General features: G+C 40.9%; 1 long non-coding RNA gene across 1 annotated transcript; it reads right to left on the bottom strand.

Annotated features, from left to right (window-relative positions):
- Positions 1-42773: 42773 nt before the first annotated feature.
- Positions 42774-55064, bottom strand: LOC104232102 (uncharacterized). Its single transcript, XR_011401669.1, has 2 exons — positions 54930-55064; positions 42774-46051 (listed from the first exon to the last, which is right to left on the bottom strand). It is a non-coding gene; the product is annotated as an uncharacterized lncRNA (long non-coding RNA).
- Positions 55065-72089: the final 17025 nt, after the last annotated feature.

The raw sequence follows: 72089 nt of genomic DNA, 5'->3' as shown, positions 1-72089 counted from the left end.
GAGTTACTTAAAGACTATGATATTACCATTCTATATCATCCGGGAAAGGCCAATGTAGTGGCCGATGCATTGAGCTGAAAGGCAGTCAGTATGGGGAGTTTGGCTTACATCCCAGTTGGGGAGAGGCCTCTTGTAGTTGATGTTTAGACCTTGGCCAATCAGTTGGTGCGGTTAGATATTTCTGAGCCTAGCCGAGTATTGGCTAGTGTGGTTTCTCGATCTTCCTTATAAGATCCCATCAGAGAGCACCAGTATGATGATCCGCATTTGCTTGTCCTTACGGACAGAGTTCAGCATGATAATGCCAAAGATGTGACTATAGGTGATGATGGCGTATTGAGGATGCAGGGCCGTATGTGTGTGCCCGATGTTGATGGGCTTAGAGATTTGATTTTTGAGGAGGCCCACAGTTCGCGGTATTCCATCCATCCAGGTGATGCGAAGATGTATCAGGACTTGAGACAGCATTATTGGTGGAGGAGAATGAGGAAAGACATTGTGGGATATGTGGCTCGGTGTCTCAACTGTCAGCAGGTGAAATATGAGCATCAGAGACCGGGCGGTTTGCTTCAGCAGATGATTATTCCTGAGTGGAAATGGGAAAGAGTTACTATAGATTTCGTGAGTGGCCTTCCTCGGAGTTTGAAGAATTTTGATCCGATTTGGGTCGTTGTGGATAGGATGACCAAGTCAGCGCATTTCATTCCGGTGTGTACCACATATCTGCGGAGCGGCTGGCTAGGATCTTTATTCAAGAGATTGTGCGGTTGCATGATGTTCCAGTTACTATTATTTCGGATAAAGGTACTCAGTTCACTTCTCAGTTTTGGAGAACTTTTCAACACGAGTTGGGCACTCAGGTGGAGTTGAGTTCAGCATTTCATCCACAGACGGACGGACAGTCCGAGCGCACTATTCAGATATTGGAGGATATGTTGCGTGCCTGCGTGATTGATTTTGGAGGTTCTTGGGTTGAATTTTTACCACTTGCGGAGTTTGCCTACAACAACAGCTATCAGTCCAGTATTCAGATGGCACCGTATGAGGCCTTATATGGGAGGCGGTGTAGAACTCCAGTGGGTTGGTTTGAGCCCGGTGAGGCTAGGTTGTTGGGGACAGATTTGGTCTAGGATGCCTTAGAAAAGGTGAAGGTGATTCAGGAAAGACTTCGCACAGCTCAGTCGTGTCAGAAGATTTATGCGGACCGGAAGGTCCGAGATGTATCATTTATGGAGGGCGAGAAGGTTTTGCTGAAGGTTTCGCCGATGAAAGGTGTTATGAGGTTCGGAAAGAAAGGGAAGTTTAGTCCGCGGTTTATTGGACCATTTGAGGTACTTAGGAGGATTGGAGAGGTGGCTTACGAGCTTGCTTTGCCACCTAGATTGTCGGGTGTTCATCCTGCATTCCATGTGTCAATGCTCCGGAAGTACATTGGGGACCCGTCTCATATTTTAGATTTCAGTACAGTACAGTTACATGAAAATTTGACTTATAATGTGGAGCCAGTCGCTATTTTGAATCGACGGGTTCAAAAAATTGAGATCAAAAGATATAGCATCAGTGAAAGTACAGTGGAGAGGTCGGCCCGTGGAGGAGGCTACTTGGAAGACCGAGCAGGAGATGCGGAGCAGGTAACCGCACCTATTTGAAACTCCAGGTATGTTTCTTAACTCGCTCAAGGACGAGCGTTTGTGTTAGTTGGGGAGAATGTAACGACCCAAACAGTCGTTTCCTGTATTTTCGTCCTGTATTCCTCGTTAAATGCTTATTCATGTTTCAATATGTGTACTTGGTGAATTTGAGTCAATTCGGATCGAGTTTGGTATGAAATGGGACAATTAGTCTCTTTAAGGAAGAATTAGTTTGGAAAAGTTAACCGGACATTGACTTGTGAGTTAGAGGGCTCAGAATTGAATTCCGATGATTCGGTTAGTTTAGGGGGATGATTTAAGGCCTAGGAGCGCAATCGGAATTAATTTTGGAGGTCCGGTGAAGAAATTAGCTCATTTTGGCGAAGTTAGTATTTTGGCGATTTCCGGTTGATAGGTAAAATTTTGATCCGACGGTCGGAATGGAATTCCGAGAATTTCTATAGCTTTGTTATGTCATTTTGGACTTGTGTGCAAAATTTGAAGTCAATCGGACGTGATTTGATAGGTTTCGGCATCGGAAATAGAAATTGGAAATTCTAAAGTTCATAAAACTTAGATTGGAGGTTGATTCATGATTTTAGCGTTGTTTGATGTGATTTGAGGCCTCGAGCAAGTCCGTAATGTATTTTGGGACTGGTTGGTATTATTGGTCGGGGTCCCGGGGGCCTCAGGTGTGTTTCGCATGCCTAACGGGTCATTTTTGAAAGATTTTTGCCGTTTTGAGCATAAATGTAATGATCTAAAGGTTCATTTTTAGTTCTAGAGATACAAATTTGATTTCGAGAATTCCAAAATTTAAATCATGAATTATAGGACTGATCTGGAATATTTGGTTTAATTTCATCAAGTCGCGATTGGGTTTTTGACGTAAAATGTGAGTTAATTGTTTAACGAGCGAAATGGGTATTGAACTAGACAAACGCGCTCTGAATTGAGTTTCGATTGAAGGGTTGTATTTGTATTATTATTTGTGACTCATAGGAACAAGAATCGTCTAATTCTGAGTTCGTATGATGGAGTTAAAGCCATTTTAGTGAAAAATGGCGGTGCTGCAAATTTCTTAAAAGCTGCTGTATTTTCTGCAACAGTGAACAGTACCCGCGCGTGCACAGTAACCGCGCGGGTGAGCAGTGAACAGTGACCTCACGCGCATGAACAGTGCCCCCGCGTGAACAGTACCGAAAATTTCTGGACAGATTTAATGTCCAGCAGTCCGACTTTGGTCATTTTTTTTACTTCCAAGCTCGGATTTTTGGGCGATTTTTAGCAAGAAATCTTGGGAATTCTTGAGGTAAGTCACTTGTAATTATTTCTGCTCTATAATATTGAATTATCATCAAATAATCAGACTAGATTACATGTTTTTGAGGAGTAAATTGAAGATTTAGGCCTAGAGATTTGAAAATAAGATTTGAAGATTTGAGGGGTCATTTTAACTCCGATTTTGGTAAATTTTTTATGTACGGACTCGTGGCGAGACGAGGAATCCGGTGATGTGCCTTTCGTAATTTTTTGAGAAGTAGGCCCGGGGCTCGGGTTTTGCGAATTTCTTAAATTTCGATATTTTTCGAGTCTTTTCGATTGGGTTATATTCCCTTAGCCTATTGTAATGTATTCGTTGTGGTTTTGACCAGATTCGAAGCGCGAAGAGGTAAATTCGAGAGGCAAGGGCATAGCGGAGTAGACATTGGACCGTCTTGAGGTGAGTAATGATTTTAAATGATGCACTAAGGGTTTGAAACCCCGGATTGCACAACATACTGCTATGTTGAGATGAGACAAGCGTTGTATGACGAGCGCGAGGTCATTTACTATTGGGGATTGTGACTTGGTCCATCCCAGTTGATATTTTTACCGCGTAATTGATAAAGATTTATTGTTTTTCACTATGATTGGGCTTATTGCCATATTTGGGCTTTGTGCCAATTATCTGAAATCTTTTGTGAATTTACATCACTATTTTTCCTCACGAATTGAAATATTATTTGAACTCAGTCCAATTGAATTATATTATTTTGTGAACTCAGCTACATTTATACTCAACTCGAGATTTAATGATATTTATAATGTTGTTGAGCTGAGCACTATTGTTTTACTGATGCCCAAGAGGCTTATGATTATTTTCTGGACTGATTGAGGCCGAGGGCCATACGTGAGGATATGTTGAGTGATGTGAGGAGGCTTTCAGGCCTCGAGTGTTATATGAGGAGGCTTTCAGGCCTCGTGTGTGATGTGTGAAGGCTTTCAGGCCTATTGATATTGCGCTTGGGCTGTAGGAGCCCCTCCGGAGTCTGTACACACCCCCAGTGAGCGCAGGGTACCCAGGTGAGTTGGGAGTGGGCCCGAGAGGCCGTTGCTTGTGTGTGGTGAGTTGGGAGTGAGCCCGAGGGGCTGATGTTGTGTGCTGGTGAGTTGGGAGTGAGCCCGAGGGGCTGATACTATACTGAGATTTACATATTGAGCCCGAGGGGCAAGCTTTTGATTTATCCTTACTGTGGAAATTATTTGTCTTTACTGTTTTAAAAGAAGAATTATCTGATACTCACTATTTTACTGTATAACTGATTTTACTGCTTGGGATAGCGCTATATTGTGCCGTTATGAGATTTCATGTTTTCAGTCGTTATTTATTTTTATTACTCACTGGGTCGGAGTACTCACATTACTCCCTGCACCATGTGTGCAGATACAGGCAGAGCTGAGTTCGCTCCTGAGCGCTGATTCTTTCCAGACCAGGCGGTGACTAGGAGTAACGAGGTAGCTGTTGACGTCCGCAGCCCCGTTTTCTCCCTTATCTTTGTTATTTATGATAATTCCAGACTTTGTAAAATATTAGTAAACTCTGTAGTAGCTCATGACTTGTGACACCCCGATTTCGGGCTGAGTTGGGAGGGTTTTCCTTGTTCTATCACGTTTATTTCGCATTTAAGATTATATTGCCCATGATTTAGACTTATTCCTACTAAGTAATTATAAAGAGATGTACTGTTTTGTTGATTGGCTGGCCTTGTCCTCACGAGAGGCGCCATCACGACCGGGTTGGGATTTTGGGTCGTGACAATATCCACAAAAGTTCAATTCATATCCTAAAATTTAAATTTATAGCCTAAAATTCCAATACATAAACTAAAAGTCCAATTCATATCCTAAAAGTCCAATTCATATCCTAAAGGCTCAATTCATATCCTAAAAGTTCAATTCATACACAAATATTTCAATTCATATCCTAAAATTTTAATTCATATCCACAAAAGTTCAATTTGTATCCTAAAATTTAATTTATAACCTAAAATTCCAATACATAAACTAAAAGTCCAATTAATATCCTAAAAGTCCAATTCATATCCTAAAGGCTCAATTCATATCCTAAAAGTTTAAATCATACACAAAAGGTTCAATTCATATCCTAAAATTTCAATTCATAACCACAAAAGTTCAATTCATATCCTAAAATTTCAATTTATAACCTAAAATTCCAATACATAAACTAAAAGTCCAATTCATATCCTAAAAGTCCAATTCATATCCTAAAGGCTCAATTCATATCCTAAAAGTTCAATTCATACACAAAAATTTCAACTTATATCCTAAAATATTAACTCATATCCACAAAAATTCAATTCATATCCTATAATTTCAATTTATAAACTAAAATTCCAATACATAAACTAAAAGTCCAATTTATATCCTAAAAGTCCAATTCATATCCTAAAGGCTCAATGTAACGGCCTGAACCGTCGTTTCCTATATTTTCATCTCGTATTCCCCGTTAAATGCTTATTCATGTTTCAATATGTGTACTTGGTGAATTTGAGTCAATTCGGATCGAGTTTGGTATGAAATGCGACAATTAGTCTCTTTAAGGAAGAATTAGTTTAGAAAAGTCAACCGAATGTTGACTTGTGAGTTAGAGGGCTCGGAATTGAATTTCGATGATTCGGTTAGTTTCGGGGGATGATTTAAGGCCTAGGAGCGCAATCAGAATTAATTTTGGAGGTCCGGTGAAGAAATTAGCTCATTTTGGCGAAGTTAGTATTTTGGCGATTTCCGGTTGATAGGTGAAATTTTGATCCGACGGTCAGAATGGAATTTCGAGAATTTCTGCAACTTTGTTATGTCATTTTGGACTTGTGTGCAAAATTTAAAGTCAATCGGACGTGATTTGATAGGTTTCGGCATCAGAATTAGAAGTTGGAAATTCTAAAGTTCATAAAACTTGGATTGGAGGTTGATTCATGATTTTAGCGTTGTTTGATGTGATTTGAGGCCTCGATCAAGTCCGTAATGTATTTTGGGACTGGTTGGTATTATTGGTCGGGGTCCCGGGGGCCTCGGGTGTGTTTCGGATGCCCAACGGGTCATTTTTGGAAGATTTTTGCCGTTTTGAGCATAAATGTAATGATCTAAAGGTTCATTTTTAGTTCTAGAGATCCCAAATTTGATTTCGAGACTTCCAGAATTTAAATCATGAATTATAGGACTGATCTGGAAATTTTGGTTTAATTTCATCAAGTCGCGATTGGGTTTTTGATGTGAAATGTGAGTTAATTGTTTAACGAGCGAAATGGGTATTGAACTGGGCAAACGAGCTCCGAATTGAGTTTCGATTGAAGGGTTGTGTTCGTATTATTATTTGTGACTCATAGGAAAAAAAATTGTCTAATTCCGAATTCGTATAATGGAGTTAGAACCATTTTAGTGAAAAATGGTTGTGCTACAAATTTCTTAAAAGCTGTTGTATTTTCTGCAACAGTGAACAGTACCCCGCGCGTGAACAGTAACCGCGCGGGTGAACAGTGAACAGTGACCTCACGCGCATGAACAGTGCCCCCGCGTGAACATTACCGAAAATTTCTGGACAGATTTAATGTCCAGCAGTCCGACTTTGGTCATTTTTTTGACTTCCAAGCTCGGATTTTTGGGCGATTTTTAGCAAGAAATCTTGGGAATTCTTGAGGTATGTCACTTGTAATTATTTCTGCTCTATAATATTGAATTATCATCGAATAATCAGACTAGATTACATGTTTTTGAGGAGTAAATTGAAGATTTAGGCCTAGAGATTTGAAAATAAGATTTGAAGATTTGAGGGGTCATTTGAACTCCGATTTTGGTAAAATTTTTATGTACGGACTCGTGGCGAGACGAGGAATCCGGTGATATGACTTTCGTAATTTTTCGAGAAGGGGGCCCGGGGCTCGGGTTTTGCAAATTTCGTGAATTTCGATATTTTTCGAGTCTTTTCGATTGGGTTATATTCCCTTAGCCTATTGTAATGTATTCGTTGTGGTTTTGACCAGATTCGATGCGCGAAGAGGTAAATTCGAGAGGCAAGGGCATAGCGGAGTAGACATTGGACCGGTTCGAGGTGAGTAATGATTTTAAATGATGCACTGAGGGTTTGAAACCCGGATTGCACAACATACTGCTATGTTGAGATGAGACACGCGTTGTATGATGAGCGCGGGGTCATTTACTATTGGGGATTGTGACTTGGTCCATCCCAGTTGATATTTTTACCGCGTAATTGATAAAGATTTATTGTTTTTCACTATGATTGGGCTTATTGCCATATTTGGGCTTCGTGCCAATTATCTGAAATCTTTTGTGAATTTACATCACTATTTTCCTCACGAATTGAAATATTATTTGAACTCAGTCCAATTGAATTATATTATTTTGTGAACTCAGCTACATTTATACTCAACTCGAGATTTAATGATATTTATAATGTTGTTGAGCTGAGCACTATTGTTTTACTGATGCCCAAGAGGCTTATGATTATTTTCTGGACTGATTGAGGCCGAGGGCCATACGTGAGGATATGTTGAGTGATGTGAGGAGGCTTTCAGGCCTCGAGTGTTATATGAGGAGGCTTTCAGGCCTCGTGTGTGATGTGTGAAGGCTTTCAGGCCTATTGATATTGCGCTTGGGCTGTAGGAGCCCCTCCGGAGTCTGTACACACCCCCAGTGAGCGCAGGGTACCCAGGTGAGTTGGGAGTGGGCCCGAGAGGCCGTTGCTTGTGTGTGGTGAGTTGGGAGTGAGCCCGAGGGGCTGATGTTGTGTGCTGGTGAGTTGGGAGTGAGCCCGAGGGGCTGATACTATACTGAGATTTACATATTGAGCCCGAGGGGCAAGCTTTTGATTTATCCTTACTGTGGAAATTATTTGTCTTTACTGTTTTAAAAGAAGAATTATCTGATACTCACTATTTTACTGTATAACTGATTTTACTGCTTGGGATAGCGCTATATTGTGCCGTTATGAGATTTCATATTTTCAGTCGTTATTTATTTTTATTACTCACTGGGTCGGAGTACTCACATTACTCCCTGCACCATGTGTGCAGATACAGGCAGAGCTGAGTTCGCTCCTGAGCGCTGATTCTTTCCAGACCAGGCGGTGACTAGGAGTAACGAGGTAGCTGTTGACGTCCGCAGCCCCGTTTTCTCCCTTATCTTTGTTATTTATGATAATTCCAGACTTTGTAAAATATTAGTAAACTCTGTAGTAGCTCATGACTTGTGACACCCCGATTTCGGGCTGAGTTGGGAGGGTTTTCCTTGTTCTATCACGTTTATTTTGCATTTAAGATTATATTGCCCATGATTTAGACTTATTCCTGCTAACTAATTATAAAGAGATGTACTGTTTTGTTGATTGGGTGGCCTTGTCCTCACGAGAGGCGCCATCACGACCGGGTTGGGATTTTGGGTCGTGACAAGTTGGTATCAGAGCCTAGGTTACTAGGTCTCGCGAGTCATGAGCTGGTTTAGTAGAGTCTCGCGGATCGGTACAGAGACGTCTGTATTTATCCTCGAGAGGCTGCAGTACCTTTAGGAAAATTTCATATTCTTGAATTCTTATCGTGCGTCCTTGATTCAGCTGGAAAAAAAAGTAACTCTTACAATTCCATCCACGTGTTCGTATGCGCGAACGAGCGCTCAGTATTAGATGTGCCTTGATGGCTTGTAATTCCCCGGACGAAGGGCGAGACGTAATCGCTATGAGTTTGATGTTAGGCCAGTCTGGAGGACTTGAGGCTAGATCATTGCCTATGGCTTGAGCACCGAAGTGCTGATTGTGCGAGCAAGAGTTTTGAAATTATATGTCTGGTATTGTCCCTATTAGTGGGAATGATGGTTTGATAGCCATGTGAGGAGTATGTTAGTACTGCGAGATATATCTATATGACTTGGAGGTGACGAGGAAGGGCGTCAGGATAATAGATGAACTATTAAGTGTTTGATTTTCATTGTGATCTGATGTGTAGCCCCGAGTTATGGGCGCGTGAAGAATCTTTTCATGTCTCATGTTTGGAGTGAAGTAAATTTCATGTTACGGTATGAGTTTAGACTCAAGAAGACTAAGTGATTGTGTAATGTGAATGACGGTGGAAGGTATACAAAAATATTAATTAGAAGTGAAACATGTGGGTTATCTCATGCGGAGTGTTCTAAGGTGGTGCAATTCTTATATTGTCTATTAGAAGATCTCATTTACAAGTAAAGAATATGCATTGAAATCTAAATTTGGTCGCCTAGAGAGTGGGCTTAACTGTTATGTGAGTGAATGCAAGAATTGCAGAAGAGTTAAAATTCTAGATGATTTGTGTTTCCACAAGCTTATAAAGGAGTGAGTTCAATCTCACTATGGTATTACAACAATAATAGAGTATGTGCGTTATGATTTATTGAGTGCGTTTTGATCTATGTATTTGAGCCAACTTGGGGAGTTTGCTATTAAATAAGTTGATTGCACGATTTTGTGCTATATTGGTTCCAGTTTGAGGCATGTTGGTGAGTCGGTTATTGCTTACGGGGATTAAGGTCGATCAGGCGGTGGACGAGCCTGTTTTTTTATGTTATTGCTTCAAATGATGTCATTATAGTAATTATCTAGTCTGCCACAGAGATGCCTCTGTATTATTCGATCCCGGTTCCACCTATTCTTATGTGTCCTCATATTTTGCTCATTATTTGGGTACGCCCCGAGAGTTTCCTTCTTTACCTGTTCATGTATCTACCCCAGTGGGCGATACTGTTGTTGTGGACCGTGTGTACCGGTCATGTGTTGTGATTATTGAGGGTTTGGAGACCCGAGTTGATCTATTGCTATTGAGCATGGTGGACTTTGATGTTATATTGGGCATGGATTGGTTATTTCTATGTCATGTTATTCTAGACTGTCATGCTAAGACAGTTACTTTGGCTATTCCGTGTGTTCCGAGGATCGAGTGGCGTGGCATGACTGATTATGTCTTTAGCAGAGTAATTTCTTTCTTGAAAGCCCAGCGTATGGTTGGGAAGGGTTATCTATCATATCTGGCTTTTGTGTGGGATGTTGGAGCTGAGACTCCTAGTATTGATTCTGTCACAGTTGTGAGGGACTTTCCTGATGTATTTCCTGCAGACCTGTCGGGCATGCCGTCGGACAGGGATATTGATTTTGGCATTGACTTAGTGCTGGGCACTTAGCCCATTTCTATTCCACCATATCGTATGGCACCAGCAGAGCTGAAAGAATTGAAGGAGCAGCTTCAGGAACTCCTAGATAAGGGGTTCATTCTGCCTAGCGTGTCCCCGTGGGGTGCACCTGTTTTATTTGTGAAGAAGAAAGATGGCACAATGAGAATGTGCATTGATTATAAGCCGTTGAATAAGGTAACAGTGAATAACAAGTATCCTTTGCCTCACATTGATGACTTATTTGATCAGCTTTAGGGAGCGAGGGTATTTTCTAAGATTGATATCCGTTCGGGCTATCACCAGTTGAAAATTAGGGAGTTGGATATTCCCAAGACTGCCTTCAGGACTAGATATGGTCACTATGAATTTTTGGTTATGTCTTTCGGGCTGACCAATGCCCCAGCAGCGTTCATGCATTTGATGAACAGTGTATTTCAGCCTTATCTGGATGCATTTGTTATTGTATTCATTGATGATATCCTGGTGTACTCGCGTAGCCAGGAGGAGCATGCCCAGCATTTGCGTGTAGTGTTGCAGAGATTGAGAGAGGAGAAGCTTTATGCAAAATTCTCCAAATGTGAATTTTGGCTAAGTTCTGTGGCATTTTTGGGACACATAGTGTCCAGCGAGGGTATACAGGTTGATCCAAGGAAGATAGAAGCAGTGCAGAGTTGGTCTAGACCGTCCTCAGTCACAGAAGATTCGGAGTTTTCTTGGGCTAGCAGGCTATTATCGCCGATTTGTTCAGGGGTTTTCTTCTATTGCATCGCCTTTGACCAAGTTGACTCAGAAAGGTGCCCCATTTGTATGGTCCGGCGAGTGTGAGGAGAGCTTTCAGAAGCTCAAGGCACTTCTGACCACAACTCCAGTGTTGGTGTTACTATCAGCTACAGGTTCATACACGGTATATTGTGATGCTTCCAGAGTTGGGATTGGTTGTGTGCTAATGCAGGAGGATAGAGTTATTGCTTATGCTTCTCGTCAGTTGAAGCCCCATGAGAAGAACTACCATGTTCATGATTTGGAGTTGGCTGCTATAGTTCATGCCTTAAAAATTTGGAGGTACTATTTATATGGCGTATTTTGTGAGGTATTCACTAATCATCGCAGTCTTCAGCATTTATTTAAACAAAAAGATCTTAATTTGAGGCAGCGGAGATGACTTGAGTTACTTAAAGACTATGATATTACCATTCTATATCATCCGGGAAAGGCCAAAGTAGTGTCCGATGCGTTGAACCGAAAGGCAGTCAGTATGGGGAGTTTGGCTTACATCCCAGTTGGGGAGAGGCCTCTTGCAGTTGATGTTCAGACCTTGGCCAATCAGTTGGTGCGGTTAGATATTTCTGAGCCTAGTCGGGTATTGGCTAGTGTGGTTTCTCGATCTTCCTTATATGATCGCATCAGAGAGCACCAGTATGATGATCTCCATTTGCTTGTCCTTAAGGACAGATTTCAGCATGATAATGCCAAAGATGTGACTATAGGTGCTGATGGCGTATTGAGGATGCAGGGCCGTATTTGTGTGCCCGATGTTGATGGGCTTAGAGATTTGATTCTTAAGGAGGCCCACAGTTCGCGGTATTCCATCCATCCGGGTGCTGCGAAGATGTATCAGGACTTGAGACAGCATTACTGGTGGAGGAGAATGAGGAAAGACATTGTGGGATATGTGGCTCGGTGTCTCAACTGTCAGCAGGTGAAATATGAGCATCAGAGATCGGGCGGTTTGCTTCAGCAGATGATTATTCCTGAGTGGAAATGGGAGAGAGTTACTATGGATTTCGTGAGTGGCCTTCCTCGGACTTTGAAGAATTTTGATTCGATTTGGGTCATTGTGGATAGGCTGACCAAGTCAGCGCATTTCATTCCGGTGTGTACCACATATTCTGCGGAGCGGCTGGCTAGGATCTTTATTCAGGAGATTGTGCGGTTGCATGGTGTTCTAGTTACTATTATTTCGGATAGAGGTACTCAGTTCACTTCTCAGTTTTGGAGGACTTTTCAGCACGAGTTTGGCACTCAGGTGGAGTTGAGTTCAGCATTTCATCCTCAGACGGACGGACAGTCTGAGCGTACTATTCAGATATTGGAGGATATGTTGCGTGCCTGCGTGATTGATTTTGGAGGTTCTTGGGTTGAATTTTTACCACTTGCAGAGTTTGCCTACAACAACAGCTATCAGTCCAGTATTCAGATGGCACCGTATGAGGCCTTATATGGGAGGCGGTGTAGAACTCCAGTGGCTTGGTTTGAGCCCGGTGAGGCTAGGTTGTTGGGGACAGATTTGGTCCAGGATGCCTTAGAAAAGGTGAAGGTGATTCAGGAAAGACTTCGCACAACTCAGTCGCGTCAGAAGAGTTATGCGGACCGGAAGGTCCGAGATGTGTCATTTATGGAGGGCGAGAAGGTTTTGCTGAAGGTTTCGCCAATGAAGGGTGTTATGAGGTTCGAAAAGTAAGGGAAGTTTAGTCCGCGGTTTATTGGACCATTTAAGGTACTTATGAGGATTGGAGAGGTGGCTTACGAGCTTGCTTTGCCACCTAGATTGTCGGGTGTTCATCCTGCATTCCATGTGTCCATGCTCCGGAAGTACATTGGGGACCCGTCTCATATTTTAGATTTTAGTACAGTACAGTTACATGAAAATTTGACTTATAATGTGGAGCCAGTCGCTATTTTGAATCGACGGGTTCAAAAAATTGAGATCAAAAGATATAGCATCAGTGAAAGTACAGTGGAGAGGTCGGCCCGTGGAGGAGGCTACTTGCAAGACCGAGCAGGAGATGCGGAGCAGGTAACCGCACCTATTTGAAACTCCAGGTATGTTTCTTAACTCGCTCAAGGACGAGCGTTTGTGTTAGTTGGGGAGAATGTAACGACCCAAACAGTCGTTTCCTGTATTTTCGTCCTGTATTCCTCGTTAAATGCTTATTCATGTTTCAATATGTGTACTTGGTGAATTTGAGTCAATTCGGATCGAGTTTGGTATGAAATGGGACAATTAGTCTCTTTAAGGAAGAATTAGTTTGGAAAAGTCAACCGGACGTTGACTTGTGAGTTAGAGGGCTCAGAATTGAATTCCGATGATTCGGTTAGTTTAGGGGGATGATTTAAGGCCTAGGAGCGCAATCGGAATTAATTTTGGAGGTTCGGTGAAGAAATTAGCTCATTTTGGCGAAGTTAGTATTTTGGCGATTTCCGGTTGACAAGTGAAATTTTGATCCGACGGTCGGAATGGAATTACGAGAATTTATATAGCTTCTTTATGTCATTTTAACTTGTGTGCAAAATTTGAAGTCAATCGGACGTAATTTGATAGGTTTCGGCATCAGAAATAGAAGTTGGAAATTCTAAAGTTCATAAAACTTGGATTGGAGGTTGATTCATGATTTTAGCATTGTTTGATGTGATTTAAGGATTCGATCAAGTCCGTAATGTATTTTGGGACTGGTTGGTATTATTGGTCGGGGTCCCGGGGGCCTCGGGTGTGTTTCGGATGCCCAACGGGTCATTTTTGGAAGATTTTTGCCGTTTTGAGCATAAATGTAATGATCTAAAGGTTCATTTTTAGTTCTAGAGATCCAAATTTGATTTCGAGACTTCCAGAATTTAAATCATGAATTATAGGACTGATCTGGAAATTTTGGTTTAATTTCATCAAGTCGCGATTGGGTTTTTGATGTGAAATGTGAGTTAATGTTTTAACGAGCGAAATGGATATTGATCTAGGCAAACGAGCTCCAAATTGAGTTTCGATTGAAGGGTTGTGTTTGTATTATTATTTTTGACTCATAGGAACAAGAATCGTCTAATTCCGAGTTCGTATGATGGAGTTAGAGTCATTTTAGTGAAAACTGGTTGTGCTGCAAATTTCTTAAAAGCTGTTGTATTTTCTGCAGCAGTGAACAGTACCCGTGCGTGAACAGTAACCGCGCGGGTGAATAGTGAACAGTGACCTCACACGCATGAACAGTGCCCCCGCGTGAACATTACCGAAAATTTCTGGACAGATTTAATGTCCAGCAGTCCGACTTTGGTCATTTTTTTGACTTCCAAGCTCGGATTTTTGGGCGATTTTTAGCAAGAAATCTTGGGAATTCTTGAGGTAAGTCACTTGTAATTATTTCTGCTCTATAATATTGAATTATCATCGAATAATCAGACTAGATTACATGTTTTTGAGGAGTAAATTGAAGATTTAAGCCTAGAGATTTGAAAATAAGATTTGAAGATTTGAGGGGTCATTTGAACTCCGATTTTGGTAAATTTTTTATGTACGGACTCGTGGCGAGACGAGGAATCCGGTGATGTGCCTTTCGTAATTTTTTGAGAAGTAGGCCCGGGGCTCGGGTTTTGCGAATTTCTTAAATTTCGATATTTTTCGAGTCTTTTCGATTGGGTTATATTCCCTTAGCCTATTGTAATGTATTCGTTGTGGTTTTGACCAGATTCGACGCGCGAAGAGGTAAATTCGAGAGGCAAGGGCATAGCGGAGTAGACGTTGGACCGTCTTGAGGTGAGTAATGATTTTAAATGATGCACTGAGGGTTTGAAACCCCGGATTGCACAACATACTGCTATGTTGAGATGAGACACGCGTTGTATGACGAGCGCGGGGTCATTTACTATTGGGGATTGTGACTTGGTCCATCCCAGTTGATATTTTTACCGCGTAATTGATAAAGATTTATTATTTTTCACTATGATTGGGCTTATTGCCATGCCAATTATCTGAAATCTTTTGTGAATTTACATCACTATTTTCCTCACGAATTGAAATATTATTTGAACTCAGTCCAATTGAATTATATTATTTTGTGAACTCAGCTACATTTATACTCAACTCGAGATTTAATGATATTTATAATGCTGTTGAGCTGAGCACTATTGTTTTACTGATGCCCAAGAGGCTTATGATTATTTTCTGGACTGATTGAGGCCGAGGGCCATACATGAGGATATGTTGAGTGATGTGAGGAGGCTTTCAGGCCTCGAGTGTTATATGAGGAGGCTTTCAGGCCTCGTGTGTGATGTGTGAAGGCTTTCAGGCCTATTGATATTGTGCTTGGGCTGTAGGAGCCCCTCTGGAGTCTGTACACACCCCCAGTGAGCGCAGGGTACCCAGGTGAGTTGGGAGTGGGCCCGAGAGGCCGTTGCTTGTGTGTGGTGAGTTGGGAGTGAGCCCGAAGGGCTGATGTTGTGTGCTGGTGAGTTGGGAGTGAGCCCGAGGAGCTGATACTATACTGAGATTTACATATTGAGCCTGAGGGGCAAGCTTTTGATTTATCCTTACTGTGGAAATTATTTGTCTTTACTATTTTAAAAGAAGAATTATCTGATACTCACTATTTTACTGTATAACTGATTTTACTGCTTGCTTGGGATAGCGCTATATTGTGCCGTTATGAGATTTCATGTTTTCAGTCATTATTTATTTTTATTACTCAATGGGTCGGAGTACTCACATTACTCTCTGCACCATGTGTGCAGATACAGGCAGAGCTGAGTTCGCTCCTGAGCGTTGATTCTTTCCAAACCAGGCGGTGACTAGGAGTAACGAGGTAGTTGTTGACGTCCGCAGTCCTGTTTTCTCCCTTATCTTTGTTATTTATGATAATTCCAGACTTTGTAAAATATTAGTAAACTCTGTAGTAGCTCATGACTTGTGACACCTCGATTTCGGGCTGAGTTGGGAGGGTTTTCCTTGTTCTATCACGTTTATTTCGCATTTAAGATTATATTGCCCATGATTTAGACTTATTCCTGCTAAGTAATTATAAAGAGATGTACTGTTTTATTGATTGGCTGGCCTTGTCCTCACGAGAGGCGCCATCACGACCGGGTTGGGATTTTGGGTCGTGACACTCAATTCATATCCTAAAAGTTTAATTCAGACACAAAAATTTTAATTCGTATCCTAAAGGTTCAATTCATATCCTAATTTCAATTCATATCCACAAAAGTTCAATTCGTATCCTAAAATTTCAATTTATAAACTAAAATTCCAAAACATAAACTAAAAGTCCAATTCATATTGTAAAAGCCCAATTCATATGCTAAAAGCTCAATTCATATCCTAAATGTTCAATTCATACACAAAAATTTCAATTCATATCCTAAAGGTTCAATTCATATCCTAAAATTTTAATTAATATCCACAAAAGTTCAATTCATATCCTAAAATTTCAATTTATAAACTAAAATTCAAATACATAAACTAAAAGCCCAATTCATATCCTAAAAATCCAATTCATATCCTAAAGGTTCAATTCATATCCTAAAATTTCAATTCATATCCACAAAATTCAATTTATATCCTAAAATTTCAATTTATAAACTAAAATTCCAATACATAAACTAAAAGTCCAATTCATATCCTAAAATTTCAATTCATATCCACAAAAGTTCAATTCATACCCTAAAATTTCAATTTATAGCCTAAAATTCCAATACATAAACTAAAAGCCCAATTCATATCCTAAAGGCTCAATTCATATCCTAATAGTTCAATTCATACACAAAAATTTAATTTCATATCCTAAAGGTTCAATTCATATCCACAAAAGTTCAATTCATATCCTAAAATTTCAATTTTTAACCTAAATTCCAATACATAAACTAAAAGTCCAATTCATATCCTAAAGGCTCAATTCATATCCTAAAAGTTCAATTCATACACAAAAATTTCAATTCATATCCTAAAAGTTTAATTCATATCCACAAAAGTTCAATTCATATCTTAAAATTTCAATTTATATACTAAAATTCCAATACATATACTAAAAGTCCAATTCATATCCTAAAAGTCCAATTCATATCCTAAAGGCTCAATTCATATCCTAAAAGTTTAATTCATACACAAAAATTTCAATTCATATCCTAAAGGTTCAATTCATATCCTAATTTTAATTCATATCCGCAAAAGTTCAATTCATATCCTAAAATTTCAATTTATAAACTAAAATTTCAATACATAAACTAAAAGTCCAATTCATATGCTAAAGGCTCAATTCATATCCTAAATGTTCAATTCATACACAAAAATTTCAATTCATATCCTAAAGGTTCAATTCATATACTAAAATTTTAATTCATATCCACAAAAGTTCAATTCATATCCTAAAATTTCAATTTATAAACTAAAATTCAAATACATAAACTAAAAGTCCAATTCATATCCTAAAAGTCCAATTCATATCCTAAAGGTTCAATTCATATCCTAAAATTTCAATTCATATGTGACGACCCGACTCGTCGTCATGTGAGTTACCGCCCCGTTTCCCCCATTTTATGCTTCTTCATGTTTCGTTGTCGGTATTCGGTGTGTTAGAGTTAAATCAGATTGATTTTGATAGGAAATGAGACACTTAGTCTCTTTAAGAAAGGCTTATTTTGGAAAAGTCAACCGGGTGTTGACTATTGAGTTAGAGGGCTCGGATGTGATTTCCAATGATTTGTTAGCTTCGGGGGATGATATGTGGCTTAGGAGTGTGATCGGAATTAATTTTGGAGGTCCGGAGTAGAACTAGGCTTGAATTGGCGAAGTTAGTATTTTGGAGATTTCCGGTTGATAGGTAAGATTTTGATCCGAGAGTTGCAGTGGCTTCGTTAGGTGATTTTGGATGTGCGTGCAAAATTTCAGATCATTCGGAGGTGTTTTGGTCGGGTTTTTGAATAAATGCGTGTTTTAGAAGTTTTAAAAGAACTTAGGCTTGAATTCGATGTAATTCGATGATTTTGGTGTTAGTCGAGGTATTTGATGATTGGAGCAAGTTTGTATGATGTCTTAAGATATGATGGTGCGTTTGGTTGAGGTCTCGGGGGCCTCAGGGCGATTTCGGATGGTTAAAGGGAAGTTTGGAGTTGTAAAATGCAGCAGAAAAATTGCAGAGTATTTTTGTTCTATGCGATCGCAGAGGGTGTCATGTGATCGCATAGAAGGAATTCGAGGGGCTGTTTGGTTGTGCTATGCGATCGCGGTGGAAGGCATGCGATCGCACAGGGTAAAGACCTTGTGATATGCGATCGCAGAGAGGCCTATGCGATCGCATAAGGCTAAATCTGGGGGCAGAATATTTGTGTTATGCGATCGCATGGGCTCTAATGCGATCGCATAGAAGGAGCTACAGAGATCTGGGCAGAATGTTAAAACATTTCATCCTCGAACCCAACCCATTTTTCCTCCATTTTTGAGCAACCTTGAGAGCTTTTGAACAGGAATTGAAGGGATTTTGACGGGAAGTGATTGGAGGTAAGTCCTATGGACTAAATACATGATTATATTGTGAAATCATCTTCGGAATTCATGAAAATATAGCCAAATTGTAAGAAATTAGGGCTTGAAATTAAAATTCTAAATTTGGGATTTGAGGGGTCATTTGTGGTACGATTTGAGAGATTTTTGTATGTATAGACTCGTGGCGAGATAACAAACCCGATGATGTAAAAATTTCTGAGTTTCGAGACGTGGGCCCAGGGCTCGAGTTTTTGCCAACTTCGTGATTCTTGATATTTTTCGATTGTTTTCGATTGGGTATTGTTCCCTTAGCATATTGTGATGTATTAGCTCTGATTTTGGTTAGATTCGACGCGCGTGGAGGCCGATTTGAGGGGCAAAGGCGTCGCGAGCTAGAGAATTAGCCAGTTCGAGGTGAGTAATGGTTGTAAATGATGTTTTGAGGGTTTGAAACCCCGGATTTGCACATCGTAGTGCTATATTGAGGCAAGATACGTGCTGGATGATGAGCGTGGGGTCTTTCACTACTGAGGATTGTGACTTAGTCCATCCCGATTGACGATTTTACCGAATATTTGACTGAAATTCATTTGTTATCATCATGATTTGGGCTGATTGCCATATTTGGGCTTCATGCCAATTATTTGAACCTTTCGGGGATTTTTATCACTATTTCCTCACTGCTTGACTTATTATTTGAATTCAGTCCTGTTGATATCTACTGTTTTACAAACTCAGCCACTTTTACTCAGATTTGAAACTTAAATGATATTTCTACATCATGTTTTGGGCTGAGAACTACTGCTTTACTAATGCCCAAGGGGCTTGTGATGATTTTTGGACTGACTGAGGCCGAGGGCTATATGTGAGGATATGCTGAGTGATATGAGGCCGAGGGCCTGAGATACTTTATATGCCACGAGGTGGCCCGAGTGATGTGAGGCCGAGTGCCGAGTGATGATGCCACGAGGTGGCTTGATATAGCGCTTGGGCCGTAAGGGGCCCCTTCGGATTCTGCACACCCACAGTGAGCGCGGGTACCCATTATGCTGAGCGATTGATACTATGCCCGAGGGGCTGATATGAGTGATCGTGAGGTAGCCCGCGGGGCTGATACTGTTTTGAGAGATTGATATTGAGCCCGAGGGGCTGATACTGTACTGAGAGTGAGCCCGCGAGGCTGATACTGTTCTGAATGATTGATATTGAGCCCGAGGGGCTGATACTGTACTGAGAGTGAGCCAGAGGGGCTGATACTATGCTGAGCGATTGATACTGTGCCCGAGGGGCAGATTTCTACTTGTTATTTACCTGTTAAATTACCGGTTTTACTTGTTTCAAAAGGAATATCATTTGATTTCTTCACCGATTTACTGCTTTAAGTGATTTTTACTGCTTGATATAGAATTTCTTTATGCCTTTATGTGTTTTCATACTTTTAGCCATTATTGATAGTTATTACTCACTGAGTCGGAGTACTCACATTACTCCCTGCACCGTGTGTGCAGATTTAGGTATAGTAGAGTCCGCACCTGAGCGTTGTTTCCGTCCAAGCTAGGCAGTGATTTGGAGTTATAAGGTAGTTGTTGATGTCGCAACCCCTTGTCTTTCTTATCCTCTATCATTTATGTTTCTTCAGACTGTTTTATCGGATTCCGTACTTGTAGACCTTTAGCAGATTCTCTAGTAGCTCATGACTTCTGACACCCCGGTTTGGGCTGTGTCGGGATGGTTTCTTACTGTTATTATCGTTAAATTCCGCAAGTTATGAATATTATATTATATGTTATTACTGTTATGATGATTAACTGTTTAAAAGGGGTGTTTTGTTTTGGTCCGGCTGGCCTTGTCTTCACGAGAGGCGCCATCACGGCTGGGTTCGGGGATTGGGTCGTGACAAGTTGGTATCAGAGCCTAGGTTACTTGTTCGCGCGAGTCATGAGCAGGTTTAGTAGAGTCTCGCGGATCGGTACGGAGACGTCTGTATTTATCCTCGAGAGGTTGCAGAACCTTTAGGAAACCTTCATATTCTTGAAACTCCTATCGTGCAAACTTGTTGATCCGAATGCTAAACTTCTGTTATTCGATTCTCTTGCAGATGGAAAGGACTCGCGCTACCGGATGAGGTGGACGACCACCAGTGCCACCCACTGAGGCCACCAGAGGCCGTGGAAGCGATCGTGGACGTGGCAGAAGCAGAGCAGCGAGGGCAACACCTGTTGACCCACCAGCTACCCCGACTCCGGATCAGGCTCCAGCTATGGATGCTCCAGCAACACCAGTTCTGGCACCAACTGTGCCTATTGTGATTTCGGGTCTTTAGGAGGCCTTGGCACAGATCTTATCAGTTTGCACTGGCCTGGCTCAGGCAGTTTCAGCCACTACAGCAGCAGCTACTTCACAGGCTGGGGCAAGCAATCAGACACCTGCTGCTCGTACACCTGAGTAGGTAGTGCAGGGACTACAAACACCGGGGGCACCTCCAGCTCAGCCAGTTGCACTAGTTCAGGAATTTGTTGTGCCAGTTATGCCGGATGATGAGCAGCGTCGTCTTGAGAGGTTTGGTAGACTCCAGCCTCCGTCATTCAGTGGTGCCGAGGGCGAGGATGCCCAGGGTTTTCTTGATAAGTGTCAGCGGATGCTCCGTACAGCAGGGATTCTTGAGACTAGTTGTGTGACATTTACCACCTTTCAGTTTACTGGGGCTGCCTTCACATGGTGGGAGGCGTATGAGAGACGTAGGCCGGTTGGAGCAGCGCCCCTTACTTGGAAGCAGTTCTCCACTCTCTTCTTGGAGAAGTATATGCCGTAGTCCTGCAGAGAGGAACTGCATAGACAGTTTGAGTGGTTGCGATAGGGGGATATAACCGTGTCATAGTATAAGTCGAGGTTTTTTGAGTTGGCTCGTCATGCCATTTGGATGGTTCCAAAAGATCGTGAGAGGATCAGGAGATTTGTTGATGGCCTTAACTATCACCTCCATATTCTTATGACCTGAGAGAGGGTGTTGGGTGCTACGTTCGAGGAGGTGGTCGATATCGCTCGTGAGATTGAGACGGTTCGCCGTCAGGATCGAGAGGAGAGGGAGGCCAAGAAGCCTCGAGGATCTGGCAGTTATAGTGGTGCTTCTTCGAGGGGCCAGTTTTAGCATGGCAGAGGCCGTTCTTTCAGGCCTGCTCAGTCAGCCCGCCCAGAGTATCGCGGGCCATCTTCGGGTCATGGTCATCATGGATCTCAGCGGGGCCAGTCATCACTCAATGCCCTTCCAGCCCAGAGTTCATCTCGTGCCCCGTCAGCTCAGGGTTCTTCTATGCCGAGTGCATCAGCTGGTCACTCCGGTGTGAGGGGTTCCCTTTAGTCCCCTCCTCCAGCACCTGGGAGTTGTTTTGAGTGTGGAGAGTTTGGACATGTGTGGAGGTAGTGTCCTCGTCGTATTTCTAGTTCGTCCCAGCAAAGAGGCCAGCCCTCGACTTCTGCTCCAGTTACTTCACCACCCGCCCAGCTAGCTAGGGGTGGAGGTCAGGCAGCCAGGGGTCGTCCTAGAGGGGGAGGTCGATCAGGGGGCGGTCAGGCCCATTTTTATGCACTCCCAGGCAGACCCGACGCCATTGCTTCGGATGTTGTCATTACAGGTATTGTTTCAGTCTGCCACAGAGATGCCTTTGTATTATTTGATCCCGGTTCCACCTTTTCTTATGTGTCATCATACTTTTCTCATTATTTGGGTATGCCCCGTGAGTTTCTTGCTTTACCTATTCATGTATCTACCCCAGTGGGCGATACTGTTGTTGTAGACCGTGTGTACCGGTCATGTGTGGTGATTATCGGGGGTCTGGAGACCCGAGTAGATCTATTGCTGTTGATCATGGTGGATTTTGATGTCATTTTGGGCATGGATTGGCTATCCCCGTGTCGTGCTATTCTAGACGGCATGCTAAGACAGTCACTTTGGCTATGCCGGGTGTACCGCAGATCGAGTGGCATGGTGTGACTGATTATGTTCCTAGTAGAGTGATATCCTTCTTGAAGGCCCAACATATGGTTGGGAAGGGTTGCCTTTCATATCTAGCGTTTGTGAGGAATGTTGGAGCTGAGACTCCTAGTATTGATTCTGTTCCAGTTGTGAGGGATTTTCCCGATGTTTTTCCTGCAGACCTGTCGGGCATGCCACCGGACAGGGATATTGATTTTGGTATTGACCTGGTGCCGGGCACTTAGCCCATTTCTATTCCGTCGTATTGTATGGCACCAACAGAGTTGAAGGAATTGAAAGAACAACTTCAGGAACTCCTAGATAAGGGGTTCATTCGGCCTAGTGTGTCACCTTGGGGTGCGCCCATTCTGTTTGTGAAGAAGAAGGACGGCACAATGAGAATGTGCATCGATTATAGGCAATTGAACAAAGTAACAATTAAGAACAAGTATCCTTTCCCTCGCATTGATGATTTATTTGATTAGCTTCAGGGAGCGAGAGTGTTCTCCAAGATTGATCTCTGTTCGGGCTATCACCAGTTGAAGATCAAGGATTCAGATATTCTTAAGACTGCTTTCAGGACCAGATATGGTCATTATGAGTTTATTGTTATGTCCTTCGGGCTAACCAATGCCCCAGCAGCATTCATGCATTTGATGAACAGCGTGTTCCGGCCTTATCTTGATTCGTTCATTATAGTATTCATTGATGATATTCTGGTATACTCGTGTAGTCAGGAGGAGCACGCGGAACATTTGAGTGTTGTGTTGCAGAGATTGAGGGAGGAGAAACTTTATGCAAAGTTCTCGAAGTGTGAGTTTTGGCTCAGTACAGTGGCTTTCTTGGGACACGTGGTGTCCAGCGAGGGTATTCATGTTGACCCAAAGAAGATAGAGGCGGTTCAGAGTTGGCCCAGACCGTCCTCAGCCACAGCGATTCGTAGCTTTCTTGGGTTAGCAGGCTATTATCGCCGGTTTGTTCAGGGATTTTCATCCATTGCATCTCCCTTGACCAAGTTAACTCAGAAGGGTGCTCCATTTGTATGGTCGGACGAGTGTGAGGAGAGCTTTCAGAAGCTCAAGACAGCCTTGACCACAGCTCCAGTATTGGTTTTGCCATCAGCTTCAGGTTCATATACTGTGTATTGTGATGCTTCGAGAGTTGGGATTGGTTGTGTGTTGATGCAGGAGGGTAGAGTTATTGATTATACTTCTCGTCAGTTGAAGCCCCATGAGAAGAACTACCCCGTTCATGATCTAGAGTTGGCTGCCATAGTTAATGCATTGAAGATTTTGAGACATTACTTGTATGGCGTATCTTGTGAGGTGTTCACTGATCATCGCAGTCTTCAGCATTTGTTCAAGCAAAAAGATCTTAATTTGAGGCAGCGGAGATGGTTGGAGTTGCTTAAGGATTATGATATCACTATTCTGTATCATCCGGGAAAGGCCAATGTAGTGGCCGATGCTTTGAGCCGAAAGGCAGTGAATATGGGGAGTTTGGCATATATTCCAGTTGGGGAGAGACCCCTTGCAGTTGATGTTCAGGCCTTGGCCAATCGGTTTGTGAGATTGGATATTTCGGAGCCCAGTCGGGTGTTGGCTTGTGTGGTTTCTCGGTCTTCCTTATATGATCGCATCAAAGAGCGCCAGTATGATGATCCGCATTTGCTTGTCCTTAAGGACAGAGTTCAGCATGGTGATGCCAGAGATGTGACCATCGGTGATGATGGTGTGATGAGGATGCAGGGCCGAATTTTTGTGCCCAATATGGATGGGCTTAGAGTGTTGATTCTGGAGGAGGCCCATAGCTCACGATATTCCATTCATCCGGGTGTCGCGAAGATGTATCAGGATTTGAGGCAGCACTATTGGTGGAGAGGAATGAAGAAAGATATCGTGGGGTTTGTAGCTCGGTGTCTCAACTGTCAGCAGGTGAAATATGAGCATCAGAGACCGGGTGGCTTGCTTCAGCAGATGGTTATTCCCGAGTGGAAGTGGGAGAGAATCACTATGGACTTCGTGGTTGGACTTCCTCGGACTTTGAAGAAGTTCGATGCTATTTGGGTGATTGTGGATCAGCTGACCAAGTCTGCGCACTTCATTCCTATGTGTACTACCTATTCTTCAGAGCGGTTGGCAGGGATTTATATCCGGGAGATTGTTCGGTTGCATAGTGTTCTGGTCTCCATCATCTCAGATAGAGGTACTCAGTTTACTTCACAGTTTTGGAGAGCCGTGCAGAGAGAGTTGGGTACTCAGGTAGAGTTGAGCACAGCGTTTCATCCTCAGACGGACGGACAGTCCGAGCGCACTATTCAGATATTGGAGGACATGTTGCGTGCTTGTGTTATTGACTTTGGAGGTTCATGGGATAAGTTCCTACCACTTGTAGAGTTTGCTTACAACAATAGCTACCAGTCGAGTATTTAGATGGCTCCATATGAGGCTTTGTATGGGAGGCGGTGTAGATCTTCGATTGGTTGGTTCGAGCCCGGCGAGGCTAGACTATTGGGGACAGATTTGGTTCAGGATGCCTTAGAGAAGGTGAAGGTGATTCAGGAGAGGCTTCATACAGCGCAGTCGCGTCAGAAGAGTTATGCAGACCGGAAGGTTCGAGATGTGTCCTATATGGTTGGTGAGAAGGTCTTGCTGAAGGTTTCTCCCATGAAGGGTGTTATGAGGTTTGGGAAGAAAGGCAAGTTGAGTCCTCGGTTCATTGGGCATTTTGAGGTGCTTCGGAGGATTGGGGAGGTGGCTTATGAGCTTGCTTTGCCACCCAGCCTGTCGAATGTGCATCCATTATTTCACGTTTCCATGCTCCGGAAGTATATTGGGGATCCGTTTCATGTTTTAGACTTCAGCATGGTCCAGTTGGATGATGATTTGACCTACGATGTGGAGCCAGCGGCTATTTTGGGTCGTCAGGTTCGGAGATTGAGATCAAAGGATATCACTTCAATGAAGGTGCAATAGAGAGGTCGGCCCGTGGAGGAGGCTACTTGGGAGACCGAGCGGGAGATGCGGAGCAGATATCCTCACCTATTTGAGGCCCAGGTATGTTTCTTGACCCGCTCGAGGACGAGCGTTTGTTTAAGTTGGGGAGAATGTGACGACCCGACCCGTCGTCATGTGAGTTACCGCCCCGTTTCCCCCATTATGCTTCTTCATGTTTCGTTGTCGGTATTCGGTGTGTTAGAGTTAAATCGTATTGGTTTTGATAGGAAATGAGACACTTAGTCTCTTTAAGGAAGGCTTGTTTTGGAAAAGTCAACCGGATGTTGACTATTGAGTTAGAGGGCTCGGATGTGATTTCCGGTGATTCGGTTAGCTTTAGGGGATGATATGTGGCTTAGGAGTGTGATCGGAATTGATTTTGGAGGTCCGGAGTAGAACTAGGCTTGAATTGGTGAAGTTAGTATTTTGGCAATTTCTGGTTGATAGGTAAGATTTTGATCCGAGAGTCAGAATGGAATTCCGAGAGTTGCAGTGGCTTCGTTAGGTGATTTTGGGTGTGTGTGCAAAATTTCAAATTATTCGGAGGTGTTTTGGTCGGGTTTTTTATCAAATGCGTGTTTTAGAAGTTTTAAAAGAACTTAGGCTTGAATTCGATGTAATTCGATAATTTTGGTGTTAGTCGAGGTGTTTTGATGATTGGAGCAAGTTTGGATGATGTCTTAAGATATGATGGTGTGTTTGGTTGAGGTACCGAGGGCCTCGGGGTGATTTCGGATGGTTAACGGGAAGTTTGGAGTTGTAAAATGCAGCAAAAAAATTACAGAGTATTTTTGTTCTATGCGATCGCAGAGGGTGTCATGCGATCACATAGAAGGAATTCGAGGGGCTGTTTGGTTGTGCTATGCGATCGCGGTGGATGGCATGCGATCGCACAGGGTAAAGACCTTGTGCTATGCGATCGCATAGGGCTAAATCTGGGGCAGAATATTTGTGCTATGCGATCGCATGGGCTTTAATGCGATCGCATAGAAGGAGCTACAATGATCTGGGCAGAATGTTAAAACAATTCATCCTCGAACCCAACCCATTTTTCCTCTATTTTTGAGCAACCTTGAGAGATTTTGAACGGGAATTGAAGGGGTTTTGATGGGAAGTGATTGGAGGTAAGTCCTATGGACTAAATACATGATTATATTGTGAAATCATCTTCGAAATTCATGAAAATATAGCCAAATTGTAAGAAATTAGGGCTTGAAATTGAAATTCAAAATTTGGGATTTGAGGGTCCATTTGTGGTCCGATTTGAGAGATTTTTGTATGTATAGACTCGTGGCGAGATAACGAACCAGATGACATAAAAAAATTTGAGTTTCAAGACGTGGGCCCGGGGCTCGGGTTTTTGCCAACTTCGTGATTCTTGATATTTTTCGATTGGGTATTGTTCCCTTAGCATATTGTGATATATTCGCTCTGATTTTGGTTAGATTCGACGCGCGTGGAGGCCGATTTGAGAGGCAAAGGCGTCGCGAGCTAGAGAATTAGCCAGTTCGAGGTGAGTAATGGTTGTAAATGATGTCCTGAGGGTTTGAAACCACGAATTTGCACATCGTAGTGATATATTGAGGCAAGATACTGTCACGACCCAATTCCTGAACCTGGTTGTGATGGCGCCTCTCATGAAGACAAGGCCAGCCATTCAACCCAATTCATCATTTTAAGATAATTAATTAACACAATTATAGTGTAAACATGGTTTAATAATATCCAATAGCGGAAAGTATAGATAAAATACGGAAATCCAACCCAACTGAGCCCTAATCAGGGTGTCACAAGTCATGAGCTACTACAGAGTTTACTAAAATTCTACAAGGTATGGAATTAGGAACGACATCTGAAGATATCATAAATACAGAAGATAAGGGAGAAACGGGTCTGCGAACGCCATGCAGCTACCTCGATAACTCCGATGAAAATTGAACAGCAGAAAACTCGCTCTATGCCTCAGGAATACCTGTACCTGCACACATGGTGCAAGGAGTAATGTGAGTACTCCGACCCAGTGAGTAATAAATATAAATAATAACTGAGGGTAACAAAACACGTTAAGGCACACAACACTCTATACAGAAGTAGTGAAATCATTTAAAATAACAATTCAGTGAAACATCATGTGAAATTTCTTTAAAACCAGTAAAAACAGGTAATTTGACAGTAAAATGACGAGTAGAAATCTGCCTCTCGGGCTCAATATCAAAACAACGAGTAGAAATCTGCCCCTCGGGCTCATTATCAAAATAATAAGTAAAAATCTGCCCCTCGAGCTCAGTATCAAAATAATAAGTAGAAATCTTCCCCTCAGGCTTAGTATCTCAAAACAGTATCAGCCCCTCGGGCTCAGTATCTTAGAACAGTATCAGCCCCTCGGGCTCAGTATCTTAGAAAAGTATCAGCCCCTCAGGCTCAGACTAGTATGAAGCAACCAGTCAATGAAATAAGAGCACATAATTATTATGGCTGATAATGCAGATGAGGAATAAATGCATGAGTGCAATGCAATGCATATGACGGTACCCTCTAGTACCCACTGCGGCGTGCAGCCCGAGCCATCCATATTTATTTATCGTCGACGGTGCTCACTGGGGGTGTGTACAGACTCCGGAGGGGCTCCTATAGCCCAAGCGCAATAACAAGCCATCTCGTGGCATCAATCAAGTCCTGGTCAGTCATTGTTACCTGACCAATTTATATCACACAGTGTCATTGTTACCACTGTTTCAAGTCACATCATACAGTGTCATTGTTACCACTGTTTCAAATCACTGCTGCGGCGCATAGCCCGCTCCATGCTCAGTCCAGAAATCATAATAAGCCCCTTCGGCATTTGTAAAATAGTAGTTCTCAGCCCGAAATATCATTTAGAAATATCATTTAAGTTTTCAAATCTTAGAAAGATGGCTGAATTTGCAAAACAGTATTTAAAACCTTGGACTGAGATCAAATGATATGCATGTATGCGAAAACAGTGATGTCAATCCCTAAAGGTATCAAATAATTGGCAAGAAGCCCAAATGTAACAATTAAACCAAGTAGAAAACACGGTAAAAACATCTCTCGGGACGGACGAAGTCACAATCCCCAATGGTGCTCTACCCCACGCCCGTTATCCGGCGTGCAAGTCACCTCAATATAGCTTTACGATGTGAAATTCCGGGGTTTCAAACCCTCAGGACATCATTTACATCAATTATTCACCTCAAACCGGCTACTTCTTTAGCTCGCGACGCCTTTGCCCCTCGAATTAGCCTCCACGTGCGTCGAATCTGTCCAAAATCACAACGAATATGTCACATTATGCTAAAGGGACAATACCCAATCGAAAGCAATCGAAAAATATCAAAATTCACGAATTTGACAAAACCCGAGTCCCGGGCCCACGTCTCAAAACTCAGAAATTTTTATACCAAGATGTTCTTCGTCCTCTCACGAGTTTGTACATATAAAGAACACAAAAATCGGAGCTCATTTGACCCTTCAAATCGACCCTAGAAATCTCAAAAGCACAAGCCCTAAAACCCCACTTTTCTACTGATTTTCATGTTCTAATTCACATATAATCTTGTATTTAACTTGGAAATAAGTAGAAACAACTCACCTTTGATTCTTGATAAAATCCCCCTTGAAATTCTCTCCAAAATCATCCAAGCCAAATGAAAGAAATGAAAGAAATAAGCCAAATCCATGTTTAAAGAATCTGCCCGTACTTCGTCGAGTTGTACCTTGCACTTGTGCTATACAAGTTGTACATCCTATTAAAATTTTCCCTTGTCGGATACCTTCTGTTTAAACACCCATAACGCCTTGTATAAATATCCAAATTACAAACGGTTTGAAGATTTAGAAACTACACTCGAAGATCTTTAATTTGATAAGTTGTACACCATATAACTCTTTATATATCCCGAGATATGAGCTTCTAAAGTCGGCTCCATGAAATCCGAAAATTCTGGAGAAACTGCTCCACCAGTCATCTTCAATCGATCATAACTTTCTCTACAGATGTCCAAATTACGATTCCTTAGCTTTCTGGAAACTAGACACGAAGGGCTACAACTTTCGTTTTTGAATCATCTCAAAATTCCTTGTAGATCTAAAGATATAGGCCTCCGAAGTACGCTCCACGACTGCACACTTGCTGTCCAAAGACAGCTTAGCAACAGAAATTGCAGCAGCTTTTTCTTTTCTTTTTGGGTCCGAATTCCATTCCGTTAACCTTCCGAAATCCACCCGAAGCCCTCGGGACCTTAACCAATTATATCAACATGTCCCACAATATCATTCAAACTTGTCCCAACCTTCGGAACACCCAAAATAACATCAAAACATCAAATCATCACCGGATTCAAGCCTATGAATCTCAAGAACTTCCAAATTCCATTTTTGATCAAAAACCCAACCAAACCTCATCCGAATGACCTCAAATTTTGCAGAAAAGTCCAAAATGACATAACGAAGCTATAACAACTCTCGGAATTCCATTCCGACCCTCGGATCAAAATCTCACCTATCAACCGGAATTCGCCAAAATACTAACTTTGTCAATTCAAGCTTAATTCTACACCGGTCATCACAAAAATATTCCGGACACACTCCTAAGTCCCAAATCACCTAACGAAGCTATCCGAACCATAAAATTCACATTTCGAGCCCTCTAACATATAAGTCAATATCCGGTTGACTTTTCCAACTTAAGCTTCCTTAAAAGAGACTAAGTGTCTCAAACCTTACCAAAATTAGTCCGAATGACTTCAAATTTTGCACAAAAGTCACATTCGACATTATGGACTTACACCAACTTTCGGTATCGCATTCCGACCCCGATATCAAAATTTCCACATCCGGTCGAATTTTCTCAAAAACCTTCAAATTTCTATATTTAGCCAAATGACTTCAAAATGACCTCCGGACATCCAAATTCACTTCCGATTGTGCTCCTAACTCCAGAATCACCATACGGAGCTATTCTCAGACTCGGAATCCCAAACGGACATCTATAACTCTGAAATGCCTTCCAACCCAAATTTATGAAATTCTTCTAAAATACTAACTTCCACAATATACGCCGAAATGCTCACGGGTTATCCAAAACCAAATCCGGACATACTCCCAAGTCTGAAATCATCATACGAACATGCCGGAACTTTCAGGTCCCAATTCCGAGGTCGTTTACTCAAAATTCCAATCTTAGCCATTTTCTTCAACTTAAGGTTGCCGCAATGAAAAGTTTCTTTCCAATTTGACTCCGAATTTCCCGAAATTCAACTCTGACCATACGTACAAGTCAATATACCTGAAATGAAGCTGTTCATGACTTCCAACTGTTGAACGATGCGCTAGAGCTCAAAACGACCGGTCGGGTCGTTACATTCTCCCCCACTTAAATAGACGTTCGTCCTCGAACGTTCCAAGAACTGCTCTTAAGTTATCTGAAATCACTGTTTAACACCTCGTGCACCTACCCGTGCTACCACAACTCATATGGACACATTAGTTTGATCAAATCTGCAGATATCCTCTTTTATCCATACAATAAGCTCAGAACCCAATTCCAACACCTGAAATTCTCTGCCAGACTTGTTCCTTGTATATAAACACTGTATCAACAACCACACGAGGTACCAGAACACGACTACGTACCTTTGTTTAAGCATCATGCATCGCATAATTCACCATCTAACCACAATGACACTCCATGAACCTTAATAACCAAAATTCTACGACTTTGATGCTCCCAATGCATATGATGATATACCTATACATTCTGTTATAATGCTGACGATACAACCACAACGGAGGAGATGTGCAGAAATTTCTAACCAATTGCAGAGTTAACCAAACATTAATTCTCTCCTTTTTGACTAAAATCATCACCTCATTACTACCCAAATACTGGTAACTGCCCTGTAATATACCTCACATAATCCCACTGCAATGGTCCCCGATACCAATAGTCTCGCCTCACCTAGTACGAGCTGCTCAGACAACTAATCACCACAGACAATGACCAACAGTCTCACGTCTCGCACTGGCTCCTTATTTATTAATAACAACTCGAGAAGGAACCTTTACTTCCTCTCCTTGACGTCGTGCTAGCACAATATTCTTGAATCGTAGCATATCTGTAGGGTTTGGATAAGTTCCATCTCATTCCGCTTTCATTTATCGCATTCTTCCTTTACCATTTCATAGTCACTAGAACCACTTAATTCTGACTTAATGTCACATCACTCCATATTCCCCTCTTTAGGGGTGTACTAAGAGCTGAAGCCACGAGGATCTACCTATAGATGTTTTACCTCTTCATTTGGCTTTGTTTCTCAACATCAATGATCCTTACTCGCCTTGCGGCAACCCTTCTGTACCAAGGATGACAAATTCCCTTACTCGCGAGGGTGACACTTAATGTAACTGGTACATATAGTCCCTTAAGCTTAACTTTGCTAACATTGCTTGCTTTAAGGAAGCATTTTCCTAAATGACTATTCTCTAAATTTCTCATGAATCTTCTTCTGCTGTCCGTCTTATTATTGCCAGAACGTGATCTGAAATTCTCATGATGCTGACTATTATCAAATCACTCAGTCCCTAATTCATTTTTAGTTTATCTTGTTCACCATTCCATACTGGTTCTATTATTCTGGGGTCTAACTTTTCCTCTTGGTAATCGTGCTAGAGTTGCGAACTTATTTCTCAAAATGGGGATATGACCTTATGGCCTATATTCTTTTATTGTCTTAAGGCCCATCACCTTTTGTCTCTTCCTTCATTTGGCAATAGGTTCTGTAACACTCTACCATTTTCATTAATGTATCACACCTTATTCATAATGCTTCTTTGTCTCTCTTCTTATTATTCTGCTAATATTTCTTCATATCCCTTTTCTTGTGAAAACTTCAATACGACATTCTTTCGCTTTTAGATTTCCTTTGCTCCATCTAGTGGCTCTTCAAGTTGCTTAACGTTTTCGCTTTACTAGGAACGCGAGCCACACTAAGGTAATATTTATCCCTTCAAGGCTTATAGTGCTAGTCTTTGTAGTACTCATATCTGACTGCACTACTTTAGAGTGAACCATCTAGGTGTCTCATAAAGAGATCTATTAGCACATTTGCAATATCCTACGGAAATGTCAACTGACGCAATCAATTCATCCATCATATCTTCTTATACTACATTTGTTAACCCCTATAGGACATATCTGGAAGGGGTGCAACAAATTGTATATACCTCTATTACTATTGAATATAACTCAAAAAGCTTATGTTCCTCTGCCTCAATTATTAATGTTGTTAACCTTTATTAACTGGGTGCCTCGTACCCTTCTTCATCTTGCTTCTTTTGCTTGTTGAAACTTGTATTTATCTTCTTAATCTCTCATTGTCTTTCACCATAAATATGGATAGGCATTCTTGCCTTAAGGCTTCTTATAAGGAAGCTTACACCTTTCAGTACACCCATGATCTGCTAAAGACCTCATATTTACATATCGTAGGCATCATACAAAAATCCAATTCCTCTGACTAAGCTCTTCCACAACTATCTCTCTTTCCAACCTTCTTTTCGGATGTAGGTATCATCTTATTACGAATAAAATAGAATTTCAGAACTTGAATTATTATAAGTGAGCTCTACCACACGATCTAGAGTAAGAAAAAAGAGTGACAATCCTAAATGCCCCGTAGCCTCCTGCTTATAAGTGTGGTGCACGACACACCCATAAACAAGACTCTACTAGACACGGCTTGTAGACTCCCTATGACAGAACTGCTCTGATACCACTTTTGTCACGACCCAAACCGATGGGCCGGAACGGGTACCCGGTACCTTACTCAACTGAGTACCAATGTAACGTATCTTTCTTAATACATCATCATATACACATCCATACGGGCCTAATAGGCCAACATGATCCTTTATAAACTCAAAACATATGCCGACAAGGCCGTACAATCTTTTATGTACACGGCATATGTCTACAAGCCTCTAAGAATACATAAATGTCATAAGGGTCGGGACAGAGTCCCGCCATACCAAACAATACACGTCTAAATCATACTAACCAAACGAGCAACTCCGAAGCAAATGGAGCGCACCAACATCTTTCGCTGAGCTGATAGCCTACTTGGAGGGCTCTCGACCTGTCTATCGGGACCTGCGGGCATGAAACGCAGCGTCCCCAGGCAAAAGGGACGTCAGTACGAATAATGTACTGAGTATGTAAGGCACATAAATAAATACATGAGAGATATGGAAGACATATAAAGTACATGACTCAACATGTAAGTCTGAATAACTTTTTAAATCATAAATTACTTTTAACGTCATGCATATGCGTATGAATGTCATGTCGTGCATAGGTACATATTTCGTAATATCATCAGCCACTGAGGGCATTCCATCATATCATATCGGCCATTGTGGGCAAAATCATCATCGTATACCAGCTGATCAGGTGGTGGTGCGTATATAACGCCATAACCTTTCCCATATCCCATATACATATATACATACATATAACGCCGTTTGAATCATACTTACATATATATATGCGTATATAACGCCGTTTGAATCATATTTCGGCCACTGTGGGCAACATCATCATCATATACCAGCTGATCAGGTGGTGGTACGTATATAACGCCGTAACCTTTTCCCATTCCATATATATATATTTACATATATACGCGTATATAACGCCATCTGGTCATGGGTCAATGCACATGAATGCAATGCATGAAAATTACGTCAATAAAATCATTCGGAAGGTCATAAGACCACTTTGCCTCTTGAGCAATATCATAAAGTAACATCTTTTCAACTTTCGTATTTTTCTGAGACCCATGAACAGATGATAAAATATTATGACACATGAGAATTAAAGAACATAGATATTTCTATTACTTCTATGAGTAGAGTCACTTATGGAATTTGTGCATTTGTACGTTTCATTCATATCGTATGGATCATGCCAAAAGAAAGAAGGGACAACCTTAACATACCTGTTCCCAAAATTATTCAAACGGATCTGCTTCTGCGAAATGTGGACGAAATTCATACTGGGACGAACTTGTTCTGCTTTGCTTCCAACGTTTTGAGCAAAACATAATGGATTAAGTCAATTGTTGAACTTGAACTCTTTGGCTAAGAGTTCTTGGACGAAATGAGGTGTCCCCTGGTCCCTTACGTTCTTTGTTCCAAAATCAGAAATGTAAAAAATGTTGTTTTTATCTATTCCTCTTTCTATATAAAAATCTTAACTAGATAAGGCATTTGTAAATTAGCCTTGACACATGTAAAGGTGGTTTATGACTCACCCTAAACTAAGAAGGGGCTGCCACGTCCCTTTTTGGTATGATCTTGTTAATTTTATCCACTTATTAGTTAATCGGGTAATGTCACGTTACCCGGTAATTAACCAAATACCCCCATAATTTAAAAATTATCCCAAATTACTTAAAATTCTATTTATTACTAAAATATTTCATATATATTTTATATGTTATACTACCGTGGTCGTATGGTACCTTGCATGGTACTAGTCCATAAATACTGGGTATTTTAGCTCGGGCCGTATGTTACCCCAAAATGCCAAATTTGGACAAAATTTATTTTCTTTGACTTGCTCCCCCTTTCACCTTCATGAACTTACTAATTACTTCTGAAATAGCATAATCCTTATGATCTCCAAATAATCTTTTACCTGGACTGATGTCAGTTACCTTACGACAAATTTAACGTACAATACTGCAGGGTGCAACACTGTTATAACTTATTACTGTGAAGCATAACATCACCATAATGTAATACTGCTGGATAGAACACTGTCGTAACTTAATACTGCTGAACGTAATATCATCGTAATATATTACTGCAGAGGATGACATCATCATAACATATTACTGCAGAGCATAACATTGTCGTAATATAATACTATGGGATGTAATATTGACGTAATTTTGCAGGGTGTAACAACGGTGTAGATCTCCAGTTGGTTGGTTTGAGCCGGGTGAGGCTAGGCTTTTGGGTACAAACTTAGTGCAGGATGCTTTGGACAAGGTGAAGGTGATCCAAGAGTGGCTTTATACAGCACAGTCAAGACAAAAGAGTTATGTTGACAAGAAGATTTGTGATGTGTCCTACATGGTTGGGGAGAAGGTTCTATTGAAGGTTTCACCCGTGAAGGGTGTTATGAGATTTAGGAAGAAGGGTAAATTAAGCCCTCGGTTAATTGGGCCTTTTGAGGTGCTTCGGAGGATTGGGGAGGTGGCTTATGAGCTTTCTTTGCCAACCAGCTTATCGAGTGTGCATATGGTATTTCATGTTTCAATGCTCCGAAAGTATATTGACAATCCATCTCATGTTTTGGATTTCAGCACGGTTCAGTTAGATGGTGATTTCACTTATGATGTAGAGCCAGTGGCTATTTTGGAGCGTCAGGTTCGAAAGTTGAGATAAAAGGATATAGCTTCAGTGAAAGTGCAGTGGAGAGGTCGTCCCATGGAGTAGGCTACCTAGGAGACGGAGCCGGAAATGCAGAGCAGATATCCTCACTTATTTGAGGCTTCAGGTATGTTTATTGACTCGTTCGAGGACGAACATTTATTTAAGAGGGGGAGGATGTAACGACCTGGCCGGTCGTATCATGAGTTACCGCTCCATTTCCCCCATTTCTGTTTCTTTATGTGTTGTTCAGCTGTATTTCATCGTGTCGTGTGTGTAGTTTGGGTTCAGAGTGGTTTTGTAGAGAAATGAGATACTTAGTCTCTTAAGTTGGCCTTTTAGTTGGAAAAGGCAACCGGAAGTTGACTTGTGAGTAAATGATCTCGAAACTTAGTTTTTATGGTTCAGATAGCTTCGTGAGGTGATTTGGGAATTAGAAGCATGATCGGGATGTATTTTGGAGGTCCGGGGTAGATTTAGGCTTGAATTGGCAAAATTGGAATTTTGGCATTTTCCGGTTGGTAGTGGAAATTTTGATATATGGGTCAGAATGGAATTCCGGAAATTGGAATAGGTCCTTTGTGTCATTTGGTATGTGTGTACCAAATTTCAGGTCATTCGGACGAGGTTTGATAGACTTTTTGATCGAAAGTAGAATTTGAAAGTTTTGGAATTCTTAGGCTTCGATCCGAGGGTGATTTGATGTTTTGATGTTGCTTTGAGTGTTTCAAAGGTTGGAACAAGTTTGAATGATGTTATGGTATGTGTTGGCATGTTTGGTTGAGGTCCCGATAGCCTCAGGTGAGTTTAGGGTTGTTAACCGATCAAATTCTTGGTTTGGAGAGTTGTAGATTTTCTGGTTTCTATTGCAGACATGTTTGTTCTTCACGATCGCATAGAAGTGTTCGCGATCGCGTAGGCTTAGTTGGGTAGAGGTGAGATTTGTTCAACGCGATTGCATAGGTCAGGACGTGATCGCGATAGGCTGTGAAGTTGTGGTTCGCGAACGCATGACTAGGGTTGCGTTCGCGTAGAAGGGAATGAGCTGGTGAGAGCTGGAAGGGTTTGTTCTATACGATCGCATGGGAGAGGCCATGTCACGGCCCCGGTTCGCACTCTGTGAACCATCGTGACGGTACCTAGTCTCTACGACTAGGTAAGCCTAATTTGCGGAAGTAAAACAATTTAAAACAGAAATAAAGTAGTGACACTGTTTAAATGTGCCGCTCGGCTTACACCATGTTTAACTCTCAATACCAATACATAAATCCAAGACCCGAAAACCCACGAATCACAAGCTAAGATCAATACTACATAGCTCTAACTCTGGAATATCTAATAAGAACAGAAAAAATACAGAAGGGCTAAATACTAAAAGCAGGAATAGAAAGGGACTTCTCGTTCTGTGGACGCGGCAGATGAAGCCTCTAGAGCAGTCGCATCCTCAAGGTTTATAGGCTTGAGTAGTGGTACCTGGATCTGCACATGAAAAACATGCGTAAAAGAGGCATGAGTACACCACAGCGGTACTCAGTAACTGCCAAGCCTACCCTCGGTTCGGTAGTGACGAGGAAGGTCAGGGCCCTACTGATTAAATAAATATAAAGATGACAGGATAAGATAAGCAGTACAATTGAGAATCTACAGTAAGAATCTATACAGGATAATAAGAGTACAATAACGGAAACAGAGATGAAGGCAAACCACAAGGAAGTACCACTCATAACAAGGATGATAACCGGGGATCTCTTGGTATCCCGAGGATCTCTTGGTATCCTCAATATATGCTAGGGATCTCTTGTTATCCCGAAGATCTCTTGGTATCCTCAATATATGCGGAAAATCTCCCGCATCTGCGGAACCTGCTGACCTTCCTCAATTTCGCTTCTGCGGCGTGTTAACTGCTTTTGCAGCGCCGCACCTGCGGAACCCAAACCGCATGTGCGGTTATGATAGAACCAGCAGCTGAAGCTGCAACTTAAATTCCAAAAATCTTTCCGTCAACTATCTGAAATCATCCCGAGCCTCCGGGACCTCAACCAAAGGTACCAACAAGTCACAAATCGCTACCCAAACTAGTACCAATTCTTAAAACACCTAAAATAACATCGAAACCTCGAATTAACCATGGATTCAAGCCTAAGAACTCCAAAATTCTCAAAATACGCATTCGATCAAAAAGTCTATCAAACCTTGTCCGAATGACCTAAAATTTTGCACATACATCACATTAAACACTACCTAACTACTCCACCTTCCGAAATTCCATTCCGACCCTCGGATCAAAATCTCACTATCGGATCGGAACTTCAAAAATTCAACTTTCGGCATTTCAAGCCTAATTTAGCTACGGACCTCCAAAATACAATCCGAACACGACCCTAAGCCCAAAATCACCTAATGGAGCTAACGGAACCATCAGATTTCCATTCCGAGGTCGTCTTCATACTGTTCCGACTACGGACAATTTTCCAACGTTTAAGCTCTCATTTAGGGACTAAGTGTCCCAAAACTCTCCGAAACTCGACACCGAATATCCCGGCAAATCAAAATAGCAGAATTAAACTTGGGAAAAGCAGTTAATAGGGGATCGGGGCGTTAATTCTTAAGACGACCAGCGGGGTCGTCAAAGGCCGCGATCGGGTGGGTTAGTAAACGCAGTGTTTCACGACCGCGTGGAGGTTTACGCGATCGCGTAGGGTTAAGATGAGGGCAGTCAATGTTTGTGCTTCGCGATCGCGAAGCTGTTTCCACGATCGCGATGAAGGAATTAGCACCTGGTCAGAATGTTTAAATAGTTGCCTTCGCGATTTTTAGTCCATTTCCTCCATTGTTGAACGGTTTTGAAGCTTTTTGAGAGGGATTGAAGAGGGAATCGAAGGGAACCACTTGGAGGTAAGATTTTTTAACTTAATACTCGATTCTATGGTGATTTCTAACTAATTGGGCATGAAATAATGGGATTTAAAGCCTAAAATTGGGGAATTGGGCTTGAAATTAGAGAGCGAAAATTGGGGATCTGAGGGATCATCTGAGGTCCGATTTTGATGTTCTTGGTATGTCTGGACTCGTGGAAGGATAAAAGTTTTAGTGATGTGATTTTTATAGAAATCCGAGACGTGGGTCCGAGGGTCGGGTTTGGCCAATTTCGGGATTTTTGAGTTAACTTGATTATTTTTGCTTGGGATTTGTTCCTTTATCGCATATTAATGGTATGATACTAATTTTGGTTAGATTTTCAGCAATTGGAGGCTGATTCCAGGGGAAAAGACATTGCGAGCTAGAGTTGGACCGGATTGAGGTAAGTAATGATTGTAAATGTTGTCCTGAGGGTATGAAACCCCGGATTTCACATTGTTGTGCTACTTTGAGGTAACACACACATTAGATGACGAGTGTGGGGTCATGCACCATTAGGGAATGTGACTTGGTCCGTCCCGTACAACTATTAAGTCGCGTATTTGATTGAAAATATTTTGAAATCATCGTGTTTTGGAAAGTATTACTATATTTTGGGCTGAATGCCATATTTTGGTCTCGTGCCAACTATTTTGGACCCTTAGGGGCTTTTTACTACTATTATTCACTGTTTTGATTTAATATCTGTACTCAGTCATGCTATATTCTATTGTTTCATAATTTAACCGTATTTACTCCGTTTTGATATTTTAAATGATATTTTGGGCTGAGCATCATGTTTTACTGTTCAAGTGGCTTGAGAAATTTCTGACTGACTGAGGCCAAGGACCTGTGTTGTGAGGATATCATGGGATCAGGCTGCACACCGCAGTATGTTGTACTGATTGTGATGTATGAGATGCCGAGGGCTTGATTTATTATGCCACGAGATGGCTAGTGCTAGCGTTTGGGCTGTAGGAGCCCCTCCGGTGTCTGAACACCCCCAGTGAGCATGGGTACCCAGTGTGAGAGATGTGATATTGCCCGAGGGGCTGTTAACGTTTCTATCCTTTTACTCACTGTTTTCATCACTCGTTTGAAACTATTGAAAGATGTTTTAAAAAGGTTTTACTGAACCGAGTTGTTTTTACGAGTTTTATTGATTTCCTGTATTGTTCTGGACATATACTATTTTGTTGTAGTGCTATGACATGAAATTACATGTTTCCTTACTGCTCAGCTGCCTTTACTTTTATTACTTACTGAGTTGACGTACTCACATTACTCCCTGCACCTTATGTGTAGATCCATGAGTCTCGGGACGTGATAGTGAGTGCTGATCAATCTTCCAGCAGGTCTCCAAAGTTGACTAGGTAGTTGCTTGGCATTCGCAGCCCAGTGCTTCTCCTTCCTATCTTATCCAGATTGTCTTAGTATTTTATTTTTGGACTATGTTGTCCTTTCTTATTCCTAGACGAGTTGGAGTTGCTCATGACTGGTGACACCCCGATGTCGGGCTTGTGCTATATTTTCACACTGCTTGTTTAAACTCATACTATGGGATTTTAGTTTATTAATGGCTTTAAATGACTTCTTTTGATTTTCTGGTTGGTTTTGGGTATGTGTCGGCAGACCTAGTTTCACGATAGGCGCCATCACGACTGGATCAGTTTTAGGGTCGTGACACTTTGAGGGTAGGATTATGATATTTTATCATGCAGAATGGTCGTGTGATAGTTTATGCTTCAAGGAAATTGAAGAAGTCATATTATGTCACTCATGATTTAGAGATGGTCATAATGGTAATTCCTTTTATGAATTAGAGACACTATTTATAGGAAGAAACCTATGAGATATATACCTAGCATAAGAGCCTGAAGTACATTTAAAACCAACAGCGATATACATATTTAGCAATGCTGATGGAGGGCACTACTGAAGATATAACTGTACTATTTTTATTGTTCGGGAAAGATAAATATTATAACTTATGGAAATAAAAAATGAGTAATTTGATGTATATAGCTCCTGTAAAGATACTTCTGGATAAAGATATGCATAGACTAGAGAGTACACGTACTAGATTCAATGTGAAAAAAAATATCAAAGACATAATTGGTTATTGGGCAAGCCTGATATAGAGTGCATAAAGGCTAGTCTATACGAAGATAAGCAATTATTTAAGTATCGAGATTAGGTCCTAGATGGTAAAAACAAGGATATGACTATTGTATACGGCAAAAATCGGCGGTTCAATTTTACGGTCACCAAGGCGCCTCGAAGGAACTGCCTCCCCTAACAGATCGAAGCTTAGCTCGGGGCCCTGGCCTCGAGGGTCCTCAGTAATCTACTTCGAGGTAGCGTAAGGAACGGTTGGCCTCGAGGCAGGGTAAATAAGTGATGTCGGTGGATCGGTGTGAGGTTCCCAAGGCACGTGACTAGAGCTGACAAAGTCTATTAGGTTAGTCCAAACCCGTACTGTAGCATTAAAAGGCTGTATCAGCCACATATCTTTGTAATAAATGTATTTGTACTATGTTGGGATTCCCCCTCATATATAAAGAGGATCCTTGTCATTTTGTAGTCATCTGATGCTCAATATTGGATACACAAGAATATTCTCTCTACTCTCTAACATATTATCTTGATCTCATTACTTCCATTTATTGCTTATATTCATTATGTTCTATTTATCGCTCTTCATTTATTACTTATCATTGATCATAAAGAGCCATCATCGTAGCTCTCATAATTGTTAGTCTTCCCTCGGTCGCTCTAAGCCGGCCACCCAACTCGACCTCGAGGTCTCATGCACGACAGCTCGAGGCCCCTAAGCTATAATCTTGTTTTCTAATATCTTACTTAGCATCCATTTCCTAAAAACTAGCATAAAAATATATCAGTATTTTTAGAACCACAAAATCAAATTTAATTGTTATTACCATTTTCACGATAAACAGTTTGGCGCCCACCGTGGGGCTAAACATAATGTCACACCTCCTTTTTTACCATCCGAGGGGGTATATAAGGGAGTTTTTCCAATTAAAGTGACATTATTCGAAATGAGATTATTTTATTTAATTTTTCGAGTTGCCACTTGGAATAGTCCAGTTTATTTTAAATCCCAAATCGAGGAAATCGACTTTATTTAAAAGTGTGCGAAATCAAAAATTCTAGATAAGGAATTTTGTTAACTCGAGAGAAGGTGTTAGGCATTCCCGGGTTCCGTGGTTCAAGCACGGTCGCTTAAACTATTAATAATTGGCCTATTAGCTGATTTACTGCATGTTTTAAACCTATTGTGCATTTTAACTTTATAATCGCTTTTAATTATTTTAACCGCTTTTTAGGATTTATAGATTTATCTCTTGAACAAGTTACGATTGTCGTACACTTGTTTGTTTTGGAAGACACTGCAAACCACGCTACATGAAATGCACCCGTTATTCACGATACATTTATTTTATTAATGTTCGAAGTTGTTATGATCGAGTCACATGAAATGCACACCCAAATTAGAGATTAGGTATCACGACCATGCCACAAAAACCGTACCCATAACTGTGATGATTTATTTAATTAACGCGCCTAAAGCAAACTAGGACATTTATAAATTGTTTTCCCTAAAACTATGTTTGAGATTATTGGGTGGCCAAAAGCTTATGAAAATTAGTTGTAGAAGAAAAAGAGTAGATTAGCTTTGAAAATAAGGATTAGCCATACTTATTTTATATTCTTGCGGGTTGGCAGACTTCCCCATTTGGCACCACCATGTGATGACCTCTACAGAAGCCAAATTGGAGACGATAACTATTCCCTTACACACAAATCCTTTTGCTGTTACATTTAACTATTTTTATAAATTAAAAAAATCCATTCTTAAATTCTATTAACAGTGTAGTATCATATCTTAAGGAACCAACATCACAAGTATCCATTAAATTAATCCAAAATAAGGATGAATAAGATTGATAATTACCGAACGCTAAGATGGACTGTATAGAATAGTTCCAAAATTAGTTTGAAACAAAGAAAGCAAGCAAATTTAATTGAATAAACTACCTGTTAGCAAATAATTAAAACCCATGGAACATCTTCACCTATCTCGAATAGGACAAGCAGAATGCTTAAATCACTTAAAGAGCAATACAAGAATCTGTACATGCGTTTCTAAGTATTCTGAACTACCAAGAAGACCTTTAATTTCCAAAGCATTTAAGAAAATAAAATAAGGAATCTAACAAAAATAATCCTAAAGCTTAATCAATGTTGAACCAATTATGGCAGTACGATACAACCACTAGCCTCTAATTAAAATTTTTGAATTTTAAAACTAAATTAGGACCCAACTGTTTCTACATATTGTCACGAACATACAAGAAACTGTAGAATTATCAATCTCGGCAACTACAACCTGGGGAGCTGAGTCTCTTTTTCAGAGGTAAACTTGACCAACAGGTGGTCAAATCCATCATCCGCCATATCTCAGTGTCATTTTAAGCATAAATCATTAGTTTAAACAATAAGAGGCAACAGAAAGTAATGAACTAATCAATGAGCACTTTAGCAACTTAAATTTTAATTTTAACATACAACAACAACAAAGATTAACAGAGGACAAACACTAAGTAGCTTCGAAATAGAGGAAAAACACTAAGTAGCTTCGAAACATAAACACACTAAATATATAAAGCCAAACATAAGCAACTCATAATACCACAAGTCTTATTTAAACACAACAGAGGATAGTAGTTTCGATCAGGTACATACCTAAAGGCAGAAACAACTGCAGAACAAAGATCAAATGAAGATCTAGAACTCTTAAGGATGAAGTCCAGCTATAGCGAGATGAGCACAGCAGAGAACAACAAAAAATTTCGATTCAAAAAGCTTTAAAGAAAACCCATAAAATGATCAACAGTCTCGTGAAATTAGTAGTTTCTGGTTTCTCTGTTTTCCTGAAGGAGAAGGTCACTTCTCTTAGGTCTGATCTAATCTAAAAAAAAAGGAAGGTCTGATCATTCTGATTCTCTTGTTCTCTCTTTTTTTTTGCTGAGTGAGGTCAGGAACTTTTTGAGGGGAACGACGCTCCTCTTTTTGTGAAGGAGCAGGTCTGAAGGAGCAGGCCTTGGCCCAATTCAAAATAAGATAACTTTTTTTTTTGTTCTTTCTTTCTTTCATTGATTTTAAAAAAATTAGTTTGATTAATTAAACAAGCTAAATAAAAGGGATAATTTCACATAAATATAACTCACACACCTGACTTACAACATAATAGCCTAGATATCACTTTGCAAATTTATAGCCCAAAAATAATCGGTTAATTCCCGAAAAACAGCTTATTTCACACAATCAACTACTGTTGTTGCTCCCTCTTTATACAACCAGTTGTTTTCATTCTCTTGATTTCCTTTGATTATTAAGCATTTGATAAAAAAATGCAAATAAGCCACAACGCAACTCAAAAATCCTATCCTGAATAATACATATTATCTGAAGGTAAGAAATTCAAGCATTTTTATGTGCAATTGCTGAAGCAATCCAACAGGATAAAAGAAAAATAAAAAAAATTGATAAATGAATTGTAGAATTCCTCCAACGCGTACAAATCTGTTTCATATAGCATATACACGAAAAAGAAGAAGAGAAGGAAGTGTCAAACTTCTGTAGAGGTCTCTTACACGCTAACAACATTATACTGGAAAAATATATATCTATACAACATTATACACAAATATACACATTTATACACAATTATACAATATTGTATAAACATGTATAATAGTGTATAAGAGGTGTTTGTATATCCATATACACAATTATACACTATTATACAGTGTCGATACAACCTGCTACATAGTTATGATTTTCCAGAACTTCAAACTTCAAAATCTTCCAAAATTACCAGAACTTCAAACTTCAAAATCTTCCAAAATTAGTGGTTGTTTGTTGGTGCAAATCAAGTTTGAGAGCTATTTATTTTCAGATCTGTGTGTATTTTCATGTTTCTTTCAAATATCTTCTTCATTCTTCTGCTTGCCACCATGGACAACGGAGTAGGAGCCCGACCTTCTTCGAGCCATTAATGGCAGAACTACGTGGGGGGTAGAGGAGGGGGAATGCGGGGGCTAGGTTAAGAGAAGATGAGGGATCTATGTGGGTTAGAAAGAAAGAAGTGAGAGGCGGTGAGAGAGAGAAGGGAATGAAGAAAGAAGAAAATAATAAAAACTCTAAAAGTATGTCTTTAATAATGGGCTAAAGGCTGAAAATCTTCTTTCAAGATTTGTACAACATGGGCTAAATAGGGTAAGAGCTTCAAATGTGGGCCATTTTCGGTTGGGCTATTAGGCCAAGTGACATGGGTTGTAATTCCTTCTAAATAAAATCCTAAATTACGCTCTACCTTAAATTATTTTGTAAAGTTAATCTTACTTATTTTTACTAATTTAACACTAATTAATTTAAAATAAAAGCTAAAATATGAACATGACTATTATAGTAATTTTTTTATTGTGATTTTTGTTTAATGAATGCAATTAAATTATGAAATTAAATTCCTAAATGCAAATTAAACTTAAGATGGCATGGAATAAAAAATGTGATAATTTTTTTATGAATTTTAAAATGTTAAAGATGCATGGAATGCAACTAAAAAAAGAAAAACTCCTAAAATTCACTAAAATTATTTTTGGTCTATTTTTTAGGAGTTATTTCCATGCGGGTCAAAAATTAGGTGCTCACGGCTGCCCCTCTTTTCTCGAGAACATGAAGAGTTTTCGGGCAAAGATAAAGTGAGCAATTACGAGCTATTTTTGCCCGTTTGATACTCCATTTGGAAGCATTTTTTTTGAAAAAGTTTGACCGAACCTTACTTCGGAGGTTGCCTACATATCCTTAGCTTTAAAGGAATCAGGTTGGTGTAGTTCTAGAAGTTTTGGTAGCTGAGACTACCGAAAAACTGTGATTTCTTTGTTGTTGCTGTTGTTTCTGTTTGCTGAACTCCTTATTACACCAAAATAAAAAATGAAAAGCTAAACTAGATAAGCCTATCAGCTACGAGTTACAAGATTTCTATCTATAAACCTTCTAAAGCTTGATCTTGAGTCTTTGCCGGTTCTTCCTGCTGACTCTGATCTGAATCTTGATGCTCGTTTAGCTGCAACCGCTGATTCATTCTTCTACAGCTTTTTGGATCAAGGTGCGACATGCAAAGTTTGTGACTTCAACCATATCTTGAGCAGTCCACGTCTTCTCTCCGCTTCTACACTTTAGAGCTCACTTCTTTTTTTCTTAATTTTCTTTCCTTTTTTTTGAATCGAGATTTCTTCTTTTGGTCGCCTTGAAACTTGTGCCTCACGATAAAAACCTTCTCAGGCATCAAAACAAATAAACGAACGAAATTTTTCTGCCCCAGTTTTCACTAGGAAAATTTCATGAGTTATTGCAACAAAATCTAAACTATTTCTTTATTGTAAGCAATAAAATCGGGATTGTATCCTTGAGAAAAAGAGATCAGGGAGTGGAGACCCTATATCTAAAATAAAATCAAATGGGGATCGGAGGCCCTATGTTGGGAAGATTACCAGGTTATGCTAGAAAAAAAATGACTGGGTTATGCCGGAAAAGGTCCTCAGGTTATGCCGGAGAGGTCCACAGTTTATGCCGGGAAAGTCATCGGGTTATGCCAGATAAGGTCCTCGGGTTATGCCGGGGAGGTCCACCGGTTATGCCGGAAAAGGTCCTTGGGTAATGCCGGGGAGGTCATCGGGTTATGCCGGAAAAGGTCCACGGGTTATGCCGGGAAAGTCATCGGGTTATGCCAGAAAAGGTCTGTGGGTTCTGCCGAGGAGGTCATCGGATTATGCCAGAAAGGTCCTCGGGTTATGCCGGGGAGGTCCACGGGTTATGCCGGGGAGGTCCTCAAGTTATGTCGGGAAGGTCCATGGGTTATGCCGGAAAAGTCATCGGGTTATGCCGGAAAAAGTCCTGGGTTATGCCGGGGAGGTCCACGAGTTATGTTGGGAAGTCATCGGGTTATACCGGAAAAGGTCCTCGGGTTATGCCGGGGATCAATTAGGGAGTGAGACCCTATACTGGAAAAAACTACCAGGTTATGCTGGCAGCGACTAGGGAATGGGACCCTATATTGGAAAAATGTAGCTAGAGATTGGGGACCCTAGGCTACTATGATTTTGAATTTTTCTTCTTTTTCTTTTATTTTTTTTATTTCATAGAATGAGTAAATGCGGGAAAGAATTTTGGAGGGGACTTCCCTTTTTGGATTGTTGCTGCAAAGTTGTTTCCAGCCCTTGCGCAGTTTCTTTTTTGTTGCACCTGTTTCTTGCAAGGTTGCTTCGAATTACACATGTTTTCTGTTTTTCAAACAAAAAACAATTTGTCAATTTGAAATGGTGGTTGGTTTTGTGGCCTTGATTATTTCAACCATTTGATCTCGGCCCCTTTCATCTGCAATCGGTTGTTTCCCGAATACCGATTACATTTCAGACTCTGGAGAAACTCTGGCTTTTCCAGACTTTGCCATGACGATTGGTCGATGGGACTCCACCTTTTCGACTTTATTTTGCCTATGTAGGCCCTTCCCTTCTGACTTCTTGTTTTTCTTTTCTCTTTTTTTTCTTTTTCCTTCTTTTTTTTTTGTTTTTTTAACTTCGGAGCATTGGGGAACTTTTGGCTCCTCAAAATTGCTGCAACGGCTACTCGCGTGGGACTTAACCTTTTCCAACTTTATTTCGCCTTCGTAGGCCTTTCTATTCTGGCTTCTTTTTTCCTACTTCAATTTCAGAGCATTTGGGGTACCTTGGATTTTTCAAATCTTTGCCGAGACGGTTAGCCACGTGGGACTCAACCTTTTCAACTTCCAAGAGTTTTCAATTTCAAAACATCAACCACCATGGTCGGTCGAAGTTGACTTGATGCCCCTGACGAGGCTGGGTGCCTTATTGCATATTAGCTCGTGTCAAATGAGAACCCTTTAAATCAGTCTCGTCATCCCTTCTTTGTCTCAGTTTCGGAATAGAGTTAGACTGAAAGGGATTCAAAGTAAAAACAAACAAAGGAATTGATAAATGAATTTAGACAAGAGGTATCTCCTTCGGGGAAAGGAAAGAAGGACTTATCTGGAGTACATACGGACTTCAATGAACATGACATGCCTTTTGGACTGGATGCCTGATCTGTATAAACCGTCCGACTCTCAGAAATTCAACACAACTTTTGCCTCAAAATCGAGAACCTTGCCCGGACTCTGTCGATGCCGATGGCTGTGAGGATTCTCTTTTTGATCAGGGACGCCCTTTGCAGGTTTTCACGAGTTGACCTCTCTCATTTCTCTTCTCACCATCGCCTTATAGTGCTCTTTGCCAGTTTTCACTAACAAGACTCTCATTTTGATTTCTTTGCTTACTGTCGCCTCACAGTGCCCGTGTGGGTTTTCACCAATAAGACTCTCATTTTATTTTTCTCATTTTGACTGTATCGGATCCAAGTAACTGTATTCTTCGGTCCTTGAACATTCTCACCGATTGATCGGAAGGACTTGAACAGGGTTTGGGTAAAAAAGATTTGGATTGAGTTACAACTTTGGAACCTTTTGGGTGGGATCATCGCCGAACCATTATAACATCTGCCCCAGTTTCACTTTTTAGGAGACTTTGAATTTTTATTTTGGTGTGACTGAATCCCAGAGAGGCTGCCTACGTATCCTTTCGGAATCAAGTCGAACGTAGTTCATGGAACTTTGTTTTTGATTTTCTTTTGTTTTTTCTTTTTGCTTTGTTTTCTCTTTCTTTTTCCTTTCAAAAATTTTCATTTTTCATTCATCCCTTTTTTTCAATAATAACTCCAGGTTCCAAAGAAGGTAATCAAATAATAGGAGCCGGCTCAAAGAGTTTGCAAAGGGTTATTTGGATAGTGAGAAAGAAAGTCTTCTTCATCCCAACCGGAGAACATTAATACTATATAGAGAATCCAACATAGTACCTTTTGACTGCATTTGCATTTACAGTTGTTTTAGGGACATTTCCTTCAATGTGTCCCAAGTACAACGCACTCTTTGGTAGTACTTTTGTTACCATGTATGGATCTTTCCAATCTGGAGCCAATTTTTCTTTAGCTGTTCCAACTCTTTATTTTATTTCCTTAAACTTGTCTTCATTACTATCTAATTCTTGATTCATTATTTCAAGGTCTAACAGTGTTTCAGGGTCTGGGCATGAAGTCCGCAAATATATCATGTTATTGAAATCTCCATTTAATAGAATTAAAAAGAGAATAAGAAAAAATGATAAGATTAAGAAAAGAGACATCATTGGAAGAATTTCATTTGATTTTGATTTTTTTTTATTTGAGCTTTTGAATTTCAAAAGATAGAATGGTTAACATCGAAAAGTAAGACAATAAAGTAAACATCCGGATAACACCCTGAGATAATCCGAATGCAGAAAGGATAGCAAGACTGGCTACCGAGACTCCCGTCTGATGGGGAAGTTTCAGGCTTGGCAACCGTCTTTCGACTTTTCTTTTGTCTCGGCAATGGTTGCAATGGCCTTCAGTGCCGGATAAAATTCCCCATCTTCACAAATATTCCGACTATTGGCCCGCTGTTGTGGGTAGGCAACAGATTGTTCATCACATCAAGAGCTTCTTCATCCTGAAAAACAATTCTTTTAGCTTCAATCAAATCTTCAACTGCCCTTTTGAGGGTCCAACAGTCCTCTGTACTGTGTCCTATTGCTCCAGAGTGGTATTCACGTCTAGCATCAGCTCGATGTGAGGGGGACTCGGGGTTCGGCCGGTTCGGGGCCACTGGCTGCAATAGATCTAGCCTGATTAGCTTATGGAACAAGTTTGAATACGATTCACTAATAGGGGTGAACTGATTCTTTCTGAAAGGCTCTCTTGGTTGAGGATTGTACTGGGGATCATTTGGTTGAGGATTATATGGAGCTTGGTAAGGATGGACATTTCTAGGAGGTGGAGCTCGGTTTTATGTATAATGTTGTGGCCGCGTGTAAGGTTGCACGTTCATCACCGCATAAAGAGGTGGTGTCACGGCATAAGCAGCATCCTGAAGGGGATAATAATATTGAGGGACCTCAGGAAGCATATCTGATTAGCTGAATGACCTGTGGGTCCCCCTCGAGCTGGAAGCCATCATGGCTTCTTCTTCTCTCCCGTTTCCATTTATTAAATCCTTTGAACCATTTTGAACATCTGGTGATATGGCTTTAAAAGTAGCATGAATCAAAAGTCGACCTGTTTTTAGCCCACTTTCTACTATCTCCCCAATTTTGATAGCCTCAGCAAACGCCTTTCCCATGGCGGACATCATGTTCTAGAAGTAGTCCGCCTCTTGGGCTTGTAGAAAGACCGTGACCATTTCAATTTCGTTCATTGGAGGCTTTACCCTGGCAGCTTGCTCATGCCATTAGACAGCATATTCGCGAAAGCTTTCTACGATTTTCTTTTTTAAATTGGACAAAAGGTTTCTGTCGTGAGCGATGTCCACATTATACTAGAACTGGCGGACAAAATCTCGGGTCATATCGTCCCACATGTGCCAATGGGTAATTTCTTGATCCGTATACCACTCAGAAGCGATTTCGGTGAGGCTTTCCCTAAAATAGGCCATTAGCAGCTCCTCTTTCCCACCAATACCCCTCAACTGGTTACAGCATCGTTTCAGATGAGCGACCGGGTTTCCGTGCCCGTTGTACTTTACAACTTTTGGCATCTTGAAGCCAACTGACAAGTGGACATGGGGAAATATATAGAGGTCAGAGTATGAGACACTCTTTTGGCCACTCAGACCTTGCATGTTTTTCATGCTTTGTTCTAGGCTCTTCATCTTCCGAGCCATTTCCTTTTGCTCGGGATTTTTAACAACCTTTTCTTGCTCCACCGAGAGATCATATTGCGGAGGTTGAGTTAAAGAGTACGGGGTCACATATGTTATTTTTGATTGAAGTTGTGGACCCTGAAAGGTGAACACTGGAGGCTCAACATACGGTCGTGGTAAAGTTGGTTGTGTTCTGGTGCAGACTGGTGCTGTAGAGAACAATATTGGAGGTGCCCAAGAAACTGGTGCTGTAGAGAACAATATTGGAGGTGCCCAGGAAACTGGCGCCTGGGGGCGAACCACAGAAAGCATGTCAGGATCATTGGAGGTCATTGGAGGGTGCCCGCATGAGATGAGCGGGTTGGGCACAGGGGCTTTGGTAACCTCACCTGACCTGAGGATCAACTCAGGGAACTCAGGAATTACACTTGGCGGTTCCTTACTATTGGACCAGGCGTCCCACATTTTCAGTATGCGGAGACGCAACATCTTATTCTCTTCAGCAGCTGCTGATTCTAGCTGCATAATAGCCGATGCCGGGCTATCCTCAGGACCAATGATTGGTAGATTGCTTGCGGAGGCCATTTGTGCCTTTGGATCTTGTGAAAGAGAGGAGGTTAGACTACCAACAAAACCAACCACCAAAATCTAACTAGTTTACACACCCAACAACCTTGTTAGTTTTGAGACATTTAACATATAGGAAATCGCACGTAGGGATGCAATGCACCTAATAGTTAAACGCTTATATCATGTGTTTGAACGGTTGCATGTTTCATCTCGGCCTTAACTAACCCTTTCAGTATGTACCTCTTTTCATTTATTTCTGCCTCTCTTTAATCTCTCTTAATTTTTTTTTCATTTTTTTTTGGTCACTCTTTTATTTTTTGGCACTCTCTTTTCTTTCTTTCTTTTTCATTTTCTTTTTTTTGTTTTTTTTTCACTTAAGTTTTCTTTCTGTTTTTTTTTTAGTTTATTTTTTCACTCAATTTATTTTATAGCTATGATCGAATCCGATGAGGATTGCCTACGTATCATGACGTCGCATGAATCAGATCAAGTAGTTTGGGAAGATCGAGAATGGAGTAAATAAGCTAACTTTTTTTTCTTTTTATAAAACTCAGACCAAGAAAGCTTTAAAATCAAAGAAAAATATTTTTTTTTTGATTTGTGATTTTTATTTTATTTTTAATTCTTTTGGAATTTTCGGAAAAAATGTTTTAAAAGAAGAAAGGAAATATTTTTTGCATTTTTTTATTTTGATTGATTTTTTAAAATTTATTTTTGAAAGAGAGACTTCTAAAAATTTAAATTTATTTTCTTTTGATTTGAACTTTGGAAATTTTAAAAGTAAAAGAAAATATTTTTTGTTTGAACTTTCATTTGTTTTATTTTTTTCTAAAGAAATATTTTTGGATTTTGGATGCTACCTCTTAATTTTCGAAAGAGAGACTTTTAAGAAAATGTTTTGGATTTCTGAGTTTTTTATTTTATATTTATTATTACATAAGTACTTCTAAAGAATAACGCAAATATTTTTGGACTTCACATTTTCCAAAAAAAAAAATTTTGACATTTACGAAAGAAAGAATTTTAAAGAAGGAAAAGTATATATATATATATATTTGGATTCACTTTTTCCTGATTTTTTGGGAAAAATATTTCAAAATAAAGGAAACCCGTATTTTGGATTTTGTTTTTTTTTCTTCTTTTTATTTCTTTTTTCCGTATGAAAGACTTCTGAAAGAAGGAAACTACTTTTTTTTGAGTTTTAAAAACTTCTTTTTTTTTAATTTTCTAAGGAAAGATTTCTAAAGAAGGAACTAATGAAATTTTTTTTTTGAATTTTTTTAAAAATTGGGGCCGGAACCGATGAGGTTTGCCTGCGTATCTCATACCCGGTGAGAATGAGACCCGCATAGTTCGGTCAGTTTTGACAGAACAGGGGAAACATGGCACTTGAAAATTTTGGCTTATTTTGAAATGGCTTTTCTTTTTTCAGAATTTCGGCAGAGTTTCAAAATTTTCTAAATACCTACCTCTCAATTTTTTTTTCTTCCCCTATTCTAGAAGTCGGTCAACAAGCAAGCCGAAACAAACAGATGCGCAAGTAGCACGTAAGATGCATCGAGATGGTCTTTTAAATTGGGTTCACCTGTCCTAGACGGACCCTACCCTTGCGTTGAGTCCCCAAAGTCAAATGCACATGATGCAAACAAGCGTTCCTACTAGGGATCCGGTATGAGGCTGAGTTATTCTAGGTTTAAAACCTGGGTGTATTGTTCTAGACTTGTAACCGAGCGGACAACTCGAGGGGGGGCTACGTACCGGGAACCAAAAGGTCATCCGGATTTGTAACTTGTCTGAGCCTCTTTCTTCTTTAAGGTGAGTCACGCCAGCGTGCACATCCCCGAAGACGAGAAGAGAAGGGTTTCGTAACAGTTTATATACAGTTTAAATAATATCAAAGCGGTAAAAAACGACATTTAGCACATTAGGCCCAAACATGTAAAAATCAAATTATAAATAAAGCCAACTATAACAGTTATTCTAAGCTCGAATTCTGAACCATGAACATGAGATTCTGGGTTCAGTCCCTAGCAGAGTTGTCAGAGCTGTCACACCTCTCTTTTACCACCCAATGGGGTATATAAGGGAGTTTTTTCAATTGAAGTGACATTATTCGAAATGAGATTATTTTATTTAATTTTTAGAGTTGCCACTTGGAATAATTTATTTGGGTGTCCCAAGTCACCGGTTTATTTTAAATCCCAAATCGAGAAAATTGACTTTATTTAAAAGTCTGCGAAACCAGAAATTCTAGGTAAGGAATTCTGTTAACCCGTAAGAAGGTGTTAGGCATTCCCGCGTTTCGTGGTTCACGCACAGTTGCTTAAACTATTAATAATTGGCCTATTATCTGATTTACTACATGTTTTAAACCTATTGTGCATTTTAACTTTATAACCTCTTTTAATTATTTTAACTGCTTTTTAGGATTTATGGATTTATTTCTTGATCAAGTTACGATTGTTGTACACTTATTTATTTTGGAACACACCGCAAATCACGCTATATGAAATGCACCCGTGATTCGCGATACGTTTATTTTATTAATGTTCGAAGTTGTTATAATCGGATCACATGAAATGCACACCCGAATTGGAGATTAGGTATCACGACCATGCCACGGGAACCGCACCCACAGCCGTAATGATTTATTTAATTAACGCGCCTAAAGCAAACTACGACATTTATAAATTGTTTTCCCTAAAACTTGTTTGAGATTATTGGGAGGCAAAAAGCTTATGAAAATTAGTTGTGGAAGAAAAAGAGTAGATTAGCTTTGAAAATGTGGATTAGCCATACTAGTTTTATATTCTTGCGGGTTGGCAGACTTTCCCATTTAGCACCACTATGTGATGACCACTACGAAAACCAAATTGGAGACGATAACTATTCCCTTACACACAAATCCTTTTGTTGTTACATTTATCTATTTTTATAAATTAAAAAAACCCATTCTTAAATTCTACTAACAATGTAGTATCCTATCCTAAGAAACCAACATCACAACTATCCATTAAATTAATCCAAAATAAGGATGAATAAGATTGATAATTACCGAACGCTCAGATGGATTGTATAGAATTGTTCCAAAATTAGTTTGAAACAAAGAAAGCAAGCAAATTTAATTGAATAAACTACCTGTTAGCAAATAATTAAAACCCATGGAACATCTTCACCTATCTCGAATAGGACAAGCAGAATGTTTAAATCACATAAAGAGCAATACAAGAATCTGTACATGCGTTTCTAAATATTCTAAACTACCAAGAAGACATTTAATTTCCAAAGCATTTAAGAAAATAAAATAAGGAATCTAACAAAAGTAATCCTAAAGCTTAATCAATGCTGAACCAATTATGGCAGTAGGATACAACCACTAGCCTCTAATAAAAATTTCTGAATTTTAAAACTAAATTAGGACCCAACTGTTTCTACATATTGTCACGAATATACAAGAAACTGTAGAATTATCAATCTCGGCAACTACAACCTGGGGAGCTGAGTCTCTTTTTCAGAGGTAAACTTGACCAACAGGTAGTCAAATCCATCATCCACCATATTTCAGTGTCATTTTAAGCATAAATCATTAGTTTAAACAATAAGAGGCAACAAAAAGTAATGAACTAATCAATGAGCACTTTATCAACTTAAATTTTAATTTTAACATACAACAACAACAAAGATTAACAGAGGACGAACACTAAGTAGCTTCAAAACATAAACACACTAGATATATAAAGCCAAACATAAGCAACTCATAATACCACAGGTCTTATTTAAACACAACAGAGGATAGTAGTTTCGATCAGGTACATACCAAAAGGCGGAAACAACTGCAGAACAAAGATCAAATGAAGATCTAGAACTCTTAAGGATGAAGTCCAGCTATAGCGAGATGAGCACAGCAGAGAACAACCAGAAATTTCGATTCAAACAGCTTTAAAGAAAACCTATAAAATGATCAACAGTCTCGTCAAATTAGAAGTAGTTTCTTGTTTCTCTGTTTTCCTGAAGGAGAAGGTCCCTTCTCTTAGGTTTGATCTAATCTAAAAAAAAAAAAAAAAAAAAGGAAGGTCCGATCATTCTGATTCTCTTGTTCTCTCTCTCTTTTTTTTTTTTTTTTTTTTGGCTGAGTGAGGTCAGGAACATTTTAAGGGGAACGACGCTCCTCTTTTTCTGAAGGAGCAGGTCTGATCTTCTTAGCGCTTTAGGGTTTCTTTTTTAATAAAAGGGGAGGGGAAATGGGTCGGGCGATATTGACTTGTTTTGGGCCCATTAGCCTTGGCCCAATTTAAAATAAGATAACTTTCTTTTTCTTTTTCGTTCTTCTTTCTTTCTTTGATTTTAAAAAATTTAGTTGAATTAATTAAACAAGCTAAATAAAATCCTAAATTACGCTCTACCTTAAATTATTTTTCAAAGTTAATCTTACTTATTTTTATTAATTTAATACTAATTAATTTAAAACTAAAAGCTAAAATGTGAACATGACTATTGTAGTAATATTTTTTTGTGATTGTTGTTTAATGAATGCAATTAAATTATGAAATTAAATTCCTAAATGCAAATTAAACTTAAGATGGCATGGAATAAAAAATGTGATAATTTTTTTATGATTTTTAAAATGTTAAAGATGCATGGAATGCAACTAAATAAAGAAAAACTCCTAAAGTTCACTAAAATTATTTTTGGTCTATTATTTAAGAGTTATTTCCATGCGGGGTAAAAATTAGGTGTTCACAAATAATAGTGATTATTTTCTTATTGGTCTAACTACATAACGCAGGTTACCTTTCACACTTTTTCTTATTCAAGATCTTTGATTTCAGGTCAAATTGTCTTACTCAGTAAACAACAATCTTGAGGACCATGGAGAGAATGGTGTGGATGTTCCAGGTGTTGGTGTACCACCACGAAACCCTGAGAATACACCAGAACCAATTCCCGTGGACGCAGTCTCACACAATGCCCAACACGTCGATATAATCTCCCACACTAACATGAGCATACATCAAGGAGATCAACAAGAAGTCCAAAAAACTCCAGCTCGGGAGGAACATGAGATCAGCCTTCATGTTATTTTCGAGATGTTGCGGGCATAACAGCTGGCAATCGCTCAGCGGTAGAGGAACCAAAAAACCCCAAGTACAGTGGCCCCGGGAACAGCCCCTCGGTCCGAACAAGTACCAGAAAGATCAAGCAACGACGGGGCGGCAACTGACCCTGCCATCGTAAAGATGCTCGAGGAACTCACAAAGAGGATTGAGTCGGGCAAGAAAAAGATAGAAGCCAATGATAAGAAGGTCGAGACCTATAATTCTAGGGTCGACCAAATTCCGGGCGCACCCCCGATCCTAAAAGGTGTGGATTCAAAGAAGTTCATACAGAAGTCGTTTCCCCAGTAAGCGGCTCCAAAACCAATTCCAAAGTACAACGGAACCCGGAGCCCAACGAACACGTCACTACTTACACTTGTGCAGTGAAGGGCAATGACCTAAAGGACGACGAGATCGAATCTGTCCTATTGAAAAAGTTCGGAGAAATGCTTTCAAAAGGGGCAATGATGTGGTATCACAACGTGACCCCAAACTCGATAGATTCATTTGCCATGCTGGCGGATTTTTCATAAAGGCACATGCTGGTGCCATCAAAGTAGCAACAAGGAAATCCGACGTAATCAAGGTCAAGCAGAGGGAGAATGAGATACTGCGATAGTTCGTATCTCCCTTCAAATTGAACGAATGAAACTACCACCGGTCTCCGACGACTGGCTGGTGCAGGCCTTCACTCAAGGTTTGAACGAATGAAGCTCGGTAGCTTTGAAGCAGCTGAAGCAGAATTTAGTCGAGTACCCCACTATAACTAGGCCGGACGTCCACAACTGATACCAATCAAATGTCAAGGTCAAAGACGACTAGCTAGGAGCCCCCTCGGGCTCAATATATCCTAGCAGGCTCCCGACAAAGGAATCGAAGCCAAATAAAGAAAGATACCAACCATACCTTGAAGATAGAAGAAACGCGCCAAGGCGCAACATACCCTACAATGACCGAAGAATGGATCGAGGCCAGAACCCTCGGGGACTTGTCAGCAGAGCCGAATTCGATAGGCACAGGGGGCCAACGGAGGCACCTCACTTGTCGGAATACAACTTCAATGTCGATGTTTCAGACATCGTATTCGTAATTAGTAAAATCAGAGACTCCAGGTGGCCGAGGCCTGTACAATCAGACCATTCACAAAGAAACCATAACTTAGTGTGTGAATTTCACAACATGCACAGTCATAGGACCGAAGATTGCTGGCAACTATGGGAAGAGGTAGCCCGGCTACTCAGCAAAGGTCACCTCCGGGGAATTCCTCAACAACCGAGCCAAAAATCAGTTCCGGGAAAGAGAGGAGACCAAACAGAATGAAGAAGATGAGAAGCAACATGTCATCCATACGATCTTTTGAGGTGTCGGTGCCCTGCAGGAACCCGCAGTAAGGGGAACAAAAACATCCCCCACTAGGGAAAAATGAACTCGAGGCTCTATCTCAGCCTCATAATGACGCACTAGTAACTTCTTTTCTTGTGAATACATTTCAAATTAAATATGTATTTGTGGATCTAGGTAGCTCAGTCAAATTATGCCCGCCTTACGAGTCCCCAACGGGTTCAATACGGTGAGCGAATTAGGCCGGCGCGACCCAAAACACCAATATCTCCACCATCAAAGGAGCTGAAGGATAAACAAATAGTGAAATAGCAACCATGAGACACATTGTCGGCTATACCCGAATGAATAAATAAAGGACCGTACCGCGTCCTCAGAGCAAATACTGAAGGCCTACCGAGGCTCAAAGTGCCATCGCCACTAAGGTATAACCATCTCCCTTTTAATCTACACTTTATACTAACCTTTATGCAGGTGTCCGACTGAGACAGTCAAAGCGCTATCCAGCCCAAAGACCATAAGGATTCAAAGCATACGTTTCACTCTTTTCCTTTGACCGGGTTTTTATCCCGAAAAGGGTTTTACCGGCAAGGTTTTTAACGAGGCAACATCTATATATTACCTAAGGAAAACTCAACAAGTATTCAAGGCTTCTTTTGCAATGAACCTCGAATACTGGGGGGCATCCCCCCGGAAGGTCACCTACTCGGAGAAGCCAAGATGCGCTAAATGGGGTCTCGATAGGAAAATAATGTACCGGGCCAAACGGTCTAACGAACCATGTCCGCATAGAATAACTGTGCCCTTAAACAGCAAAAGACATGTATACTTGTGCCAAGTAATCAAAGAATACTTTTCAAAAGCATTTTGCATTTCAAAAAAGCTCGGTATTTTTGCAAAAATGGCTCCTCTGTCAAAAACGTCCCGAACACCCGGGGACTAGCATCAACAACTCGAAACAATGCGACCCCCGGATCGGAGCTTCAAACTCGCAAGCCCTCAATGAGGCAACATCAAGATCACAAAATAGCTCCAAAGCCAAAAATGTCTCGAACACTCGGGGACTGGCGTCGAAAACTCAAGGCCACATGACCTCCGGGTCGGAAACCCCGAAATCGTAAGCCCTTATTGTGGAAATACCAAGTTTAAAAAGTAATAGCTCCCAAGCCAAGAAACCCTCGATGACTCGGGGACTGCCGCCAATCGCCACCCCATCGGCTTATCAAAACCTGAGGTCACAAGACCACATGCGGGTAGCCTCGGTCTCGTAAGACCTATATAATGCAATAACAATATCTGTAAGATCTCAAGCAAGGCATGAGCCACACTTGTACCAAGTGACAATATCTGTAAGACCTCAAGCAAGGCATGAACCACACTTGTACCAAGTGACAATATCTGTAAGACCTCAAGCAAGACATGAACCACACTTGTACCGAGTGACAATATCTATAAGACCTCAAGCAAGGCATGAACCATACTTGTACCAAGTCGCCAAAACTGTAAGACCTCAAAGGCATGTAAAATTTGTAAGACCTTACTAAAGGCATAATCTCAATCTTAATGTTAAGGCTATATATCGAACTTGTAAGACCCCTAAAAGACATACCCTCGATATAGACGCCGAAACTACTTCACTTGGGGACTAAAAGGCTCCGACCAAACACAAATGACCACGGTCATAAGGCTGTACCAGCTAAAGTAACGCAACTCGGGGATGCCCGACCGTCGCTATAAAATCATAGGCCTTCAATTACTTCGAAAATACTTCGAAAAGAACCGGTTAAACAGGCTACCCTTGACATAGGCAAAAGAGCTTCGACCATACTAGCTCCAAACTATAGGCTTCGAGATACTCAGCCACCAAGCCAAACCTCCCGAGGTCCTCGATTAACGTTGTATAACGACTCACAATCGAGGTTTTAATCGAACCGTCGTAGAGTCAGGCAAACACAATTTCAAAAAGTCCTTAATGAGGAAAAATAAAGCCCATATAAAAGGTCGTACTGACTCAATGCGTAAGAGCCATTATCGCCAGCCCATACGAGAGGTCATACCGACCCAATGTGTAAGAGCCATTGTCGCCAGCCTATACAAGAGGTCGTACCGACCCAATGCGTAAGAGCCTAAAGGCCAGCTTGAAATTCAAAAACTTGAGGGGCGAATGAGATCGAGTCGATACCCAACTCGGAGACTGAACCCAAAATAGTTGATTAAATATGCCTAAGAGCAAAAGCATAAGATCTCAAATGCCGGATTATACTAAAAGATTGTACCGACCAAGCGCGTAAGAGCGTACGGGCCAGCCAATGAGTCCTAGGGCCATAACATGAATCTGAGGGATCATTTTAACTCGAAGACCAGTTCATCTAGCTAAAATCAAATCAAAGAGAAATGCATGAAAAACAAAACCGCAAGGCTTCCTCTTATACATGTATGCGAAAAAATACAAGCTCCATTTACAAATGTTCTTTGAAAGCACTATACGTAGAAAAAGAAGTCCTAATCTACGTCCCCCTCGGGAATATGGCCCATTGGCCTCTTTCTTGCTATCTTCGGCATCAGACAGAAAAGACCTCACATCGTGTTCATCCGCCTTTGCCTAATTCACCTCTTCTGAGAGGTCAAACCCTCTACCATGGATCTCCTCGAGGGTTTCCCATCGAGATTTACACCGAGCATATTCCTTGCTTCTGCTCTCACGGTCAAGAGCCCTCCTCAGCTCAGCTCGAGCATCAGCAACGCCCTTCAAATAGACCACCACTTTCTTTTCAACCTTAGTGCGGCTCAATACGGTATCGGCCCAGGCATCCACAACTTCGGCCTTCACCTTCAAAAGCTCAGACTCGAGCCTTGTAATCATATTCGCTCAGACAGAATTGTTTGCACGAGCATTCCCGAGTTGCACCTTGAGGGCGGAAGCCTTAGCCAAAGCATCCTCCTTGGTCGCAACTTGGGCATCTGCTTGAGCCTTCATCTCGTTACACTCACGTTTAACCCGGCCAACTTCTCCCCAAAGTCGTTCTAGCTCCTCCGTTTTGTTCTTCAACTGAAATATCAGAATATTAATCTCCGAAAGTAGAAAGGGGAGCATACTTCGACACAAAGTGTAGGTTACCTGTCTTTCGAGATGGCTTTCGTAGTTCTGACTTCGATTCGCCTCATACCGCAGGTATACCAGTTAATCTTCCTTTTTCGTGCAAAGAAGCCTAAGGGATTTTTCTCCATCCAAAGCTTTCCGCAGCCTGGCCTCACGACGAAGTAGCTCGGACTTAAGCTTGTTAAAGGCCTACAAAAGAAAGCTCAATAAGAAAGATGCGAAACTGAAAGAAGCTTATACCAGCTACCAAAACTTACCATGGAGCTAAGCCGCTGAGCCTCACCAAAGGTCGAGCATACATCTGATTGCTTAGTTTCCCCTAAAGTGCTTTCGGTAGGAGAAGAGGGAGGCACCGGATGACCCTTGTCCCTTGAAGTACCTTCAACGAGAACGTGAAATGTTTTTTCGAAAACATAGGCTTCTGAAGCCGGAAGATTAGCCGACTCATCTCTTTTGAACCTTAGAGAAGGACTCGCCCCGCCGCGGGCATCCTCACACCTCGAAGACTCTTTCCATTTATTATCGAGCCTCGACCCTCGACCCCCGAGGTCGGCAATATCTCCTCCTCCCCCAGGGGACACGACCTCATCTCGAAAAAACCACCGACACCTGCGGCGGTAGAGTTAGTGCGCTAAAAAGAAAGTACCTTTCTAAGGAAACTAGCCACTAAACACCTACCATGATGCTTTGCCTCCCATCTCCCATTGGACAGGTCTCGCCATTTGCGCTTATCATAGGTCGAGCAAGCTTCCAGCTTACGAGACCATTCAGCTAGGTCAGGAACCTCATCCGGCAACTAAGGGATAACTAAAGAGAATGAAATGAAAAAACATCTTTACGAAGCCCGCCTCCACTATGGACAAAGAGATAAAAATGCGAGTATACCACTTATGTGTGAAATTCCATTTCTCGGGAAATGGCAAAAACTCTCCAGGGATAATATCGACTATCTGTGCTCGAACAAACCGGCTTATCCACCCTCGGTCCTCGTCCTCTTCATTATTAACGGTAGGGGACCGAGTGGATCGACGTTGCAGAGTAATCAAATCCCGGTAATGCAGAGGCCGATATAACCTGACGAGATGGCTAAGGGTGAATTCAAGCCCGGCCTTATCTGCAAAGTACCTTATCATCAACACTATCTTCCAAAGGGATGAGTGAGCCTACGCCAGGGTAAGCTGATACCTCCTACAGAACTCAAGCATGACCCCGTCTGGGGAGCCCAACGTAAAGGGATATGTATACACGTTCAAAAACCCCTCGACATGGATCATGATACTCTCATCCGGGGAAGGTACCTGCAGTCTTTCCTAATCATCTCGAGATGTTCCTCCCCTATTGAGGAGATGAACCTCGATGCCCTTGAACGTTGGGAGGTCTCTCCAATGTAAAGTCTCTCCTCGTGACAAAAGCACCTATAGGTCAGCTCACCGCATACCAGCGGTGTACCGCCGACCGAACATGGAACAGAGGCAATACTCTCCTCTCCTTGATGAACGGATTTCAATGTAGCAGCCATGGCTATGGCAAAATAGTTTGAGGAGGATGAAGATATGGGCGAAGGCTTTGGGTTGAAATGACGAGAGAACTAGCACAAAGAACAAAAGTTCTTTGAGAGGGTCAGTTACCTAGAGTAGCGGAATCCCCAGTTAAGAAATGAGCAAATGCATATATAGAGGCGAGCGGTGACTGTTTGCCTATCCTGAAGACCAATTAATCTAACCATGTCAGTGCCACTTTTGGCCTCAATAGGGGAGGAACATCTCGAGAAATAATGCTGTCACACGGTGGGGCCACCCCAGTTGCCCCACGGCCATGGGAATGAGATTATAGGGGAAATGTATAAACAATGCTGTCACACGGCCATGTTGCATAAACAATGTTGCATAAACAATGATGTCAATGCTGTCACACGGTGCTCAGGGGAAATGTACTGGTGGGGCCACCCCAGTTTCCCCACGGCCATGTTGCATAAACAATGCTGTCACACGGTGCTCGAGAAATATTGAGACCCTGAGGATTTATTCTATTATAAGCGTCGACTCCAAAGAGACTATTGACCTAATCTCGAGATGGTGCCCGATCTTGAGGGTCCTGATTGCCCCCAAGCATGGACTCCTAAGAGTCGACATCAAAATTCAAATACTGAATTCCGCGTGATCGCTGAAAAATAAAGAATGCAAGGCTGGAAACAAAAATTTCTTTTTTTTACATTGCCAAAAATATGCTCATAAGGGGCACCTCCACAAGGCATGTTTCCCCGGAAATACATACATACAAACAAAAAAGAAGGAAAGGAGACACAGTTCTACTCTTCATCACCACTGCCCTCTGAACCATCACCGAGAGCTTCATCCAAAGTGACCAAGAGTGCCAATTCTTCCTCTGAATCTTAGGCCTCCTCGATCTCAGCTGAAAGATTGGCACCTTTAGCACTGGCTTCCTCTAAGGCCTGCCTCCTTGCCTTTGCACGAGCGTAAGCGACAGTCCGAGTCAGCTTTTGCTCGGCCTCCTTTGATATATCTCGGGCTAGTTGATTCGTAGAGGCAACGTCCCTCAGATATATAGCGGCATTCTCTTCGACCTCGAACTTGGCCACAAATAGAGTAGCAACCTCTTCTCGAGCATTCTGGAGAAGACCCTGGGTCGATACCAATTCCAAGGTCACAACCTCGTTTCGCCTCCTCAGCTCGAGGATTTCCGTATTCATAATGTAGATATGTGATTTTTGACCCTCCTCAAGATTTTTCATATTTTAGCGTAAAATATTTAATTTAGGCCTAATATAACTATTTTAATTAATTTTGACTCTTTTACTTTATTTTATTACAAGAAAATAAAAAATCACAAAAAATAGGTTCATTAATGTTTTGTAGTCATTTTTAATCTAGAAAAAAAAGTTTAAAAAAATATATATACAACAATAGTATCGTATTTCTATTTTAATATGATATTTGAAAATACCAAAAATAGATTTGTTTTAATGGTTAGTTTTATTTTAATAATTATTTGAATAGTAGGAATAATTAATAAATGGGCCGGTATTTTTAATCTCGTTCGCAGCGAAAGGATAGAACTTGGGCTCGAGCAACCCATTTTTAGGCCTAATTTTTGACCTAGCCCACAATTGTCAAGCCCATAATTCTTAGGCCATACCCCTTAACCTAAAACCCTACCTAAAATTAGATTATATAAACAAAAGAATGGAACAAATAGGAACGAGGAGAAAAGCTAAAAACAAAAAAAAGCTGCGCATGAAAAAGAACAGAAAAAAAACTGAAAAGCAGAAGAAGCTGCGACGAAAGCTGGGACTCCTTTTCACGTCTTCTTCTCCAACGGCCCCTCTCCATTTTTCTGAACTTTAGTTCCCGTCAACAGCAGTGCAAACGACATGCTCTCTCCTTTCACCTCACACCCAACGACCCCAGCTCCCCGCCATCGCAGATCTGCCAACACCATCAACAGTTGCTGCCTCGCCGGAGCTGATCACCGGTGAGTGGCGACGCTGCCGGCGAACCAAACAACACCCTTCATTTTTTCTTTCTTCAATCTAGAACGATCTCACACCAGCAGCTCATGCCATCACACACACACGCACATGCTGAAGCAGCAGTGAACGAAAAAGGGCTGAAAACAGTGAGGAGTTCAAAACTCGTTTAACACTTTTCCGGCAAGTTTCTGGCCGAGTCTCGATGACTATTCTGCTGGTTCCTTGTCGAGGTTGAGTCCATCTTGGGGTTCGTTTGCGAGATCAGTACAACGCCATATATTGAGGTGTCGAGTTCGTCGAAGTCCCTGGTGCAAGCTTCCCATTTAGTCGTTGAGTCGGAGATTTGAGGTCCGTCGAGGTTTGTCGGTGCGGTTCACGTTTCCGGTTAGCGGCTCTCAGATTTGTTCGATTTTTGCTTAGAGGTCCATTTCCTTTTCTCTTAAGCTCTAGATCTTTATTTCATATATGGTTTTGTATTGGATCATGATTGAGCTTGAATTAAATGTGAGTATTGATTACTATAGGTGTGGTATATTGATTTGTTCTTGTTTAAAAGGCATGATGTCTTTGGATTTCTTTCTTTTGAAAAATCATGAACCTGTTTCTTTCCATTTTGGCTGTTTTTGTTTCATGAGATTTGTTCTTATTTTGATCTTAAGTAGGTTGAAAATTAAAAATTGAGAATTGACGTATTATGAATAGTTTTGCTGATTGGTTTGATTTAAATTCATTAAAATGTTTTGTAAAGGAGAATGACGATAATCAGGTTTGGAGCTTTGGTAATTCTGTTATTTTTTTTTACTTTGTTTCTTTGCTAATTCATCAATTAATAAGAGCATGCTTAGCCACAGGTTGATTTTTTTAAGAGAAACTGAAATTGGATTTGGGTAGCTTCCCTCTTTGATTAGTCCATAAATGATATTTATAAACACTCATAGCTTGCTTTTGGCGCCTAGTGAATCATCACGGCCATGGGTACGGTTCCCGTGGCATAGTCGTGATATCTAATTCCCAAACTCGGGTGCGCATTTATGTGACCCAAATTTAAATTTTGACAACGTTAAATAAAATGTGTCGTGGACTGCGGGTGCATTTATGTGACATAGCTCAAGACGTGTTTTTGATAACGTTGAAATCTTCCTAAAAATGATTTAATGAAAAACGGTGAAAAGTTAAAATGCAGATAGGTTTTAAAGGTGTTTTAAAGTCAGATAATAGGCCGAATATAACAGTTAAGCGACCGTGCTAGAATCACGGAACTCGGGAATGCCTAACACTTTCTCCCGGGTTAACAGAATTCCTTACTCGAATTTCTGGTTCGCGGACTGTTAAATAAAGTCAATATTTTCTTCGATTCGGGATTGGAACCGGTGACTTGGGACACCATAAATCTCCCAAGTGGCGACTCTGAATCTTTAATTGCAATAATCCCGTTTTGATTGTCCTTTAATTGGAAAACTCCTTATACTACCCTCTTCCGGGGGTGTAGGTGAAAAAAAGGAGGTGTGACACATAGCAGCAATTTCTTCCTGAAATCGTCCCGCAAGAACATCCTTCTGCCCGATCTGCAAAGGAAAAGATAAGTCAGTAAACATCGAACTATGAGAATGGCGAACAAATTTATGAATAACAAGTAACTTGCTCAGCAAGGCCAACCTTTTCTCGGAGCGCTCCCTCCAAATTCGTCCAAAGCTCGCTTAACTCCTCCTCCTTTCGGGCAGAGGAGGCTTCCGACTCCTGTAGTCCTAAGGTGAGCTTCTCGAGCTCCTTTTTACGGCATGAAAGCTCATCTTGGAGCCTAGAGAAGGCGTGATCATACATCTTCTTAGCCTACAACGAAATAGAAGAGTCAGAAAAAAGGTACTTGAGACTAGAAAAGTGTACATAAAAGGCTATCACCTTCTGTTGGAACTTCTCCGTTTCCTCGATAGCGTTGGGAGCGTCGAGATCAATGTCTTCACTAACATCATCAACTCCATCAAAGAAGTTGTCAAGCCCTTCTCCCCCCTAAAGAGGACCCTCCACGTTGGTAGCATTTGGGTCCTAAGCATCCCTGAGTTCCCCGGGCGAGAACCGAGGACCTAAATCAAGGCCGCCCAGGGTGTCAATATCGCAAAGGAGCAAGCTCCATCCCCGAGAAGCTCCGGGCCCGGCCCCTTTGGAACCAACAACAACGGTCTCCTCGGAAGGAGCTACATCACATCCGGACAGGGGCTCGTAGACTGTATCTGTGCCCTTCTTGAGATCCTCCGAAGCATGGGCTCGAGCCGAATCAGCCGTTCCTGACTCAGCGGCCCTCAGCACAGACACTTGGGGGGCATCTGTGCCCGACCTCTTCCTTTGTACCAAAGGGTTATCGTCATCCTCATCCTTGTCAACCACGTCACCCTTTGTTATCGTCATCCTCATCCTACGAGACGTGGGTTTCTTTGATATGGAGTAATCGACAACCGGTGCCTTTTTTCTCTTCTTACCCTCATCGGGCTTAGAGAACCCTCCCTCGCCGGTAGGAGGTGATCGCATCTGCATTCCATCGCCAAGGCTTTCGCAAACATAGTAATCAAAGTTTTTCAGCACGGAGGATATAAGGAAGAAATATAAAACATGATAGAGGCGGCAAGAAAGAGTTTACAATAATTCTTGGCCACCCACCGCATTTTAGCCAACTCAGGCCAAGATCACTAGGGATAGGGGAACGAGGAATTTAATCCCTTAATCCACCCCAACAGGTCCGGAATAGATTCGGGATACCAAAGGACGGCTACATGAGCAAAGGGAAAGTTAGCTTTTTGAGAAGAAAGTAAGAAGACAATAAAGCATACATAAAAAAGAAGACGCACTTACGCTTCATGTTCCACTCCTCCGAGAATGGCATCCACCCAGCCGGAATAATGTCCGAGGTCCTTTCTCGGACAAATTGGCTCATCCACCCCCGATCTTTATGCTCATCGATACTCGAGAAAAAGGTCTTCAAAGATCGAGAGTGAAGCCTAATCAAGCTTCAAAAAAGACGGGGGGTGTACAACCTGATCATATGATTAAGGGTAAAAGTCGTACTCTTGGCTTTGCTGGAAAAGTAGCAAATCATGTAAACTGCGGCCCCTAAATCGCACTTGCGACCTCGCAGATGCGGCCAGTCCTTCGCATCTGCGGTCCAGCCCTGGTCTTCCATTTCCGCATCTGCGGTCCTCCTAGCGCACCTGCGGCCTCGCACCTGCTGTTCCCACTCCACAGGTGCGGAAACATCAGAAGCAACAGCTTCAGCTGCATTACTCCTCATCCAAACTCTCCGTTAATCATCCGAAATCATCCTGAGGCCTTCGGGACCTCAACCAATATTACCAAAAAGTCATATATCCACATACAAACATAGTCGAACCTTCGGAACAGTCAAAACAACATTAAAACACCAAATTACCTTTGGATTCAAGCCTAAGAACTTCTAAATTTTCATATTCCACAAACGGTGCCGAAACCTATCATACTTCGTCCGAATGACCTCAAATTTTGCACACACGTCAAAAATGACACTATGAACTTATTCCAACTCCCGGAATTCCATTCTGACCCCGGCATCAAAATTTCCACGGGGCTTGTCATAATACATCATACAGGGCTTGTCATGCCCGAGAACTGGCGAGCGAAGTGCAAATGCTCAAAACGACCGGTCGGGTCGTTACACGGATTTTGGGAAAAGTTGTATTCGAGTTGCAATTGTTCATATCGGCTATTTATGAGAGTTATTGTTGTTAAACTTGTTTCATCTTATTTTTAATATAAAGATGCCAAATTTTATTGTGATTGTTGGCTTGCCTAGTTCTGTGCACTATCGCAACAAGTTAAGTTTTGGATCGTGATAGTTAAAATATTAGGCTAAGTTAAATTCGTTAAAGATATGCTTCATAGGTCATAGAGTCAAGTGATCAAGCAAGAAATTACAGTCCCTTATTTTTTCTCCGGAAAATACTTACCCAAACCTTTAGTAGCAGCCATATGAAAGTGTTATTGGACAACACACAATAGTATTTTAATAGGAAAAATTAATTTAAATAATCGCCCCCTCAACTAGTTAAACGAAAAAATATAATCAGTGAATGAATAATATATATATATATATATATATATATATATATATATATATATATGATACTTAAATACTGAAACTATTTCGACAAGATGCCTCATAGTGTTTGATACTATATTCTTTCTTCAATGTTTAGATTCATTTTTTTAACCACTTGTCTATATATATATATATATATGTGTGTGTGTGTGAGCTGGTCCGGGCCGGTTGACCTGTGGGTCAGCTACTGGTTCCGATCCGATCCGGTTCAGTATAGCTCATTCCAGGCCCATTAAATTAATGGGTTAGTCCGGTTAAGGTTTCGTGGGTTATGGGTCGGTTAACGGTTCAATTTTAATGGGTTATGTGAGCCGATTCATGGGTCGACCCGACCCATTTGACAGGTCTAATTGACAATATTGATCATATATCCTGGTTTGGAGAAAGAAACCCATGTCCATTATGTTAATGAGTTTTATTCTTATTTAGTAATTTAATATTTTGGGACTTAGTACAGTGAAATAATAGAAGCAATCAGTTCTACACAGTGATGCAGAGAGAGACGCTCCACGTCTCTAACTTTCCACCAATAGACTTCTTCTTAGAACTTACAAATGTTTTTCTTTCCTTTTCATGCACCACCATTCATGATGCCTCATAACAGTCATCCACCGTTCACCATCAATTTAGAATCACATGACTCAAACACTTTGCAGATCGACAACCCATCTGAAAGTACAAGGGGTGAATTGTCGATATTTTTTTATACTCTAAGTGGTTGACTAATTACTATTTAATCGACTGAAGGTAAGAACAAAATATAAGTAAAGCGGGAATAAAAGTGCAGGAATTAAAGACATCAGGATTTTTATACTGGTTCGGATTCAATGTGAATCCTGCATCCAGTCCTCATGGGTGGCAAGGGTATTCTCTTTCAGTATTTGAAGTTTCTCGATTACAAGAGAGTTGATGTAGCTTTACACCAACAGCTTAGTCACTATGTCACGTCTTGCTTCTTGATACAATGCCTCATCCAGTGTTTATCTCTTTCTCTTCTCTCACTAATTACACAGCAGATATAAAGAGAATTAAAATAATGCTTGTTTGGAGTAGAACAAAACGAGTGATATTGTGGTTCGTTCAAAGTATGTGCTCCTCTCTTGACACACTTTGTTTTATACTTGAGCTTATTTGGCTTTGGCGGATCTTTGATAGACCGTTGAAGAGATTTGCAATCCCAAGGGAATTAATTCTCAGAATTGAATCTGTTGCAATCTACTCCAAGATTAGATATAGAGCTTCCATAGACGATCTATGGCTGCCGGTCATTTCCTTATAAATTCATTTTATGTTGTTCCTTGATTCACATGATTGATAGCCTTCCTTTATTTGACACATATCCTTAGCAATCCGGGTAGCGAGAGATCTTTATCCTTCCTTTATTGATGCATATCTTCAGCAATCAGGGCAACAAAAAATCCTAAACCTTCAATCATTATCGCTTCAATCATTAGTCCTCCTTACTTGCTTTCGTTTGACAGATCTTTCTTTGATTCTTTTACTTCTTCCAGATTGTTGCCTTGATTCTTTTACTTCTCCCTTTCTCGACTTCTTCTATACTTGAATAACAGATCTTCTTTAGTCCTTCGTTTTATCCCTCGTGATCGTACACCATAGTCATATATTAATTTTCATCATTAAAATTTATATTTAACATCTTCTCCTTTTTGATGGTGACAAAATAACATATAAAAGTAGTTTAATTTCCTATTATAGTTGATTCTTGTTTTGCTGTAGTTGAACTCTTTGATGTGGCAGTCGACTCTACCTCAAAAGGTGTCATTGTTTGTCCTGCACTTGTAATCTCACGAGATGACCTGATAGGTCATCTAGAGTTTTAGAATCTAATTCTATGTTTCGAAGCCTCCAATAGCTTGTTTAAGTCTTTCTCGATTTGTGTGCACAATCCGGATATTTTTCGAAAGGCCTTTATGTTAAAAACTGATAAAATATAAAATTTCACTTCAAAAATCCATGTGAGTTGACTTCGGTCAACGTTTTAAGCAGACGGACTCAGATTCATATTTTGATAGTCCTAGTGGATCCGTATCGTAATTTAGAACCTGCGCTTATGCCCGAAATCGAATTTGGAGGTCCTTAGCTCGAGTTATTATTTTTATCGAAAATTAAAAGTTTAAAAGTTTAATGAATTTTAAGAATTGACCGATGTTTGATTTTGTTGATACCGGGTCAGTATTTTTGTTTTGGAGTCTGGTACGTGTCCATTACTATATTTATGACTTGTCTGTCAAATTTGGTGAGAAGCCGAGTTGGTTTGACGTGATTCGGACGTCCGGATGTTAAAATAGAAGTTTTAAAGTTTTCTTGAAAATTTTATTTGATTTGGTGTCCGATTCATAGTTCTAGGCATTTTTTTTGGTATTTTAATCGCGCGAGCGAGTTTGTATGAGGTTTTTTGACTTGTGTGCATGATTGGTTTGGAGGCACGAGGGCTCGGGTGAATTTTGGATATGCTACGAGTGGTTTTAGACTTAGAAAATCTGGTGTTTTAAACTTCATCTAGTTCTAGTGTAATGTACTTCTTATCGCGAAGCCATCATCGTGATCACGCAGGGGGAACTGGGTAGGGGAGATTTTACTCTATGCGAACGCAAAGGACTGTACGCGAATGTGAAGTGGAGGGGGGCTGCCCTTCGCAAACGCAGACAGTGTATCGCGAACCACATAGACTACTAATGCCTGTCCTTTGACCGCCTTCTAAGTCACATAGACAATATCAAATTCACTCAACAATATCTACCATTTTGCTAGTTTCCCTGTAGGCATTACTTTCTGGAAAATGTATTTCAAGGGATCCATCCTTGATATGAGATATATAGTATAGGCACATAAGTAATGCCTCAATTTCTGAGCGATCCATGTTAGGGTGCAACAAGTGCGTTCTAGCAAAGAATACCCTGCTTCATAGGGTGTGAATTTCTTAGTCAGATAATATATGGCATGTTCCTTTCTTCCCGTCTCGTCGTGTTATCCCAAGACACAACCAAAAGCTCCATCTAGTACGGACAGATAGAGTAGCAGAGGTCTAGCACGTTCCGACGGGACCAGGACTGGTTGTGTGGACATGTATTCCTTGATTTTGCCGAAAGCTTTTTGACATTCTTCAGTCCAACTTGTTGCAGCATCCTTCTACATCATTTTGAAAATTGGCTCACATATCACAATCGATTGTGCTATGAGGCGACTGATGTAATTAAGAAGCCCCAAGAAGCTCATCACATCTTTTTTACTCTTCGGAGGTGGAAAATCTTGTATAGCTTTGACCTTTGAAGGGTCTAGTTCAATCCCTCGTCGACTGACGATGAAACATAGCAATTTTCCAGCAGGGACTCCAAAGTCACACTTTGTAGGATTTAGTTTCAGATTGTACCTTCGAAGCCGATTAAAAAATTTCCTCAAGTCTGCTATATGATCTGTGCTTCTTCTGGATATGATGATGACATTGTCCACGTACACCTCTATTTCTTTGTGAATCATGTCATGGAAAATAGTCGTCATAGCTCTTATATAAGTGGCTCCAGCATTCTGCAGGCCAAACAACATCATTTTATAACAATACATTCCCCATGGAGTGATAAAGGTTGTTTTCTCGGCGTCTTCTTCATCCATCCAGATCTGATAGTATCCCGCGAAGCAATCCATAAAGGATTGGAGTTTATACTTGGCACAGTTGTTGATCAGTATGTGTATATTGGGTAACAAAAAATCATCTTTGGGACTTGCTTTATTTTGAATCTCGATAGTCGACACATACTCTGACCTTCCCATTCTTCTTCGAAACTGGCACGATGTTATCCAACCAAGTA

This window comes from Nicotiana sylvestris, chromosome 8 (assembly GCF_000393655.2).
Source record: "Nicotiana sylvestris chromosome 8, ASM39365v2, whole genome shotgun sequence".
Classification (NCBI taxonomy): Eukaryota; Viridiplantae; Streptophyta; class Magnoliopsida; order Solanales; family Solanaceae; genus Nicotiana; species Nicotiana sylvestris.
Note: the sequence above shows the minus strand (reverse complement) of the source record. Positions and strands in the feature narration are given on the sequence as shown.